General features: G+C 41.0%; 6 protein-coding genes and 1 long non-coding RNA gene across 12 annotated transcripts in view; 4 read left to right on the plus strand and 3 right to left on the minus strand.

Annotated features, from left to right (window-relative positions):
• The window catches only part of LOC144716589 (Kinesin motor family protein), an 11,960-nt gene extending 3,978 nt beyond the window's left edge, over positions 1 to 7,982 (minus strand). For all 5 annotated transcript variants that reach the window (XM_078591760.1, XM_078591759.1, XM_078591758.1 and 2 more), the window contains exons 1-16: positions 7,786 to 7,982; positions 7,328 to 7,716; positions 7,152 to 7,249; positions 6,499 to 6,588; positions 5,978 to 6,030; positions 4,042 to 4,107; positions 3,892 to 3,945; positions 3,612 to 3,671; positions 2,781 to 2,859; positions 2,519 to 2,586; positions 1,155 to 1,211; positions 963 to 1,067; positions 757 to 861; positions 534 to 641; positions 325 to 456; positions 1 to 178 (exon numbers count right to left, since the gene is read on the minus strand). The exon at positions 1 to 178 is cut by the window's left edge and continues 5 nt beyond it. In XM_078591760.1, the coding sequence (XP_078447886.1) occupies positions 1 to 178; positions 325 to 456; positions 534 to 641; positions 757 to 861; positions 963 to 1,067; positions 1,155 to 1,211; positions 2,519 to 2,586; positions 2,781 to 2,859; positions 3,612 to 3,671; positions 3,892 to 3,945; positions 4,042 to 4,107; positions 5,978 to 6,030; positions 6,499 to 6,588; positions 7,152 to 7,249; positions 7,328 to 7,674 (1,600 nt within the window). In that variant the 5' untranslated portion in view covers positions 7,675 to 7,716; positions 7,786 to 7,982. The remainder of the gene's footprint in view (positions 179 to 324; positions 457 to 533; positions 642 to 756; positions 862 to 962; positions 1,068 to 1,154; positions 1,212 to 2,518; positions 2,587 to 2,780; positions 2,860 to 3,611; positions 3,672 to 3,891; positions 3,946 to 4,041; positions 4,108 to 5,977; positions 6,031 to 6,498; positions 6,589 to 7,151; positions 7,250 to 7,327; positions 7,717 to 7,785) is intronic.
• A 129-nt stretch (positions 7,983 to 8,111) lies between these two features.
• Positions 8,112 to 11,009, minus strand: LOC144716590 (Glutaredoxin family protein). Its single transcript, XM_078591761.1, has 4 exons — positions 10,715 to 11,009; positions 9,193 to 9,266; positions 8,390 to 8,488; positions 8,112 to 8,312 (listed from the first exon to the last, which is right to left on the minus strand). Exons 1-4 carry the CDS (start codon positions 10,864 to 10,866, stop codon positions 8,257 to 8,259), a joined length of 381 nt encoding a protein of 126 aa, XP_078447887.1. The 5' UTR covers positions 10,867 to 11,009; the 3' UTR covers positions 8,112 to 8,256.
• Positions 11,010 to 17,608: 6,599 nt separating this feature from the next.
• LOC144716591 (eukaryotic peptide chain release factor subunit 1-3) lies at positions 17,609 to 20,744 on the plus strand. 2 transcript variants are annotated; one of them, XM_078591762.1, is made up of 3 exons: positions 17,609 to 17,746; positions 18,485 to 19,909; positions 20,507 to 20,744. In XM_078591762.1, exon 2 carries the CDS (start codon positions 18,494 to 18,496, stop codon positions 19,805 to 19,807), a length of 1,314 nt encoding a protein of 437 aa, XP_078447888.1. In that variant the 5' UTR covers positions 17,609 to 17,746; positions 18,485 to 18,493; the 3' UTR covers positions 19,808 to 19,909; positions 20,507 to 20,744. The 2 variants fall into 2 exon arrangements, with proteins under 2 accessions (XP_078447888.1, XP_078447889.1); XM_078591763.1 differs by having other exon boundaries at positions 17,644 to 17,746; positions 18,494 to 19,909.
• Positions 20,745 to 21,895: 1,151 nt separating this feature from the next.
• Positions 21,896 to 23,057, plus strand: LOC144714972 (uncharacterized). The gene is made up of 2 exons (XR_013584498.1): positions 21,896 to 22,171; positions 22,590 to 23,057. It is a non-coding gene; the product is annotated as an uncharacterized LOC144714972 (long non-coding RNA).
• Positions 23,058 to 27,152: 4,095 nt separating this feature from the next.
• Positions 27,153 to 27,749, minus strand: LOC144714980 (14 kDa proline-rich protein DC2.15-like). Its single transcript, XM_078589815.1, has one exon. It carries the CDS (start codon positions 27,688 to 27,690, stop codon positions 27,340 to 27,342), a length of 351 nt encoding a protein of 116 aa, XP_078445941.1. The 5' UTR covers positions 27,691 to 27,749; the 3' UTR covers positions 27,153 to 27,339.
• A 16,985-nt stretch (positions 27,750 to 44,734) lies between these two features.
• On the plus strand, positions 44,735 to 50,027 carry LOC144716592 (eukaryotic translation initiation factor 2 beta subunit). Its single transcript, XM_078591764.1, has 10 exons — positions 44,735 to 44,866; positions 45,468 to 45,554; positions 45,824 to 45,929; positions 45,994 to 46,049; positions 46,133 to 46,187; positions 46,283 to 46,380; positions 47,725 to 47,870; positions 47,951 to 48,093; positions 49,175 to 49,260; positions 49,815 to 50,027. Exons 2-10 carry the CDS (start codon positions 45,510 to 45,512, stop codon positions 49,890 to 49,892), a joined length of 813 nt encoding a protein of 270 aa, XP_078447890.1. The 5' UTR covers positions 44,735 to 44,866; positions 45,468 to 45,509; the 3' UTR covers positions 49,893 to 50,027.
• A 14,600-nt stretch (positions 50,028 to 64,627) lies between these two features.
• On the plus strand, positions 64,628 to 67,517 carry LOC144716593 (uncharacterized). The gene is made up of 6 exons (XM_078591765.1): positions 64,628 to 64,987; positions 65,068 to 65,199; positions 66,476 to 66,552; positions 66,624 to 66,680; positions 66,811 to 66,877; positions 67,248 to 67,517. The coding sequence occupies exons 1-6, from the start codon at positions 64,772 to 64,774 to the stop codon at positions 67,365 to 67,367; spliced, it is 669 nt and encodes a 222-aa protein (XP_078447891.1). The 5' UTR covers positions 64,628 to 64,771; the 3' UTR covers positions 67,368 to 67,517.
• The last annotated feature ends 2,796 nt before the right edge of the window (positions 67,518 to 70,313 follow it).

Raw genomic sequence — 70,313 nt, forward strand, 5'->3', positions numbered from 1 at the left:
CATCACGAGAGGAATTTCCGCGTACGTGACTGGGTACGTCGGTCAGACAACCGGGAACTGTGTTTTTAGTGGAGACGAGAATGAGCTTAGTAAGCCTCTGAATTCTGCTCATCAGAGCGGCTTTCGCTTCTTCTTCTTCCTCCAGACGGGACTGCATTTTCACTTGGCCCTCCTCCAACTATTGTACCACGGAGACATAAAACCAATGTTTAATTATAGCTAACAAGGTACATTAAACCTAATTACCCCCCTCCAACTGTTTTACCACGGAGACATTAAACCAAAGTTCAATCATAGCTAACAAGGTGTATTAAAATTAATTACCTTCTGGCGAAGCGTTAAGATCTCTTCCTGGTTGATGCCCGCAATCATGCCCTTCTTAAGCTGATCAAGTTCTTCTTTCAATCGAGATATCTCCCTCTGGTACTTCTTAATCAATGATTTCTCATCGATAATCTGAGAAGCAGACAAGCTTGTTAGAGAGACCGAGTTTCTTTATTGAAGCAGTTTAAAATTTGGGAAATCTTGATTACCTTATTGCGAGATGCATAAATCTCAACACGCTTTGCCCTGCTGGCAAACTTTAGGGTGTTGTGAGTTTCCTCAATGTTGCTCGATGCTGGAGTGACTGTGCAGATCAACTGTCCAATTCCAAATATTAAACACGAGTAGATTAAATTATGAGGAAATAACGACATTTAAATAAAAAAGTTTTTTTTGAAGACCATTTAAATTAAGAAGTAAAATCACACGTACAGAAACGTGGCCCCGTCCGCTAAGTGAGGATTGCAGAAGACGGGTGAGTTTTGAGTCCCGGTAAGGTACGTGAGAGGCTTTTCCTTCACTCAACTTTCCGATGACCTGGATTTTAAAATGCGATTAAGAACGAAAAGCATGAAATTATAGATAAATAAGCATGATTAATTAGCAGAAATAGAACAAGAAAAGGGATTAGAGCGTACGGTTCCCAGAGTGAGAAGACTTTTGTTGATGTACGATCCTTCCTTTCTCCTCAGACCCGTGGTCTCCGTTTTTGAACTCTCAGATCCAGCGAGATCGATCAGGTTCTAGGGAGAAGAAAAGATAGAAGAATTGTTGTACTGTCAGAACATCTGTTATAAAAAATCTGCATTATTGAATGTGTATGGACGTACGAGCTGAGAATATATCACGCCATCATACTCGTCGCCATGAGCACTGCTTTCAATCATCTGTTGAAATATCATGGACCAATTTTTAAAAAAAATCGAGACTTTTGTAAATATGTTAGCGAGAAAGACAACTAAAAGAGCCGACAAGGTAGAGACCAGTAATACGACGAAAAGAAATACTTTCAATAACACCTCATTCTTCTGCCAAAATGAACGAGGAAATGGTTGTACAATCGTTGGCAGAAGAGTACTGGAATGCCTAAAATTGAATCTCGAGACAAGAAATCTTGAATTCTTTACTCCAAACATTATCTCTCACTAAATTAGCAGCACAAGTTTTCAACAATTAAAAATCAGGAAGAAGAAAATAAGAAACTAAAATCGCCCGATTCAATAATACTAAAAGAATTTCCGTGGACTTAATTCAGGTGAATTCGGGTTGAGATAGAGATTCTCTCCCGTATGCTTATGTAAAATATTTATTTTCTGCATTTTATAATTTGATCAAAAGTCCATTTTTCCACCCCCGAAATGTCTATTTTAATTCATTTCAGTGCACATATAAAGACAAGCTTTTTTCCGTCATAAAATGTACTCTCCGGAAGCTTCAACACGATGAACAATCAGGAGAATTTAAGCATCACCGATTAACCAAACAGATAATTCAACAAAGAGAGGTCTGAGAGTGAAAGAAGAATTTCAAATTGGCAAAAACATCGATTGGTAGACGAGGAAAAAGGCCCAGTGAAAGATAAAACGAAGACAAACAACCGACTTCAAAGTCAATCTGTCACCATCTCAATTTCAATCTCTATCTCTATCTCTATCTCTCTCTAAATCTACTTCAATCTCTATGTCAATCCCTATCTCTGTCTATCGCTATCTCAATTTATTTCTATTTTATCTAGAAATCTGTATTTCTTTGTGATTCTGCGGCTGCCTCTTTCTTTTATACAATCAAAAAAATGAGATCACTAGGGATCTCGTCAAATGTATAATATTTATTGATCTACCATATTGCACGGGTCTGAGAGGTAAACCATTGGTGACATTTAGCCGACGCATGTCACCATGACTAAACAGGAGGAATGGTTTAGAACCCAGGAGAGTAAACTAGTTTACACCCCCTGGCATTTTGGTTGGTCACATATTTTCTTCCAGAGAGTAAGCCATCTTTCCTTGAATTATTCACCCATCTGCATTGAAACTACCTAATGACCATAGATTTCGGATTTGGAGCGGCTTAAAGGTAGAATAGAGAAGTCAATCTTAATAGAGCATATTTAGTTTAGAAACAAGAAAAACAAATAAAGAGTGATGGAGAGATATATGGAATTTCCGCCCGTAGGTAGTTGACAGGTACTTACTAGAGTAAAGATCGTATGACTTCTGCTGCTCAACAGATTGAAGTTATTGGAGCCGACATGTCGATGCTCTGTTTACGAATAAAAAATCTATGATTTCAACAGTGAAGTAGCCACAGTATTTGCCAAAAAAGTTGAATAAAACAGGGAGCATAAAATTCCTACAATATAAAAACTATGTCTGTGAAAAGAAAGCAACAACTGGGACATAATGTACACAAAGAAAATGATAATTGAGAACTGATAATTGAGTTCCGTTGACCACCTTCGCCAGCAGCCACAAACGAAAGCGCATGTCCAGGAGACAAAACCACTTCCTCCTTGATGCCTTCAACATAAGTACCCTGCAATAATCCTCGTCTTGGTCATCTGCTCTAAGGGACTAGAATCAAACAAAAAAATAAATAAACTGTAAACCACGTTAAATAGATGTCAGCCCATCAAGCTATGGCCTTATTATCTGATAAGTATCTCCCGAGGATTTACCAGAGAAGGAAGAAGACAAAGAATGCAACACATGCCTAGAACTGAAGCACGTGTGGATTTTCAAATAAAGAGGAAGCAGGATGACAAACTACAAACTATAATCAAGAAATAGTTGGCATTCTGATGTCTGAAATCGGAGTCGCCGGCACAATTGGCCAGCGATCGGGAGATCCTCCCCATTGGATGAGCGAAGCCGATTCAGCCTAGCCCCTCATTCCTCCCCATACATCTCTCTTCTCTTCTGGTAAGCTTTTTCCTGGACGCTCAATACTTCTTCTCATCCTTGTGATGGAACTCGCTATTGCAGATTTCTTGAAGATTTAGTGTCAGACCTGTCGTCCTCATTCTTCGGATACTGCTGGGGTTGGAGATCCTGATCATTATCTTTGCTAGTCGCACTTTACTTTTATTGTTGATGTACCCTCATGAAACTCACGCTAGGAGGACTTGTAAGGCTCTCTTTAAACTTGAAAAAGCAAAGTTAGTGTGACCCAAGTTGGATTAAGTTTGACAATAACTCAGATCGAGAATGACAACGTTTGATTTTGTTTCCCAATTATTTCATATTCATAGTTTGAATATTTTTTCCCATGAAGAAAAGAAACCAAACCTGAGCATCCTCTCGGACACGAAGATTTTGACCAGTGGGATCGAGCAAGTCATTTATCACCTACGACACCAATTCAATTGTCAGTACCCTAGAAAGAGTTCAGATAGTCTATTTAGATGCAAAACAGACAGGTTCAAATGTTAAATAGCGCGTAAAAGATTTTGTAACGGAATAATAAATAAATCATCAGGGATGAAAGATGCGCTAAGAAAGGCAGAAAGTTCTAGTTAGTGAGTTAACAATTGATCCTGACTTGAGTAATTGTCGTACAAAGGCTCACCTCGTTATAAATTTCAAGATATGAAACGCGGAGTAGGAATTCTCTCCCAGGAGTCTGCACAGAAACGAAGCAGGAGCTTCATAAAATTCAGCAAATCCTTTTCCACAAAGAGTAAACTTATTAATGATTGATGATAATGTACAATCATACATCTTGAATCATGCTGAAAACATCTTTGATTGCCAGAGGAATGATCCCAGGAGATGTTTGTTCACCCTAAATCAGAAAATAAGGTAAGAAACAAAAAAAATGAGTTCGTGTATTTCAGAGGAGGATGTTGGCAACTGTGAATGCGTCACAGATATAATGGGAGGTCTACCTATAATGAAAATAAAGGGAAAAAGAATTTGAGAATCTAAGAGAAACAAAGATTCCAAAATGGTGACACGGAATAAAACTCAAATTGAAGGGAAAATTACGCAAGTAAAACATCGGAACAACGATTGACAAAAATAGCCAAGAATTTAAAAATAGGACGTACAAGTCTCAATAGGATTAGAATGGAAATTTCAGTGAAATTCTTTTACAAGCATGGCCTTTACACAATAACGCCAGTTCTTGGATAAGAGAACTTCAAGAAATTAAAATAACTAAAAGTATCAACCAATACTCAATGCATGGTTCAATCTGATACTTCAAGAATTGGATCTGTGAAGTTTCTACAAATAGCAATAGTTCCAAGAACGATATAAAAATGGAAGAAGCAATGGTGACAGTGCTCTCCATGAGAGTACAGTAGCCATGAGATATCGGGGAGAGGGTGAGCTGGATCAGTCTCCTCTCGTGGAATGCTGAGGGCGAACTGGATCACATCTCACTGGTAGTTGAAGTCAGTGTATCTCCTAACTTTCCCGCCAACTGCTTCTATATTGAAAAAGTAAGGATGCTCCATCTCGACCACTCCTTTTATTTTCAGCGGATGGCTCCAGCTTAACTTATTAAAAAGTGGCATGTGCGGCTTCAAGTCGCACATGAGAGTTGACAACGTTCCATCATGATCTCATGATAGGTCCTTAGAGGGACCTTATCAAATTCTTCGTACATCACATCAACAACTTTGATAATCAGAAAAAATTAGAACTGATATTGAATTTGGAAGAACAAATAATGATATTGGCTTATGAAAATAATAACATCCAAATAGTTATCCTATTATTAGAAGCAGAAGAGAGGAACAGAAAGAAAGGGGGTTTCGAGTAATGTGATCAAACACTTCAGGACCCATTTGTCTGAGCCAGTAACCGGGCAAGGAGAGTAAAGGAATAAAGGGAATAAAAGGAGGCCACAAAAGGCAGTTACGGAAACTTCAAGTTATTGGGATGCTCTTGCCAATTTGAAATCTGGGGTACGCGAAGACTGGAAGCGGTCAGAGCATGACTGTGGAGGCGATGAGTTGAGACTCTTCTACTGACGGGAGGACGGGATTTCTGTTGGTTGAGCAGCCTGTTGTGAACAGTTCTGAGGTTGGTTCAAATTGACACAGTCATTACTATAGCACTGCGATACGACGCCAAGCAGGCTCCCTCATTCATCTCTTGAGACGGAAGGCCAAAAATTCATTTCAGCCAGGTTGATTCTGACAACTTTCTTGGAACTCAATCAGGAAGATCATAATGTCTCGAACAAGTTCAATGTGCTCAATTTCAAAACATATGAAAAATCGAAACTCAAAGAAAATAACTCCGATCCTGTAATGTCTCCAATCCTAGATATGGCAAGCATTTTCTGATTCCGCTCCTACCCAAACTTACATGAGGAAGAAGCATATCAAGTTCACACGCGCTGATTCAAAGAGCACATGAGAAGGATAGCAAGGCAGGAAGAGACTTCTATAAATAAGAAAAGTGAGATTGACATCGGAGGCCATTCTTGACTTGGGGAATTTGGTTGCTGCCATTTTGGACATTTCTTGAGGAAATTGAGTCAGATCCCCCCTCTTCGAGTTCTCCCTCCAGAGGAGCATATCACATTCACAAACACAAGATGTAAAATGACACAAAAGGACTATTGGATAAACTCTGCCAGAGAACAGATTCTTCAAAAATATACTGAACCGCATCGGAAGTATCAAATTTAATGAACCTACATGCATGGTGTGAGTTTTCCCGCTACTTGTGACACCATAAGCAAAAACAGTTCCTGCATTTGCCAACAGAAGATTGTAATGTTAGAATTAGAACGAATATAAGATTGAACATGAAGATATTCATTTATTCAATCTAAGATATCAACAGTATCAGCTCCACCAGTTGAACAGATGAGTTTGAAATTAAACAGATTGCTCCAAGAAACATGACGGGAGAGGATCTGCCAAAGTTTCATTATCATCCAAAGAAATTCATGCAACACTCGAGCAAACCCTTTCTATAGCCTTCACTCGAGTTAATGATTAACTTAAGCATAAAAAAGGTCACTGATTTCCAGTTGTGGATTTCCATCAATTGCGAGCATTAAACTAAGAATCGAGCAAAAAATTGGGCAAAAAATTGTTCATCTGATATTTTATTGAGGTTTTATACACCTGAAAGACAGCCACACAGTTCTGGATTTACATAACTACAATCACCAACATGAAACTACAAACAGGGGACTCAAGTAAATGCGCACCGTTAATTCCCTCCATAGCAGCCTTGACGACTGGTTTTGCAGCAACTTCATAGACTACTTTTGTCGGCGTTGAAGGACCAAAAACTCGGTCTGCCAGGATGATAATATTAATACACATGTGGCATACTTTCGAATGCATAACTCAGCGTTATCATGTTAATAAAATACTGAAGATAATAAAAATTACTGAAATCCATAAACAGGGAAAAGATTTACAACTTGAGTTTTCTATGATATGTAAAACTATCTAACATCGTCCATCATTCAACTGCAAGAGTTTGTCCACTGACCTGGTGTCGTCGGATTGATTCTGTTTTATAATACATCGGTGCTAATTTTAACTAGATATCAGTCAAATGCTATGACAACGTGCAAACAATAAACCAAAAATGATAGTCGGATGAGTTCCTTTTCTTCAAATCCTATCTTGAGGCATGGCAGCAATCCACATTATCATATATCGACGATAAATGATAATTTCTGCTCCGTCTATGAAACTTTATGAGTAAATTACTATGTAGGAACAAAATCAATAATCAGGAATTTTCATTCTTCCCCAATTCCGGTCTTCCGGCAGCGCAGCAATCCACATTATTTCTCCAACTCAGTATAAAATTCAGGAAACAAACCACAAGAATAAACCGGCAGATTACCAAATGCATAAGCCGTGGCCGGGTTGTACTCATTACGAACAATCTTATCCCCATCGGCATACCACGCAATTTCATCCCCCCGCTGAAATTCCCGGTCGCTGCAATCATGCAACTCACAACGCTGAAATTCCCGATCACAAAGCCCTCCGCCAGATCTAAAATCCACATTTACTTACCTCATCGGCCTAAACCTGATCGTCACAGCAATACTCTCGCCGGTCAGATGCATCTCTCCGCGACTCCCGGCCGACTGTTCTTCCGCTACAGCGAGGTCAACAGAGCTGCCACTTCGAGCACGGCCAACCGGCACAGATCTGGCCATCCCGCTCGCATAACCGCTTCCCAAACCATGAGATGACCCCGGCGACGGGCACGATCGCGGAATGAGCCTTCCGTTAACGAGCGACGATGAAGAAGACGAATTCGACAACGACGAACTCGAATACGGCCTCCGTTGGCCGAACGGCGAGCTGCTCCTTCCCCGTGACGACGACGACGAAGATTGCGCCGTCATCCGGTGCATTCTCCTCCTCCGCCGCGGTCAAGTCGAAATCGAAGCGAGAATCTGTCGCGAGCGATCGATCAGAACTTCACAATCGGAAAAAAACAACAAATTCAACTTCCGAATTCAAACCTGGTTGCAAAAGATTAACCGGAGGCGGTGGAATCTCGAGCTGTTAATCTGTCGTCCTCGATTCTTCACCGAAAGAGCGACGACAAAACTACGCTGGGCCCTCCCGAGTTCTATTTAAACTTGCCGCCCACTCCAGCTCAGTTTGAATGTGGCCACGCTAGGGGAAAGTGAGCGGGAACAGTAAAACTTCCACGTGGCGCCACCGGACCATCCGGTCACCGGTAAGCGGTAATCAAGTTACTTTCTTCCACACCTCCGACCGGCTGCACCCGGTGGCTCGCGCCGCACAGGTACGTTTCTCGATGCACGGCGCGCGTACGTCTCCGTTTAAAAGAAAAGAGTCGGCGATTATAATATTCATAATTGCCCTCCAAGAGGGTGAGTTACTTTATCGCATCTTGACCGTCCGTGAACCCCCCCCCCCACACGATCAACGGCCAGATCTTGATCTCCTTCACATGGCTTCGGTATTTAACTGGATTCCAGAAGCTTCTTGAGCTCTCCCGATGCCAGCGCGGATAAAGTATCTGGCGTATGAAGACCCGTTAATTAACTGATTATTGATGAAACTGAAATTAACTTAATCCCAAGGAAAAAATCTGACCGTCGGATCCGCCGACGTGTTTCCCGTTGACGAAGACCTGAGGCACGGTGTATTGACCAACGAGGTCAAACAGCGCGTTCTGGATCTGGGCCCCGTCGCCTGCGGGTCAACGACCGTAAATCTCTAAAAAATTATACGAAAATTATGAATTATGATTTTAAACATCTAGCAAATTTTAATCCGCTTCTATCCAAACCCGTAAATCTCTAAAAATTATACAGAAATTATGAATTTATGATTTGCGAATATCTACCAAACGGGGGGGGGTTGAATAGGATCAGATTAAATTTTGGTAGATGTTTAAGAAGCATAATTCATAATTTCCATCGAATTTTTTGAGAGTTACGGGCATTGACCCGAAGGCGAAGAACGCACTCTTTGCACTCTTTGACCTTGCTCGTCAATACATGTGCTCTTTGTCCTCATCTGACCTGAGTCACTGAGTATAGACAAACAAGGTCAAAAGCCCGTTCTGGATCTGGGCCCCGTCACATGCGGGTCAACGCCAGTAAATCTTTAAAAATAACAATAAATTATGACTTTATATTTTTTTTAAACATCTACCAAAGGGCAGGGTTTGGATGTGATCGGATTAAACTTTGGCTTATTCCATTGACGGATTTGATCGATAATAAAATTAAAAAATTGACGGTAGGCGATGACTGGAGGAAAAACGTCACCCGCTTTGACCATCATCGCCGATGATCGAAATCGATCCGATCTCTTCTATAAAATTTTGATTGCTCTTTGATCAGATCGAAGATAGAAAAGAAATGAAAGTTTGATTTCAGAAAATTGCATACCTCTCTTGTCGAGCTCCACCACGAATGGCTTCTCGTGCAGTTGGCTGAACACATTCTTGGCTCGCATGGAATACCTGATCAAGCTCTAAAATAAGGAATCTTGGATGCCAAGATGATGGTTTAATGTCAAAATTAGGTATCTTAATCGTCAATCTAAACAAATGATGGCTTAATTTGACTGAATGGAGCAGATTTCCCGAAGAGGAAATTGCTTGTTGTATTTGAATCAATGACAGAAAGGTGCAATTCAAATTACAGATCCTGATAAGATCCAGACTCATAGTTTTGAATAAATTCCAACAACAAAACGATAAACCCTGAAGAGTTCTTTCACCGGATTAAAAATTGAAGTATTGTCATAAATTTAAGTCCAAATATCCAGATCAAGAACATAATGTCCAGGTTGACAGACGATTAAATCTGTGATCCGATCAACCACGATAACTTCATCCAAAAACATGTAAAATGAAATGTTCGTGGACTGCGGTGCAGAAAAATTGTATCTGAATACGATTTGTAATTGGAATTTTATAAACCTTTGATTCTTCCTATAAATAAGTGTTCCCCCTGAATTTCATTTCCTACATCTGAAATATTGATACCTTTATCCAAATCATGTAAATGAAATCGTTGCAGTTTCCAAATTATTAGCTGCGATACATCTTTCAAGAACAAAAAAAACTAGCTGCGATGTAGAAAACTGTTGCCTGAAAATAATTCGTTATCGGAAATTTAACAAGCTTCAGTGTTCTGAAACAAACGCGCTCTCCCAAGATGATATTTACAAAATCTAATATCATGATGACCTCATCCGACATCATGTGAAATAAATTTGTCGTTTCCTTCAAATGGGTAAATTGCGAAGCAGAAAGATTATTGTTTGAATACAATTCGTCATTGAAATTTCACCAAGCATGAGTCTTCCTAACAATACGTCTTCTCACCAAATTCTGTTTCCTAGATCTAATTTCAAGATGACAATATCCGAAATCATCTAAATGAAATTGCTTTCTCTTCCAAATGAATGAACTGCGGGCCAGAAATATTATTGTTTAAATACAGTTCGTCGAAGAAATTTCACCAAGGCTGAGTCTTCTTAACCATACGCGTTCTCACCAAAATCTATTTCCTAGTCCTAAAATCACAAGAACTCCATCCGAAATCACATAAAATGAAATGGCTGTTGCTTCTGAAAAATGTGGATAGCGATGAATATGAATTATGGCCAAAATATAGTGCGTTATCTGAAATTCTGAAATTTCTATTTTTCTAATCCATTGGCGACTATATTGGCGGTCATGGCGAACAAAATGATAAAACTCCATCGAATCGACAGATTTGGGGCTTCAGAATTAACTTCATAGAAATTGTGGACAAAATATCGCGGAATCAGTTAAACCATGAGAAGCATCCACATCAACTGCACGAAGACGCAAAGAAAACAAGTCCAGGTAAAACTTGAACCTAAACTCACGAGCAAATCGCAAGATCATAGATTCAGAGATGAGGTTTCGGAACTCACATGCAGTAGGATTTCGAGAAGAGAGCAATCTTGTTCGAATAGATCGCGCTCTGAACAAAGGCGGCAGCCGAATTCGATGCAATCGTAAATGGAGGGATCGAAGAAGCCAAAATTAACAGGAGCGTAAGCGCAGTGCAGCCGTGGAACGCCATCGATCTTCGCCTTTCGCCGCTAGCCGAGGAAGATCGGTAATCCAGATCAAAAGCAAATTTCACACGGATTAAAACCAACTGTCTAAACACCAAATCGACCAGGTTCTGTTCAGTCTGAAACAGCGTGAAGAAAGTACTGTTTTTGAATAACAAAAAAAGTATATCCGCCCCAACTTTATTCGGAATTTGTTGATACTATAGTCAAACTTTATTCTCCTAAATCATAATTTTGTCTCTATGAGCGGTTTTCATTTTTGACTTTTTGAGCGTGTCATCAATTACTCTGCCAAAAAATATACAGAAAAGTAAATTTAATGTGCATAATGTTGGAGTTTGACTGCAATACCTAGCATAAAAAAAGATGGGTCAAGTGCATCTTTATTCAAATATATGTTTATGACTTGCTATATGGTATGTTAATTTCATGTTGACTCTTTGGTTAAAATGAGGTGATGTGTTGTCACAAGTTTATGTTGAAACCATGTGAAATATTTTTTACCAGAAAATGTAGTGACAAAAAAAATAACATAGACTAGTGGTGTCAGATCAGTTATTCAGTATATATTCCACATGGTCATTCTCTAATGAGTTAGTAGACTCCTTTCAGTATCCACGTGGTCATTGGGAATATCATCGTAGAGATTAATTAATGACAGATCAATTGAACCAAATCAATAGGTTGAGTCTCAAGCCCGTAGGGTGCCAAGGTACACCTCTTGCTCTACAAGATACAAAGGAGTCTACTAACTCACTCGTAGAACTTGTCTATAGTTGCTAACCGTCTATGTATGTCCCTCCTCTGCTTGATGCTCTTAAAATGGCTTTGGATATGATTAGTGATCAAACCCTAATCTCTCATCCTAGTTAGTACTGAGGAATTTGTAAATCATTAGAGAACTGATCATACCCTAAATTCGGTATTTAATTCAAGTAATTAGTCCACTTTTATGCATTTAAATAAATTAAAATAGGGTTGTTATCATATATTTACATGTAGTTTATGTTTCCAAGTAATTTCTAAAATTTCCCTAATTTTGTGTTAATTTTATGAATTTTCTGGAATTTATTTAAGCTTGGAATAATTCTGTTTAGATAACAATGGCAGGTTTAAAATTTAATTTTGATGGTAATTAATGTGGGGACTAATTACTTAATTTTCTAGTATTGTCTGAAATTTTATTGGAATTATTGGGAATTTATTCAAGGAAGAAATGAATTTTTAAGTAGAAAAAGGATATATTTATAAAGAAAATAGGAGTTTTAAAGCAATTTCTAATGTTTTAAATAATTTTCTAGAATTTTTAAAATTTTGTTGGAATTTTTGGTTTTTCTTAAATTTTTATTGCAATTATCCCTTAAAACAGCTCTCGGTCGTGTGTGCAAACGTAAAGATACTATTAAAATAGTTGTAGGGGTTTACTGCAATTAATCAGGATTTTTTTAATGATTTTAAGTTAAAAAATGGAGGAGAGAGAAAGCGAGAGGGATATAAACACAAACATTTCTTAGGTGGCGTCTGTCTGTGTGCGCCCATTTAATGAGGTACTTTTATGCAAAAGTCAAGGGAATTCTCTCTCCAGGCATTAAATTCACCTCTCGGAAGACGCATACATAGCGCGCGCACGGGGGGTGACGCAACGCCCTCTTATTGGCTGGCTGAAGTACAAGCGCACCAGTATGTGCATAGTGTTATGTATGATGCTTATTTTTTATTTTTTCTTATTTATAATAGGGGGTATGTGCCAAATGAACTTGAAATTTTGCAGCCAATCAGCATTCGACACATCATTACGTGCAAGGAAAAAATTAATTAAATAAATGAATATTGATTCAATGGCTATGATTGGCTAAAATTCATTTATTAATAACTTTTGATCATGAAGTCCGATTGAGGTGATTTATGTATTTTCTCGTCTTGACATCCTCTTTCTATCTATATGGTTGGATCATTCAGATCAAGCCCACATTGATGGATAAAAATTAATTACTTATTAGGGGCAAATGGTAATTTTTACCATTTAACCTAAGTATAGAAGCTGAAATTTGAGATGAAGAGGTCATTCTAGAGGTGGTTCTTTCACAGCTGCAAGACAGAGAGGAGCTTCATCCTGGATCACTTGTACTTGGTACTTTTTTACTGCATTGTATTTGATTTTTTGTGTGATTTGGATTACATTTTAGGGAAACTTTTGATTATTCTTCTTGATCTTGGTCTGAATCTCTAAATCACTAGACTTGGGCGGAATGTACAAGTCCTTACTAGAATCAAGAGGGTGAGCATTGAGTTGATCTGATTATTCCAATTGCAAATTAAGAACTAGAAAAAAGTTATATTAAGGTTTGAATTATAGGAAGACTATGGTGTGTTGATGATATAATACTTAGCAATTTTGGTTTCTAAATTCCCCCCAAAACAAACTAAGACAAAATCAGATTTTATTCTTATCCTCTCTAATTGACCCCTTTGATCTTTTTTATTGGATCAAAGAAGTCAATCTAAAGCTCCTTAATTCTTCTATTCTTCCCATCTCTTCTACCTCCTTTTTCTAAACTCTTCATCTAATTAGGGTGATTTGATCTTCATTGAAGATCAAATTAACTACAATTAGGGTCAAATTATTCAAGCAGATCACTAATTGAATACCTTACTAGCTCCCCTTGGACGATACCCATACTCGTCACTGTACATCTTACGTTAGGGTTTTATAAATTTTATTGTATAAGCTAAAATCAATAACGATAACGGATTATAAAATTGCAAAATCCACCCCTATTTTTGGCTTATCAAGAACTCTTCGATAATATTCCATAGCCTTGGCCAATGAATTGATTGCACCATCTTCCTTGAGTTGTCTCCTCTTATCTTGAGGATGGGCGATCCCGTGTTGACTACTCAATCATCTTCATGAACTTATTGATGCACCCAGACAAAGACTATTTTGAATTTCATAATGAGAAACTCGCAGTGATAGTCATCGCAGAACCACCCATCCACAAGATGAATTTTGGTGTCTCCAGTCCAATGTCCATTTACACAACTGTGATACAAGTCAAAATGATGTTCGATACACTTCAAAATTTAGTACAATTCCATTCATGGATTTGCACGGATTAATTTAGTGAACTCTTTACGCCAAAGAGCACCCTTATCCATCCTTAGTGTCTCCATGCTAATGGCTATAGGACTTGCCATAATCATCACATGTGTGAGACTAGATAGTGGTACTCTATTTGGATACTTTGATTTCCTTCTCGAGTATCCTTCAAATAGGAATATCTAGAACATGCGCTTAAAAACTAGTGATCTTTGTATTAATGAACATTGAAATATACGATGCTATTCAATAAATCGGGTCATGTATTCACAGACTTCGTTATAAGCATCACACGTGCACTATAATGAATACAATATATTAATGAACATTGAACAATATATGGAACGTGTGATTGCCTTACGAGCCACATATGTTTCCATCAAGGAGACACATAATTAGTGTTCCTTTGCATAATGCCTACCCACTCAAATGCTTGAAATGAAAATTATTCAGATATCACACTTAAAATATACCATGCTAGTATTCCTTATTTTAAACTCATACATTAATGTGTGATGAGCACATTTTTACCTTCAAATTCTTATTATCACACTATTTTTATTTATTTACAATGATATTCCGTTAGTATGATGATACTTATATTACGTTTACTCTACTTCCTTTAACATTCAATACTCCGCACTAAAAATTATGATATTATATGGTTTTGTGCTTATAAGTCAATACCGATCTTTTTTTTTAAGAAACCCAAACCCAATCAAAATTTTGTTTGGAGCCATTTAAAAAATATTTGGTTTAGTTTGACCAAACATTCAATTTTGTCAAGAAGGGCAATATTAGTTTCAGATTTTTTGAAACCATATGAAATAGTGTTTACCAAAAAATGTAGTGACAAAAAATATACATGGACTAGTGGTATCATATCAGTTATTTACAATGAGATAATATAATTATTACTTGGCCACGTCCATTAAGAGATGTGATAGGGTTTGATTAACAGGTCGATTAAGACAATTCCATCCAATCCTTGGGTCATGAACCTCAACAACCACGAAGAGGGATAAGGTCAACCTAGGGTCCAATCAGCCCAACCCAAGAAAGGTTTTTTGTTAATGAGGCAAACCTGATAAAAAATCAAAATTAGACAATTAGGATAGCTCTGTTTGAGTTACAATGAGTTGAGTTTGGTTTTTCATCAGGTCAACCCATCAAAGTAAGCCCATTTTATTAACTATGTTACCTTAATGATGAATGATAACAATTATCGCTAACATTCAGTCGTTAACTTGGTTTGATATGTCGATCCTTGGGTTAATTAACCTTTCCCAACCAATGGAGGGGTAGATGGTGAGGTCCAATTTTTTCGACCCACCAAGTTCGAGTTAACATAATAAAGGGTATGATTGAACTAGGGTTGGGTAGACCAGCTAACTAATGCTGTGTCAAGTCATCGTTAGTGCTTGAATCAAATTCATGTGGGGAGAGGATAAATCAAACCATTTTGATCCATGGAAGAAACTTCAAACTACACTATAGCGAGCGTGTCACCTTGCGTGAAATCAGACTCAAACATTCAAATATCTGGTTGAGTTGTTTCAAGCCACATATATTTCATAAAGACCTCCAATCTTTAAGAATATCTTCCAACATCCAAAATATCATTTGCATGTTAATGATCCCAATGGTCCATTAACTATATCATCATATAGATTAATTAATGATGAATCAATTTAACCTAATTGCTAATCAATAGGTTGTGTCTCCAGCTCACGTGGTGTCAAGTTACACCTCATGTTCTATAAGATACAAAGGAGTGTGCTAACTCACTCATGGAACTCTTATTTGATATTTTGTTGAGATAATGATAATTATATGAAATTTACTCGGATGCCCTTTACATTGGTTACTCCACACGACATATGATGATATTATTAGATAGTATGGTTTTGTGCTTAGTATATCAATTTCGATCTTGGTTCATATTTTTTTTGCGAAAACCTATACACAATCAAAATCTTGGTTGAAGTCATTTCAAAATTTGTTGATTTAGTTTGACAAAACTAATGATTTTGGAAGGACAATATTAGTTTTGGATATTTTTAACCAAACCCTAACCTTAATTTTTGCCCAGTCTCATTGTGGAATGTCAATGTAAAAGTTTATTTCAAAAGTCAATATAGAATAAGAATCATGGTTTTGGATTGTTGATCATTGGTGTAATTCTCCTGACTCATAGTCAAATTGACGTTAGGGTCATAAACCACAACATCTGTACCAAACAAAACCCATGGGTTGTCTAATACAATCATTCCCCGTGTGGTAGGTTTAAGATCAGATCCAGTGAGGTTAAGGTCAACTTGGGAAGGGATGAGGTCCACCTAGCCAGGAATTAGGCAACCCAGCTAACCAACCAGAAGGGCTTGTATAAGGTCTGAGTCATTTGGGTTGACAATTTCTGGATGGAATATTCTACCTTATTAGCTTAATAAGCCCGTACATTTAATCCATATGCAGTATTTTTAATCAATCACATTATTAGTTATTTAAATAAAATTATGCATTACATATTAATTAATATTCATTAAATATATATGATATAACAGACACATAAACATGCAGGGACTTGTTTAAATACATATCTACGCCTTAAATAAATCTAGTAAATAGGTAAATCATGACATAGTAAAATGGATAAAAATGTAACAAATTGTTCAAATATATTATTTAAATTGATGTAATATTATTTTTACCATAAAATATATTACTTATAAGAAATGTATAATTAAAAAGTGATAAAGGACAGGGACTTTACCATGGCGCAGGTCTCCTTGACCGGGTGGTAGGTGTCCCTGTAGATGCCATAAAAGTTGACAAGCACGGTGAAGGCCAAGATCAAGCATGTACTGTTGTACAAATTTTCCAGAAGAGCTTTAGATGTTAGTTTCTCACTCCTTTCCATGGTACCAAAATCCTGACAGTTTGAATAATGGAAGAGATAGCATATTTACAAAGAGGCAGTGGTAAGGGGTGAAACATAGTTTTTGAACATTTTCCGAACTGGTTGTCCAGAAAGTAATTCACCTTATTTCTCTAAGGTCTTGCAAAATCCACTTGGTTTGTCAGAGTGCATACCAAAATAAGGGAACTCCAAAGTTACATGTGTCGTAAAAAGAGAAAATTTGGGGGCGAATGATCAAGTGGGAAAAAGGAGTAGAGCACACAATGTATTAGTTTAAAAAAATATCAAAATTATGAGCAAAGTGGATGTCTTCAAGAAAACCAAATTATTATTTTTAATTTTATTTTAAAAGGGCTTGCCAAACTGAACCGGCGGCTCAGAAAGAACCGAACCGAAGATTTGGTTTTCCATCGGACCGACAGACTGAATTATTGTCTACCTATACATAAAGGGGTTGCGAAATCCGCTTGGATTGCCAAAGCAGATAAAAAAGAAGGGAAATCCAAAGTTAGGCATGCTCTGATTGGATCAAATTTGGAGATAGAACACATGATGTATTAATACCACAACATGTAAAACTTCTGGGCAAAGTGAATATCTTCAAGAAACCTAGATATTTGTTTTATTTTTATTTTAAGAGGGGCTTGCCAAATTAAACCGGCGGTTCAAGATCGAACCGAACCGGAGAACCGGTTTGCCGTCGAACCGACAAACCGTGTTCTTCTCTACTTATACTAGTCTACTGGGCTTAGCCGAGGCCCATTTGGCTGACGATCGGTAGGGCTAGGGTTGTCTCTTCGAAGAACTTCCACGCGGAGGCGGCTCTAGCGACGCAGTAGAGTAGCGAAGAGGGGCGATCTTGCAGGTGATTTCATCTTTTTCTGCTTACGTTTCTCTTTTTTTTTTATTTCTCATCCATAATTTTGCATGATGTTCAGAAATTCTCGGTTGTGCGATCTCTTGTAAGATGGTTTTTGCATGATGTTCAGAAATTCTCGGTTGTGCGATCTCTTGCAAGATGGTTTTTGCATTAGAAAGCTCTTGGAAATTTGCTTTAGATTTCGATTAGAATTGATGTGTCTTGCGGATTTATTTCATATTTCGAGGGATTTGGGGCTGTTGGCCGCGGAGAATCGTTCGGTAGTTTTAGTACCATCAATTTCGAATTAAGTTGGATTTCGTTCTGTCGTTTCCGATCGAATTCGTGTTCTTCGAGATCTGCATAGGTTGAGGGGATCTCGTTTGAAAAGCCGATGTTTTTGACTTGTTACGTGAGTCGATCGGGATTTCATCAGAATTGCAGCCTTCTGTTCGCGAAAAGTAAACTTTATATTTCAATTTGTATCGGTCGAATATTTATCGGGTGTTATTATTTCCATTTTAGCTGTTTCATGCACTCAACATCTCAAGTAGGGTTTCACGAAATTCTTGAGATTGGACTCTCTTAGTAGATCACTTTCCTTAAATTCTTGAAGATTTATCGGGTGTTCTTAGGGTTTCACAAAATTTCATAGTAGATCACAAAATTCAAGTAGGGTTTTCTTTCATTAACTCACTAGTTCCCTTCATATGGTAATAACCTGTTTAGCTTTTTTGATCTTAGCGTTCAAAGATGGCTGATGGGCATGAAACTGACAAGAATATTGAGATATGGAAGATCAAGAAACTCATCAAAGCGCTGGAATCTGCTCGGGGCAATGGCACGAGTATGATCTCCCTAATTATGCCACCCCGTGATCAGATATCTCGGGTGGCTAAGATGCTCGGCGATGAATACGGCACTGCTTCAAACATCAAGAGCAGGGTCAACCGTCAATCCGTGCTCGCCGCCATCACATCTGCACAGCAGCGTCTGAAGCTCTACAACAAAGTCCCCCCAAATGGGCTTGTCCTCTACACCGGTACGATCGTAACCGATGACGGCAAGGAAAAGAAGGTCACCATAGACTTCGAGCCCTTCAAACCCATCAATGCATCTCTTTATCTATGCGATAACAAGTTCCACACTGAAGCTCTGAATGAGCTGTTGGAGTCTGATGACAAGTTCGGGTTCATCGTCATGGATGGGAATGGCACGCTGTTCGGCACTTTGAGTGGGAACACTCGCGAGATCCTCCACAAATTCACAGTGGACCTTCCAAAGAAGCACGGCCGAGGAGGGCAGTCCGCCCTCCGATTCGCCCGTCTCCGGATGGAGAAACGGCACAACTACGTGCGGAAGACGGCGGAGCTTGCAACGCAATTCTACATTAACCCGGCGACCAGCCAGCCTAATATTGCTGGGCTTATCCTTGCCGGCTCGGCCGACTTCAAGACCGAGCTGAGCCAGTCAGACATGTTTGACCCCCGACTGCAGGCCAAGATTCTTAACGTAGTCGACGTCTCCTATGGCGGCGAGAATGGGTTCAACCAGGCCATCGAGCTCTCGGCGGAGATCCTCTCCAACGTGAAGTTCATTCAGGAGAAGCGGCTCATCGGCAAGTACTTCGAGGAGATCAGCCAGGACACAGGGAAGTACGTCTTCGGAGTCGAAGACACACTGAAGGCCCTTGAGATGGGCGCCGTGGAGACGTTAATCGTGTGGGAGAACCTCGACATCAACCGATTTGTTTTGAAGAACGCCTCGACGGGGGAGATTATCGTAAAACACCTGGGAAAGGATCAGGAGGCTGACCAGGGTAACTTCCGGGATGCGGCCACCGGAGCTGAGCTCGAGGTGCAAGAGAAGCTGTCTCTCCTGGAGTGGTTTGCGAACGAGTACAAGAAGTTTGGCTGCTCTCTTGAGTTCGTCACCAACAAGTCCCAGGAAGGATCTCAATTCTGCAGAGGCTTCGGTGGTATCGGCGGAATGCTTCGCTACCAGCTCGACATGCGTTCACTTGACGAGCCTTCGGATGAGGGAGAACTATTTGAAGATTCTGATTAGCAATCATTGATGCCCTTGCCAGCAATGGGCTGGGCAAGCGGTGCCATCGCGAACCCGGTGCTGCTGCTCGAACCCCCCCACAAACCAGCTCCTAAGGACACAGTAAGCCGTCGACTTTCTTTATTTTTTTTGTAATTGAATCCATTGACTTTCTTTCCTCTTTCGTTATTCGTTACATGGACTTCCTTTCCAGTCTCATCATTCGTGGTCTCGAGATTCTCTCTTGTCTCAATATTCTTGCCATCGTTTTTTTTCTTGTCACATTATTCATTCCATCGACTTCCTTTCTTGTGTCCATATTCATTCTATCAACTTTCTTCCTTCCCTCACTGTTCATATTAACTTTCCTCCTCTCATTATTCATTCCGTCGACTGTCTTCCTTCTCTCATTGTTCATATTAACTTCCCTTCTTCTCTCATTATTCATTCTGTCGACTTTCTTCCTTCTCTCATTGTTCTTATTGACTTTCCTTCTTCTCTCATTATACATTTTTCTTCAAAAAATAAATAAATTATACATTCCATCAACTTTCTTTCCTCCTAATATTTATCGATCAATTTTCTTTTTTCTCGCATTATTCATTCCATCAACTTTCATTCATCTCCCAATATTTCTCGTCAATTTTCTTTATTCTCTCATCATTTACTCCTCTCTCTCTAGGATTGTTATTACATCTATGGGTCTTTTTTAATAAGCAGGGCTTATCCTCGGCTACAACAGTTGGACATGTCGAAGTGAACTAAGCAGGGATTGATGATCAACGCAATACACAGGTCGAGACTGTCTCGTTTGTTTCTTTTTTTAATTGAAAGGGACTCTTTTCTGTTTGGTTTTTATCACCGAGCCCTGCAGAAGTAGATGTTTATTGGCATGTGTACGTATTTCTCTGTATTTCAGTCTCTCCGTGTGGTTAGTAAAATTTCCTTTTATCTGTCACTCTGTCTGGCTTTATCTCTCTGGAATTGCTTATAAAAGTGGCTGTTATTGGAAATACCGCAATCACTTGGCAAAATGAGATAAACCATCGTACTTTTAAAACACTGTTTATTGTTTTTTTAAAAAAACAACACTGTTTATTGTCCGACTTAATTTTCAATCAGGAATGCAAATTTCGGTGGGTTTCATCAGCGTTTCTTTTTACCACTCCAGTTTTTCTCTTTCCACGTTTGAATAAAAAACGTGAGAGGATTGTGTAGACATGTAAGTTCTAAAATGTTGATGCCAGAAACTCCAGTTCTTCAATGCATATAAGAACAGGAGAGAGGAGAGTTAGATAGAGAAGAGGGAGTGAGATATAAGGATTGACTAATGGTAGTTGAGGAAGGCGAAAACTTGGTGTTTAAATTCGTCTTTGAATTGTTTTCACTCCAATCAAATAAAAGTTTTAATCTGTAATCTTACTCAGAATTGTATCGTGTAGAGTAAGGTCGTCTCCACAGGGACTGACCTTTAAGGATGTATTCGATAGTGGAGTTGTGAGTTATCAATAGTAAAAAGATTAGAGATAGTAAATATAAGATGAAAGAAGTAATCAATAAGTAGATAGAAATAATAGGTTAATAAGAGAAGTAGAGGAGAGAATATCAGATACTATATGCATATTGGTAGTGAAAAGGTAGATAAGTATTTAATAAGAGTAAGTAGTTTAATAAGAGGACAGAAGAAAGAAGAAGAATAGAGTAGAGGTTTCAGAGCTAGGAAGAGGATAAGTAGCAAGATAGATGTAGAGATATTAAGGGAAAAGGGGATGTGAGTATTTAAGTAGTATTTAAATGACTATAAGATGGCCTATAACTATAGAAATATTTATATGATTATATGGGTAACATATTTACTAAAAAATTAGTATTATGTATTTTAAAATGTCTTTGTATGTTCTTTTATGTTTTCAGATCTTTTTATGAGTATATTTATGGTTGATTTTAAGAAATACAAGGTGATTTAGTCAAAATCTGAAGGATATATGAGTTAATTAAATTTTATATGCTGTGCATGTGGTTTAGATAGATTTTTCCAAGTGGAAAATGAAGATAAGATGGGTCTTTTGCCGAACTCCCTTCGGGGGTTCTACAGAATGCCCGATAGAATTCTATAGTGTATTTTTTATATTTTAATATATTTATTATATGCTTGATAAAGTCGAACTTATAATAAATTAAAAAATAATCATCTAACACATGAAGTATTCAATGAAATGCCATGAAGAATTTGCAGCGAAGAATTCTCAGAAAACTCGATATCTATCCAGATTTGTTAAGAGATGTATATAAAAATGAATGGATGGGAGGAGACTTGTCGGATTTCTGCAGCTTCTCGCGATCGTTGATGGCTCCTGACCCCACTCTGGTTGCGTCGACTTTCAGGTAAGTACCTCCAACTCCCTCTTCTTCTTTCACTCTCGCTACGTTCTCCCTTCAATTCGCAGCACTGTCACTGCTGTTGACTGAGAGAATTGAAAGAAAACAGAAGGAAGAAGGAAGATCTTCCCCTCCTTTGATTTCTACTTCAAAAATGCGACTAAAAATTTGGTGAGAAAGATGGGAATTCGGGGGGACCTTCAGGCCCCTTTTAATGCCTTGGGAGGGACCTCCCAGGCTGTCTGATGGAGGAGGACGGCCCTGGAGGTCCTCCCTGGCCGTTGGATCGCCAGCTGTCCCCCCCTCACTGGCCAAAAATGGCCTCCTGCAGGAGGCGTCGACGGCTAGGGGTTGGAATGGACGGAATTGCCCCTGGCCGTATGATCCTCCTTATATATGTCTAATGACTGCGATTAAATCGCAGCCGTGGACCCTTCTTACGGTGTACCCTCGTCGTCACCATGTCAGCGCCTCATCAGCTGCCCCGTCAGCGCTTTCCTCAGTCCTGATTCGCTCGTCATGGGCCCCAATTGTCCTCGTCATCCTCGCCAACCAATCAAAGCATTGGAAAAGAATATAAAAATAGATTAAATAAGACGGACAGATCTCAACGTTCGATATTCTTAAAGAAGAACAGACGGATGAGATCATACCCATCTCTTAAAAGAAGCCAGAAGAGACACGGACTTTTGGCTGGGTTTGCTCGAAACCCGGTCTCAATTTTACTTCTTGTTTTCTACAGATCGTGACCTGTTGGGCCGCGATCACATTCTTGCGCATCGGTGTTCTGGCCTGCTGCGACATCAAAAGACATAGTGGGATTCTAAATGCCATATTGAAAATTTCTAAAAACGCAGTGCTATATAAATGTCAGCAACTCTTTCTTACTGAATTAGAACCCCACATCTCATCTTTGTACAGTGAATTGGCTCCTCTCTATGGGCCTCTTGGCCTCCTTGTCTTCCGTGTGTGGCTGGTTGGGCTTTGCTAGCAGTCCGTGCTCACCCTTGCCAACTGTGGGCTGGCTTGCTAGCCTGCGGCTGGCTTGAGCGCTAATGCGCCTGGTCGGCTCCCTATAACATACTAAATAGAACATTAGAAAAATAAGAATGTCTTCAGTATATTTGTACTAAGAAATTCTCCAGTGTATCAGACATGCATAAAAATGACATTAAAATGCAATTTTTATCACTTGCTCTATTTAGTGGATGAAATGCAAAATTCTTACAAAATTGAAGGTAATACACATGAAATGATCCCAAAATGACTTTAAAATGTGTATGTTTACCTACCACATTTTGGGTCTATCAGTAATTCTATCTATACAGTTCATGACTTGGCGCCAATGATAATGGTATCAAGTTCCTCGTGTGTGGAAGAACAAGGTTCTACTTAAGAAAAGTAGCCCCCTTGAAACTAGCTTTACCTTTTTGCGCTGTAATCTTAGTATTGTATCAAAGCCATGTATCAGGTTCAAATTCCAGGAGCAACATACTGCAGGCTTGAGACCTAAATAGGCTGATTTTTTTGTTGTTGTTTGGGGGGGGGTTGAAGCTCAACATACTGCTTAAAGAGGGAAAGTAATATTCTTGCTATTGGTTTTAGCATTTAGCTCCGTGATAGATACTTCAATTTTAATAGTGGGTTATTGCAACCTAATGCCCAAATTGGCCTTAAAAGGGACCTGGTACAAATTATCCTTATGAAGGTTAGAGATTGAATCATTATAATGCCTAATTTTGTGTTATTTTCCCATAGTTCTTATTTTACCGTGTACATTGAAGTTATGATAAGAGAAAGATAGCTTTGATTTGCTTTTGTATTTAATTTGATTTACTTTCTCTGATTTTACTAATTTTAAACGTTCTTCGTCAACTCATTCTACTACATTATTTGAACTTTTCTACAAAGAAAACTAGACAGAGAAAAAGATCGAGAGAGGCATCCCAAGAGAGAAAAGAAAAGAGAAATAAAAAGAGAGAGAAGCAGATAGCAAAAATGCTAGAGAGAGAAAAAGAGAGGTAGAGAGAGAAAGAGAGAGTGGGAGAAAGGTAGAGAGAGAAAGAAAGAGAGAGGTAGAAAGAGAGAAAAAGGGAGAGATAGAAAGAGAGAGGCAAAGAGTAAGGGAGAAATAGAGAGGTTAACAGAAAGAGAAATAGAGAGGTAGAAAGAGAGAAAGATAAAGAGAAAGAGAGAGGGAGAGAGAGCATGAGAGAGGGAGAGCGAGAGAGCAGGAGAGATAATGCAAAAGAAAGAGAAAGACAGATATGGATAAACATAAAAAAGAGCGCAGATGAAAGAGTGAAAGATAGTGGAAAGCAGAGGGAGAAAAAGAACAGAAAAAGGAGAGAGAAACAATAGAGAGAGGTACACAGAGCAAGAGAGAGGAAGAGAGAAAGAGTGGGAGAGATTGAGAAAGACAGAGACATTGAGAGAGGCAGATAACGAAAAGATAGAGATAGAGAGAGAGGGAGATAGGGAACATGAGATAGAGTGAGAGGGAGAGAGAGAGGGTACGAGAGAGGTACATGAATAGAGATAGAAAAAGCGAGGGAGAAAGAGAGGGGTGCGGAAGAGAAAGACAGAGGGAGAGGAGGAAGAGAGGGAGAGTTAGATAGAGAGAGAGGGAGTGATAGAGGGAGAGAGCGAGATGTCGGATATGTAGTGTGAGGATGACCTACATCCAAAGGGAGAGGGCAGCTAATATATTCCATGATTGAATATTGTATGTCAGAATGCTTCCTTAAGATAACCTGAGATGTCTCTTGAAGATAGGACGCAGGTTTTTGTCTCGTCATGGTGGGTATCAGAGATTAGACTCGTACGACTAGGAAATAGCGTGAATTATACGCTGTTTTCTGTGCAGTGTTATGTTCAGGGTTTGTTGGACAGGGTTGGAATTGATGACATTCTTGAAGAGGTGAGGCCACATTTGGCATTTTTTGCATGGGCTGATATAGTGTAAAAGCTTTCATGCTCAAATAGTTTTCAAATGACTAGCCGACATTTATGATCATCTTGATCAATGTTTTTATGCGGTCTAGTTCTGCAAATAAGAGCCCGGTCATGGGAAGAGGTGAGTGGCTTGAGTCGAGGAACTGCATAGGTAACTGCTTTTTTGGCGTGGTCTGGATAGAGTTTACAAGGCAATGGTCAACTGGGTGCATCTTCATGTTGAGTAATTGTTGGGTTATATATGAACAAATCAAAACAATCCGCGCTTGAAGACTAAATGGAGTCAAACGACATTGATAAAACCATTAAATGAAGTACATGTGCATGTATAATATCTGTGATTTATTGGATCCCAAAGCAAGCCGAGTTGAGCTACCCAAGTGTGCGGCCTCTAGAAATATCCACACAGTCCTCAGTACATCGGATCTCCTCCTTCTCACTGACGAGCCATGTTCATGCGTCGTCGTCGTTACGCCATCCTGATCGCATCAGGAATGAAGAGGAGGTGTAGGGCGAATGGAGAAGAAGGGAAAGGCCCCTAAACATTTGTGGCATTGGTGAATTTCATTTATGGACGTCCCCTATTTATAGTAAGTGGTATTTTTTACAAAAAACCCTAAAACTTAAGAATATCTTTTGATGTCTAAAGATCATTTGCGTGTGACCCTCTAGGCCCATGTATCAATCTAGTTAACAACTCTAACGATCCAATAATCTTTATATGCCTTCCAAATTAGTTAATTATATCACCATATAGATGAATGAATTTCGGATTGATTTAACCCAATCGATAGGTCCAGTCTCCAACACCAAGGTGCCAAGCTACACCCAATGCTCTTGAAGATTTAAAGGGGTGTGTATCAACTCACTCACGAAACTTGTTCGTCATCAGTCACCGTATACATATAGTCACTCATCCACACGACGTTGCTTGGATGACTTAGGGTATTGTCAACAGTCAAACCCCAATCGGTCATCCGAGTTAGTATTGATGCATTCAGAAATCATCAGAGAACTCTTCTCCTATATTTCACTACCTTGGCCAAGGACTTCATCGCATCGTCTTCCTTGAATTGTCACCTCTAATACCGAGGGTGGATGATCCCATCTTGACTACTCTATTGTCTTCATAAACTTCTTGATGTACCCGAACTAAGACTATTTAGAATCTCATGGTTAGGGACACATAGGCCATAGTCAAAGTACAAACTATTCATCGACAAGATGTTTTTGATGTCTCAAGTCTAAGGACCACTTACACAACCATGACATGAATCTAGTTGATTGAATTTTTGGTATAATACCAATCAGGGCTTCATGCGTATCAATTCAGTAAAATCTTTTTAGTAAAGAGCACCCAATATCTATCCTTAGTGTCTCCAAACCAATGCCTATTGAAACAACCATACTCATCATATGAGAGAGACTAGATAGTGCTATTCTATCTGGATACTTTGATGTCCTTCTCACGTATCCTTTGAATACAAAATTTAAAATACATGCTTAAAGACTAGAGATCTCCATACTACGATCTCATCATAATTCACTAAGTCGGATCATGTATTCATGGACTTCATTATAAGACTCACATGTGCACTATAATGAGTATGTTGTATTGATAAACAAGGAACGAGACGTGGAATGTGTAATTGCCTTATTGGACACATATATCTCCATCAGTAATATTAGTGCAATCCTATCTCCCACGTAGGGAGTCATTTAAGGATTTGGAAGTTTGTTTTGCATTCTCCGTTCAGACTGCTTCTTTTATACTTTTGGGGCTCTTATTGGGATTTCACGAGGTTTGAGAGAAGATATTGAAAAGTGGGAGACGGTGCTATTAGTCTCTGCCCTACTCTGAAAAAGCTTACGCCCGGTTGTGTCCCTTGAACTGTAGAAGATTTTAGAGGTTAATTATCTAAAAGATAAGTATGTGTCGACCCCGGAGGTTTTGCATAGTGTTCAGAGGAGAAAACACGAAGAAGAAACAAAGGGGCCCTCGCTTTATTGTTGGGGGGGACATCATAGCGTTCTAGGCATCAAACAAGTTGTTGCACTTGGATGGGCGGAAAGGGCTTGGGACATAGGGTGTTACGAGGAGAGTGACATGAGCAGACGAGTAGGAAAGACAAGGCGGGTTGCGTCGTGCGAGAGGCGGTACAAAGTTGCAGGATCATTCAGGCATGACATCGATGCGCAGAACATCGTGGGCGGGTCTCTTAGCATTCAAGGAGTTCAACTTGTTTGCCGCAGGCCTTGAGCAACAAGTTAATGTCCCCCGGGATGTTGACGTCGACGATGAGCGCAAGAACATTTATCTTGGCTATGGCACAGAGGCATTTTCCAGCCTGTAGAGGCGTAAGGGTAGTAAGCAGCACAAAGCAGGCACCGGTGACCACGTCGGTGATTCCCCCGATCTTGACGAGATTGAGTGCAGTACCGCACACGGTCACTTGTAGGATGTCCCCAATGCAACTAGTAAGACTTGCAAGCAGCTGGCCGGATGCAAACGTGAAGAAAACCACGTTCAGTATCAAGAAGGCCGCTGTGAGTTCAGTCTTCCCAGCCATGGTAAAGTAGAGACTTCGGGGGTTGCAACCGAAGGCAGGGGAATATGAGAAGATGGAGGCACGGGTTATTTTTCTAGGTGCCATGTGCCACTATATATAGGGAACACAGGGGGGCTAAGAATCTGGCTCCAAGCGTCTAAAACAACTCATACTGAAAGGGAGATGTTTGCTGATGGCAGCAGTTGGCGAATGAAGGGGCTAGATCTGATGACACACCCTCGTGGCCTCCTTTCACATAGGCTTGCCTATGGGGAGGCGGAGCTATAAAAATAATGGAGGAGGAGCGTGGCTGTTGAAGCAAAAGACACCAACATAGATTTGGGGGAAAACAATTCTGTGGGGGGGCTGGCGACGCACGTCTAGAAGAGTTCAATGTGTGACTGCGATAAATAAATCAGGAATTCATGGGAACCAACTAAAGCAACTTTTTCCCCAAAAAGAACCTAATAATGTTCCTTAGGGTCTCAATCCAAACTACAAGTTAAACTATTCTTATTTAGTTAGCTAGAGTGTATAAAGTTATTCTACGATATATATTTATGTTGTTGTTAAATATCAATTGAATAATGTTTAAAGATGGGTAATCACTAAAGTATGATCTGATCATAACTTTCACATCATTGTATACACATAGTGTGTGCATACTTATGAATATGATGTAAAATATCTCAATAAGTTTTAGTTACTTTAAAGTCCTTAAATCTCCTACCCTTAAATTGAAATAGAACATAATGGCAAACTATCCAATCGATAAATAACCAAAAAGTGTATTTGTCCAAACAAGTTGAAACATTTTATCGCATATTGAAACACTTAAAACATCCGAGTAGCATCATATCCCATCTTATTTATTATTAATCATTAATGAGAAAACCACATGCGCTAGAGTATGATAATGATCAAGGTCTTGTTCAAAATTTCTTAACCCAGGTCATTGTATGAACTCATTTTTTCAATTAAGAAACTTTTATCAATAATTAGAATGTTTGTGGATCCCGAGGGAGGAATATTTCATCTATAGAGTTGAAGATTAGTCTTTTGCACCTCATTTTTTAACTCTTTCTCTTAAAAAGTGGAATAAATAGAGATAATATTATAATTCTTGATCTTAATTCATGTCTAGAGAGAGACTTAAATAAAATTTGGTGATGATGATGGCAGGCGGGATCGTAAATTTATTCGTGGTATGTGGTCGAATTGGGATTCTGTAGTGTAGATCAAAATTTTGAACTGTACTTTGCACAATTTGTGGAGCATCCACCAGACACTATAAAGTCCCTTGTGTGGTGGAGTGGTTGACACTCCCCATCCGTGAGCGTCCACGTCCATCGCAATGAACGATGAAGTTCCCACACTGACAAAGAGAGTCCCTAACACGAGTGTGTTGGTTAGTCCTATAAGATGTATACACTCGAGGCAGCAGAGCAAGCGAGGACAGCATTGAAAGATGCAATAGTATTGTCAACAAATAAAATGGGAGTGAACGAGTAACCTGAGGATCCGGAACCGATTTGGCGAATCATGAGACTCTGTTGGGGAATGATCAGCAAAGTCATCACCGACGTCGACGCTTTGAGGCAGTAATGTTTAGAGCGATAGCGAAAGGGGCACCGTAATCACCGTCCCCCCTTTTTCCTTCCCTCAATAGTTCTACTCGTGATAGAACAAGGTATGGGCATCAATCAGGAGGTATGCCGTAGTGGAAGGCAAGGGATCTGTGCGGGCAGGAGTACAACAGGTAAGTAGGGTCAAGGGGCCCCGCGCTCATGGTCGTAGATGGCCAAGCGAATCTGATCTGATGATGGAACGTTGCAAAAAACTGTTTATCCTCAATAGTAGGTACGGGTGAACTCAGAGGCAAGCGGTGGACATAGAATGTTGTACGGTAGTATGCGGCGTCGCACATGCATCGACGTGGACGTCGCTTAATTGGAGCGTATGTGGAAGGCCTCCCAGGATGATGCAACCCGGAAGGGGGTTCAGACCACGAACGAACGACTAGGGCAACAAAGCCTTTGGAGGAAGTGAACATTGGAATTGAAGTAGACGCTACGGGCAACACCTCGTCAAGGAGTGACCGTCGACCGGTAACGTCGAAGTTTGCCTTGACTGGCTATCAGGGTTTGTTGGAGATGTAAAAAATAACGGGTTCAGAACCACAAGGAAGTTGCAATCGAATGTTGGCATCGGTGAGTGGCCAAAATTCCTACGAACAAACGCGTGCGTGCAGGATCAACGCAACAGCTGAGGATCACAACACCAAAGGCAACATTGCAAAAATAGTAGTCCTCTCAAAGGTCATAACACTAGGGTAGGTGAGGGTCTAGCGATGGGGAAAACCTGAGCGATAAGTGTCATGCGAACCCTAGTGGCAATTTTGACCTAGAACAGAAGATGGATAACTTGGACGATCCCCCCTAGGAGGGAAGTCGAAGGCTCAAAGGAACACACATTAAACTCTTTTATTTTCTTTTAAAAAACAAGACTTTAACGGAGAGGTGTGGGGTGACCTAATGGGCAACCTTAGGGGAGGGGTCCAACAAGGACTCTCCCTGAAGGACCAAAACAAAAAAGGACATAAAAACAAACCAAAGACACAAATGTGGAAGACCCATACATGGGCTTCCATAAATTCAAATAAGAGACACAAATGCGAAACAAAGCGATGCAAGGGAGGCCCGTACACAGGGGAGCCTCCATATAACCAAAGAAGAGACACGAGCATGAAATAAAATGATGCGAGGGAGATTTCCTCAGACCTGATGTCGCACATTCGAGTTGTTCACATCAGCCCGGTCTCTGCGACTTGGTTGTTGACGAGCATGCCAAATGATCCTTTATCATTACTAGCTCTCCTAGTGTTAGGCCCCTAACTAGGCGGCATTCCCTGCCTAGAGGCCTGAGTGCATATTAGGAGGGCGTGTTTGCGTAGAGATTCATGATATTTAACGACTGAGTCATCTATGGGTAGCGATGCTCAAACCTGATCTTTCAGGCCATCGCCCATGTATGTGGTGATACACTACAGACGGTGCGCATGCCCGTTCACGCCCGAGGCGGGATGGATCAGGTGAAGTCTGCGCGTGCTGGGCGCACGGGCCGACAGGCGTGAGCACAGGCGCCCCAGGCACCAACCATACTCGAGAGCGCCAAGCGCCGCGCAGGAACGAGAAGTGGCACGCGTAAGCGCGCGACGCGTAGGCCGGGCTGCATGCCGCGGGTGCAGCGCGCGGAGTTGTGCGGGGTGCCGCGTGGCGTCAGCGGGCAGCGCGCACATTGCGTGTGCGGGGCACGGGGTAGGGAGACATCTCATCAGGAGACTAAGGCATGTGGCGCACAGAGAGCGCCGAGGCAGCATAGAGGGCATGTAGTGCTCCCGTGGGTAGTGCTGGGCGCGCAACGCCCAGCTTGAGGCATCGAATGCGGCCGCATCGTGCATACTGCTCGTGAAGGTGTCGGCGTGGGTGCTGGTGGCATGGGTGATCGTCAAGGCAGGGGTGGCATGTGTGATCGCCACGCCCGAGGGTGCACGGCGCCCAGCCCGGGGGCACATGGGTAGTGGCAGAGTGGGCACGCGCGCGCAGAGCGACGGCCTCGAGGCATATAGGCGACACTACCCTAGTGCGATGCGCCTCGTCTCGTTCGTTTGTATCATCCCTCGTCTTCCCCCATGTGATTGTTCCGACTACAATGTAACCTTTCATGATATGAATGCAATAACCCTATTCCTCGACGGGGCTGCGTCCCCCAACATCTCCTCTAACCCCTTCTATGCGATCTTAAGCGATTGCAAAGACTTCCGCTGCAAGAGATCAAGGCTGCTCAATGTTTTTCTCCGAGCACTGAGGCTGGCACACGTCGGATTCGAGCAAGAGACCTAGCTTGGGATTTGACCGTGTGACACCTAGCAATAGAGGGTGTGGACGCCTTTGAATACATTTTGTCCCTCACTTCTGTGATCGTATAGTTAGTATGACTGTGTCATTTGGAGTTTGAGTGTGAGTAGTCCTCTCCGATTCTCTAATCAATCAATCATCTAGTTAGCAACTATCATACCTTTCTCATTAATTTTCATCAAACTCAGCATCCATCGTATTAGTTGCATCGCATCTACCCTCCTCCCTATGGTGTAACACGAGCTGACTGATCCCGGTGCTCTTCGTGTTACATCAACACTCCTTGACATAGGTGAAGACAAGGATTCCATGCAGCATAAGACACATAATGGATCAATAACAACATCGATAAAACCATTGAAACAAACTACCACACCACAAATCGCATCCGTGATTCCTTTTATCCTCGAATGAGTCTCGTGGAGATCCTTATGTGTGCAGCCTCTAGAAGTATTCACGCAGTCCTCGGCAGTTGGATCTCCTCCTTCTCGTTGATGAGACCCGTTCAATCTCCCTCACTGTCATTATGTCGTCACGATCCCGTGAAGAGTGAAGAGGAGGTGTAGGGAGAAGGGGAAATATCCTAAACAATTCTGGCCTAAGTGATTTTCATTTAGGGCTTTCCCCTATTTATACTAAATGGTTATTTTTCATAAACACCCCCAAAACGTAAGTATGTCTTCAGACATCAAAAGACCATTTGCGTTGACCCTCTAGACCCATGTACCAGTCTAGTGAACGACTCTAGCGACCCAATAACCTTTATTGGCCTTCAAAATTAATTAACTATATCATCAGAAAAATTAATTAATGTCGAATCGATTAAGCCCAATCGATAGGACGAGTCTCCAACACATGGGGTGCAAACCTACTCCTCGTGCTCTAGAAGATACAAAGGAGTGTGTATCGTCTCACTATTGGAACCTGTTCCTCATCGGTTGTTTTGTACGTATAGTTGATAACATGCATTTTTTGTACCTTATATAATTATTACATTTTAATCTACATTAAATTACTTATATTTGTATGTTATCAAGCTTAAAATGATTAAATCTATTTTTAGAATGAATTTCAGAATTTTTTACATTTTGTGTATTTTTTGGGAATTTTCTGACAAATAGATTCTACAAGAATATAATGTTTGAAACAGAATATGATTTTTTAGATTTTTTTGACATTAAATTAGGAAAGATATGATTTTTCTAAGTCAAAATATATGTTTATATGCATTTTTGGGCATTTATTTTAATTAATCTGTATTTAAAAATATTTTTAGCCCCTTCTTTTGCGCCACCACTTGTTGCCGTTTGATTTGCCGAATGGCGATGAATTAGAAGTGATTATGATGATTGGCGACAACCAATCATTAACTGAGTTAATGATTGGAATCAGCCAATCATTTCATCATGCAATCATGGCTTCGAGATTTGCGAAGCCATGATTGTAACTATAACTGTTAAGTAATTTTTTTTTCTGACGCATGGGTGACTTGGACGAATAAAAAAGAAGCCATTTTGTGCAATAAATGTTGCGTGGATTGATGCACAAAAGACAAAGAAGACCTTTTCGCCTTCCCCCGCTTAATTTTGGCGTAGGATGATGTGGCACAATAACGTCTAAGAATTTTAAACAGAATAAAAAAAGAAAAAAAAAATAGAGGGAAGAGGGTGATGTGGTGCGTGCTGACGCGTCGCCATGTCAGCCTCGGGAAAATGTGTTTTTAATGCTTTTTCTTTGTTATTTCTTTTGCCTTTTTCTTTTTCCTAGGCGCACTTGGCACATAATACGATGAGTGTCGCATGGAATATGAAAAGCATGGAATATAGAGTGTTTTGACTTCGTAATGGGCACGAAAAATGATGACTATGATGGGGAGAGAGAAAATTCAAGGGCTAGGATTTCTTTAACTTCAAACGGCCACAACTTTTGATTTACAACTCCGATCGAGCTGAAATTTTCAGCACTGCTTTGTATTCCCCTCTCTTTCCATCTGTACCCTCTGATCTATAAATCGAAGCCTGGGCCACTGTGAAAATCATTTTGAAATTGCTTCTTACTTGTGTAGGCTGATTGAAAGATAGTGAATATTGAGATCCATCAAGTGTGTTCTTGGTGTCATGGGTGTGTGGGGAGAAGCAGTAGAAAAGAGGGGGAGCTTATCGGCACTCGCAAATCACCGTGATCTTGGCGAAACATAGTTTTAAGGTAAGTGTCTTCGCCTCGTTGTCTCTTTCCCGGTACCATAGTTAACATAGTTAGGGTTTATCATCGTATCTTCACTCACATTTTACTCTCTTATCTTGACATCTGTCCATGCTCTCCATCATACCACTCCACATCCAATCTCTATCCTTGTTCATACCATCGTCCATCATCATGTCCATTACATTCACTTACTTTTTTCTCTAAGTTAAATTAACACATAACTTATGTATTTTTAATGGATATCACTAGCTCATATCTTCGAATCTTGTCCTCATCTATCCTCTCGTTGATCATCACTAGCATAAGAAATTAATTCCTTAATCATTGTTCCCTGTGGAGACGGTCCATACTCATCGCTAACTAAGTATTCTTAAGTACACTTAGATCTATATTTATTGAATAGTCTCAATTACCAACGAGGAATTAAACCCTTATAATTGAGATTATCAATAGTCCCTCATCCCCTTGACACTCCTAGGATGACTTAGGGTATGGTCAACTGATAAACTTTAATCGGTCATCCAAGTTAGTACTAATGCGTTCGAAAATCATCGAAGAACTCTTCTTCGATATTTTACCAATTTGCCCATGAACTTCATCGCATCATCTTTATAGAGTCGTCACTTATTATATCGAGTATGGACGATCTCATCTTGACCACTCAATCATCTTTGTAAACTTATTGATGTACCCCAAATAAGACTATTTAGAATCCCATGATTAGGGACATGTGAACATAGTCAAAGTACAACTGTTCATCCACAAGACATCTTTGTTGTCGCAAGTCTAAGGACCACTTACATAACCGTGACATGAATCAACCTGATTGACAGCTTGGTATAATGCCATTCAGGGATTTGTACGAATTAATTCGGTGAACTATTTCCACTAAAAATCACCCACTTATCTATCCTTAGTGTCTCCACACTAATGGCTACGAGAACAGCCATACTCATCATATGAGTGAGGCTATATAGTGTTATCATATCCGGATACTTTGATGTCTTTCTCATGTATCCTTCAAATAGGAATATTTAGAACACATGCTTAAAGACTAGTGACCTTCCTATTACAATCTCATCATAATTCTCTAAGTCACATCATGTGGACTTTAATATAAGTATTACACATGCACTATAATGAATATGTTATATTAACGAACATGAACGAGACATGGAATGTGTGATTAGCTTCTCGGCCACATATATTTCCATCATCTTCATCTCATTATTTCCTCTTCTTATTCTTCTTCCACTCCATCTCCTTGATCTTCTTCTTTTTTCTCTTCTTATTCTTTCTCCACTCCATCTCCTCATCTCCTTCTTTTTCCTCTTCTTATTCTTCCTCCACTCCATCTTCTCATCTCCTTTTTCCTCCTATCATTATTATTATTCTTTTTCTTCCTCCACTCCATCTCCTCATCTCCTTCTTTTTCATCATCATCATCATCATATTATCATTATTATTAATCCTCTTCTTATTTGTCTTATTCTTCTTCTTCCTCTTTTTATTCCTCTCATTTATTTTTTCCTCTTCTTATTCCTCTTATTCTTATTTTTCAACTTCGCCCACTGCTTCTTCATCTTGTTTTTATTCTAATTCCTTAGCCTTGTCTACTTCTTCTTCTTCTTCTCCTTCTCCTTCTCCTTCTCCTTCTCCTTCTTCTTCTTCTTATTCTTTTTATTCTTATTCCTTAGCCTTGAAATCTTCTTCATCTTATTTTTATTCTTATTCCTTAGCCTTGTCTTCTTCTTCTTCATCATCATCTTTTTATTCCCATTCCTTAGCATTGTCTTCTTCTTCTTCTTTTTATTCTTATTCCTTAGTATTGCCTTATTCTTCATCATCTTCTTTTTATTCTTATTCTTTAGCCTTGCCATCATCTTTTTTTTAGTCTTATTCCTTAGTCTTGTCTTCTTCTTCATTTCTTTTTATTGTTATTCCTTATCCTTGTCTTCTTCTTCTTCTTCTTCGTCATCGTCTACTGCATCGTCTTCCTCTTCTTCATCTTATTCCTCTTATTCCTCTTCATCTTGTCTTGTTCTTCTTCTAATTATTTTTCTTCTTATTTTTCCTCTTTTTCCTCATCTTTTTATTCATATTACTCCTCCTGCTCTTCTTCTTCTTATTCTCTTACACCCTTCTTCTCCGTCTTCTCCCTCATTTAATAGTTCTTTAGAAAAAACTAATATAAACATTAGTTAATTTTTAATCAAAGTTAAGATTTTACATACAAATTCAAATTAACTACATTATGTAGAAAGCATATCTACAAAACCTAGTAATAGGAGAGCGTGTGTGTGTGTTCTGGGGAAAGGGATACTGAAATAATGAGGGAAAGAAAGAGATTTTAAGAGATATAGAGTGTTGTGTGTTAGAAAGAGGGAGATGAAAAAACAGAGGGAAAATAGAGAGAGTGTGTGTTAGAGAGAGGGAGATGAAAAATGAGAGGGAAAAATAGAGAGAGTGTGTGTTAGAGAGAGGGAGATGGAGATAGAGAGAGAAAAAGAAATCTAGAGAGAGTGTGTTATAGAGGGAGAGAGAAATAGAGAGGGAAAAGATTGTGTGTGTGTGTTAGAGAGAGTGAGAGGTAAATAGATAGGGAAACAGAGAGATTATGTGTGTGTGCATTGGTGTTAGGCCCCTAACTAGGTGGCATTCCCTGCCTAGAGGCCTGCGTGCTTATTGGGAGGGCGTGTCCGTTGTATTTCGTCTCACGACATTATAGGACTAAGTCATTATGGATAGCGATGCCCAAATACCTGATCTTTCAGGCCATTGCCATTGTCGGTGGTGATTCACGGCAGATTGCGCAAGTGCCCGTCTGCGCCAGAGGCGGCACGGATCAGGTACGGTCCACGCGTGCTAGGCGTGCGGGCTGAACAGTGTGTGTGCGCGCACACCAAGCGCCGCGCGCCAACGCCAAGAGCCACGCGCGGGTGCCAACGCTACCCGCCAGCGCCGAGCGCTGCGCGTGGGTGCGGGATGCACAGGCTGGGCGGCGTGCCACAGTTGCAGCGTGCGGAGTTGTGCGGGGTGCCGCGCAGCAGCCGCGCGGGCAGCGCGCGTATTGTGTGTGTGGGGCGCAAGGCCGAGAGACATCCCGCCAGGAGACTAAGGCATTTGGCGCACTGAGAGCGCCGAGACGGCACAACGGGCGCGTAGCGTTCTTGCGGGTAGTGTTGGGCATGTAGCGCCCAGCTCGGGGATGTCGAATGCGGCAGCGTCGCGCAGACTACGCGCTAGAGTGTTGACACGGGTGCCGGTGGCGTGTGTGATCGTTAAGGCAGGCGCCCGGCTCGGCGCACTTGTGTGGCAGCAGAGCGGGCGCGCGCACGCAGACCTACGGCCCTGAGGCGGTGCGACGACATTACCTCGGCACAAAGCGCCTCGTCTCGTTCGTTGTATCACCCCTCGTCTTCCCCCATGTAATTATCCCCAATGATGATGTACTCTTTATGATATGAATGCAATGACCCTATTCCCTGACGGTGCCTAGCACCACCATCTCCTCTAACCCTTTCTATGCGATCTTAAGCAATCTACAAAGCTTCCGCTACAAGAGATCAAGACTGCTCAGTGTTCTGCTCCAAGCACTGAGGCCGGCACATGCCAATTCTGAGCAAGAAACCTAGCTCGAGATTTGACCGTGTGACAATTAGAGATAGTGAGAGGTAAATATACATGGAAACATAGAGATTATGTGTGTGTGCATTAGAGATAGTGAGAGGTAAATAGATAGGGAAACAGAGAGTCTGTGTGTGTGTTAGAAAGAGTGGGAGGAAAATAGAGAGGGAAGAGAGAGAGAGATTGTGTGTATGTTAGAGGGGTGAGAGGGAAATAGATAGGGGGAAAGAGTGTGTGTCTATGTATGTGTGTGTTTTAGGGAGAAAGGGAGAGAGAGAGAGAAAGGGAGCAAGAGATTGTGTGTTAGAGAAGGCGAGGGAAGTGGAGAGGGAGAAAGAGAGAAAAGTGTGTAAGATAGAGGGAGGTGGAAATGGAGAAGGAGAAACAGAGTGTAAGTGTGTGTGTGTTAGAGATAGGAAGAGGAAAATAGATGGGGGGAAAGAGTGTGTGTCTGTGTATGTGTGTTTGTTTTAGAGAGAGGGAGAGTGAAATAGAAAGGGAGCAAGCGCTTGTGTGTGTGTGTATGTTAGAGGAGAGGGAAGTGGAGAGGGAGAAAGAGAGAAAGTGTGTGTTAGATAGAGGGAGATGGAAATATATAAGGACAAACAGAGTGTGAGTGTGTGTTAGAGATAGGGTGAGGAAAATAGATAGGTGGAAAGAGTATTTGTATTAAAGAGAGGGAAAGGGAGGCGGAGAAAGAGAGTGTGAGTGTGTTAGAGAGAGGAGAAAAAGAGTTATAGTGGGTGTGTTAGAGAGAGTGAGAGGCAAATAGAGAGGGAGAAAGAGACAAGTGCAAGAGAGAGGGAGAAAGAGAGAGAGAGAGTGTGTGTGTGTTAGAAACAAGGAGATGGAAACAGAGAGAGAGAAAGAGAGAGTGCAAGAGAGAGAGTGTGTGTGTTAGAGAGACGGAGATGGAAATAAAGAGGGAGGAAGAGAGAGTGAGTGAAAGAGAGTATGTGTGTTTGTGTGTATTAGAGAGAGGGAGATGGAAATAGAGAGGGAGAAAGAGAGAGTGTGCAAGAGAGAGTGCGTATGTGTGTGTTAAAGAGAGGGAGAAAGATAGAGAGTGCAAGAGAGTGTGTATATGTGTTTGTTAGAGAGAGGGATAACGGGAGAGAGAGTCTAAGAGAGTGTGTCTATGTGTGTGTTAGAGAGAGGGAGATGGAAATAGAGAGGGGGAAAGAGAGAGATTGTGCGTGTGTGGAAGAGAGCATGTGTATGTATGTGTTAGTGAGATGGAGATGGAAGTAGAGAGAGAGAGAGAGAGAGAGAGAGAGAGAGAGAGAGAGTGCAAGAGAGCATGTGTATGTGTGTGTTAGTGAGAGGGAGATGGAAATAGAGAGGGAGAAAGAGAGATATTGTGTGTTAAAGAGCAGGAGAGGGAGAAAGAGAGAGTGCAAGAGTGGGAGTGTGTCTTAATGCCTAGAAGGTGTAGGGTTTGACAATCCCAATCTGGTCTCAGATTTTAGCAAAGACCTAAACTTTACCTAGTGTTTGGTTGGGTTTTGGAACGTTCTTGTCCTGGGATGGTCCCAATGCGATAAGACTTACAAACCAATGTCAAAGTCAAAGTAGAAACTCATGTTAATGATTGTGTTAACAATCAAAACAGCCATCTTTAGAACCGCTGGTAATGGATGGCCCTTTGCCTACCTTCCCTTCTTTCCCCTTCTCCTCCCACCTCCCTCTTCGGGTCTTTCTCTCTCCACACCTCTCTTTCTTCATGGAGAACTGTCAAAAAGAAACATTCGATACAAAAAGATGTTGAAATGGGTTCTTACAGCCCATCTTCAAAGAAAAGTTCCTTGTCATCAAGTAGACGCCTAAGGACAGTCAAATATGTTGTGGCTATGATGCATGATGACTAGGACTAACGCGGATAGGATGGACTAAAGTTAACTAAGGATGGATAAAACAGACCACAAATCAGCATGATTGATTTCAAACATTTAAATCTGGAGAAAATGATGATTGTGCAAACCCTCTCCTCGGTCGAGGGAGGGAGGACTGTCCTACAAACACCATAGTGAGAACAAAGCTCCAAATCCAGTATCCTGAATAGTCAACTAAAAGAAGACTCAAACCTCTTCCATTAACCTATCCTACTAAGTCTAAGGGCGGTGAAAAAACACACGAGAAAATACTTGATAAAATAATGTGGATCACCAAAGAGGGAAGGGTGAACCTTTAGCGTTGGCGTAGCGTGATAGGGCGATGTAGGAAGTTGTGGAGGCGTTTGGTGGCAAGAGTGGATGAGGTGCGCTTCGATAGGCCAGAAGAAGACCCAAAACCTAAATGGTAAACGGGGCGCACAAATGCAGGACGAGGGGGTTTGAAGCAGACCGGTGAAGAATATGGTGCAGGCGACGGCTCTGTGTAGTAACCATGCGGGCGCTGACTACACGCAGTGGCGGCGCGGGCGGTGGCTCCGTGCGGTGGTCGTGCGGGCGACAGCGGCATGCGGTGGCTGCGCTAGAGGCAGCTGAGCACGGTGGTCGCGGTGGCCGCGCTAGCGGCAGCTGAGCACGATGGTCGCGCGGGTGGCGATTGAGCATGCACGTTGGTGCAGGTAGTGCGGTTAGGTGGCAGACAAAATGGGCTGCTTTTTCTCAACGACAATGGCAGCTACAATCGACGGCAACGGCGGTAGAGAGGAGGCTTAGGGAAATCTTTAAAAAGAAAGATTCAATTCCAAAAATACCAATGATTGATCAGAGCATTGGCATATTTATAGGCCTTGGAGGAAAGAGAAAATAACAAGAAATTTCAGACGAATTGCAGAAATCAAATCTAATAATAAATAACACTCAGATCACGTGAACGAGTGATGGAGCACACCAAACGACATCGACAAAACATCATCGGAGCCATCTTCGCAGTCATCAGTATCACCACCGATCCGTATCCAGCCCGACCGGCACGCCAAAGCATCCATGAAGGCGCCTGGGTTTAGATACCCCGGGTAGAGCATGTTCGTGCATGTGCTCACATTTTAATTATTTGTTTCTGTTCATCCAATTTCATGTGTGATGTTCGTCATAACGAGTTCACCGTACACGGCGTGATGCATCCGTATCGTCGTGCTTTGCCCGTCATTTTTTGAATCATTTAAGTTTTTCCCGATGTTTTTCAATTTAAAGTGTTGTAAAAAAGGGGGTCCCTTATTGGGCCCCTTATGTGGACTTTGTAATGGGCCCATCATGGCCCTATATAAGGCCATGGTGGGCACATTCACAATCAGATGAGAAAGTTTTGTTGCAGTTATCCTCGTTTCAGATCTCACCCAAGAAAAGAGAGAAAAAGGAGAGGGAAGAAGAGGAAGGAGAAGGAAGAGGAAGTGCAAGGGAAGATCGATTGAGGGTCGGGTGGGAAAGCGAAATACTCTACTGGGTTGCCATCGTCCGTCTTTGCAGCGTCACCTGGATTTCTCCCTGCATAAGGTATGACCACGGATCCGTCGCGTTGCTGGTGCTCTGGTCGCGGTGGCCCTTTGCATGTGATTGCACCCCAAATAGCTTTCCGGTGAATATCTTCTTCCGGGCCCAGGCCACCGTGGTCCACATGCCCGTTCAAGTTGACTGTGCAACATCTACGATGATATAAATATAGTCGATACGTGGGTGGATCGTGCATAGTCGATATGCCATTGAACCTTTCCCTTGGATGCGCCAAGTGTCGTGCAAGGTCGTCGCCCAACATAGCTCTCTCTCCACATCAGGGGACGACATGGATCACGACATTCTGACACCACGCGAACCAGCTTTGTCCCCGCTTGCTTGAGGGTCCGCGAACCCTTACCTGGTTGGCAAGTAACGGCGCCGATTGCCCCCGACGGTGGAAGTACCAAGAAACCGCTCGCATTCGGTTGACCGGGTGATAAAATCGAACAGTCCTCTGGTCGAACGCTACTTCGACCAATCCTTAGACCCGATCCTCCACGACAGTTAGTCCATCAGAATGACTTTCCCGTCGTCGTTATCGATGTCAGTGCTACCGGATCATGACCAGCCCACCGAGAAGACCCCTTGATGTCCAAAACTCCTACGAGAGTGAATTCCAACATTGCACCGTGCGTTGCATCAAGTCTATGCTGATCTAGGCGTTGACTCTCAACAACTGAGATGAACCGTCGACCCCTTGTGACAGTGTTCATGTTGGTCTGAACAATCAGGTGACAACTGGATCTCTAGTGCTGGACGTCGATCATACGATAGTGTCCGCTAGTTGTCTGAGTGCCTAATTCACCTAACCTCACTCATCATCTGCCAACAAATGAGAGTTCATCTCCTCGTGTTGCTGATGAGCGTTGTCTACGCCTGATCCCGCGAGCATGCTGCATCCACTACAACCTGCATCCGTGCCTCCTTTCATCTTCCTTGCCTCCGCTCTTCATAAATCGCTCTAGCGCGAAGACGACACCATCACCAATCGAGCAAAAGTCGTGCCTATCTCTGGCACACCTTTGCCATCCTCCCCGCACCGGCCCATGCATTGACAAAGACGCCAATGATGAACATTGCCACCGATGAGGTCCGTCGTTCCCCTTGCTAGTATATCTTTGGCTGCACTCCACCGCTCTCGGGTTAGTTTAGGTGAGAGAAATTATCAAGAAAACCACGTCACAAGTGATTTCCTAGGTACGGGCCGAGTCCGCCGATTACGTGAGAGCCCCTACAGAATTATTTCGTTCGTTGTCATAGTCATCCTCGTCACTCCAACGAGGGTCAGAAGGTCACAGTCATCGTCATCGGTCGCCCGCCCCCAGGTTGGTCTTGCACGTGCACTCATCTAGGGCTTCATCGCATCACGTAGTTACATCCCCGCAGTGAAATTACCCGTCGGACGATGCCGTTGACGACCTCCGACATCACCGAGGTTGACGATGGCAACATGTTGGGGTCATCTCCTCTTGTAGTGGAGGGGTAATGTCCGACGATGGGACATTTAGAACTGAGGACCAGTTTGACCAGACTAAAGTGGGACTGTAGGTACTTCGTTTGAGGACTGGTTTATCAAACATGTTTAGATCCAAGGTTCAAATCGTACTGGAACCAGAAGTATATTATTTAATATTTTTTATAAAATTTTAAAAAAATCAAATCCAACGCGACGGAGATATTTCTATTGACCTCAACATAGACACCATATATTTTACCTTCTATGGGCACCCACTTGACGTAGAGGATATGGAGTCGGACGTCATCAAGGATGTCGACTGGTCAGGCACCGAGATGATGCTTGGATATTGAGATGGTGTCTAACGTCATCAAGGACATCGTCCTACGGATAATTCCCTAAGGGGAATGTAACTACGTGATGACGTGTGCCCTAGGTGGATGTACGTGCACACCCCGACTCGTAGGGGTTCGCCGAGCTCCGAGCTCAGAGAAGGCGACCGGTGACGATGGCAGTGACCTTTTGACCCTCGTCGGAGTGATGACGACGATGATGGCGTCAAACGGAATTATTCCATTGGCGCTCGCATGTAATGGACGGGCTCGACCCGTTCCAGGGAATTCACTCAAAACATAGCTCTCACTATATAATCTCACTTATTCTAACCTGAGCATGGTGGAGTGCAATCGAAAATATACTGAAAGACGTAATGTAACTGACGAGCAAGGGGTATGGCATACCTCGTCGATGGTGACGTTTGTTGTCGGTATCTTCATTGGTGTAAGAGCCAGCGCATGTAGGTGTAGTGGAGGCGTGCCAGAGGGGGGCACGCCGTAGCTCAACAGGCAGAGAGAATGCAGCGCTGGAGCGAGACACTGGAGGATAGTCAGGAATGAGGAGGGGAGGGGCCGGGTGACACGGTGATCAACCGTGGCTCGGCGGGCGCGGCAGTAAGGTGAGTCGGCCGAACGTTACACGTGGCGGTGGTCGTACGTGCACTACTATCGTTGCGGGAGGCACATGCAGTGGTAGCGGCAAGCGTGGCGCTAGCAACGCGGAGTGCGGCGGCAACAACGCATGAGGTCGGCGTCAACAAGTGGCTCATAGGGATGCACTCGGACAGCCATAACAAGGAGCAGCACAACGGCGATGGGGGCCAGTCTCGGAGGCACGAATGGCGATATGGGCACCACGGGCAATGACCAGGCAAGTCGAATGACTGGCGGGCAGAATGTGCAGGCCACTAGATGAGCAACACAGCCCCGGATTGTACATTTCAATTACCAAGCTAACGGGGTGGGGTACTCAGTGTGCGGCACAGTAGTCTGTCAAACAACGTAGTCGGTAGCTGGTTAGCCCGAGCGATCGGCCATATTGTAGACACGAACACAGGTTCGGGCGGTTCGTCGTGCCACGGGGTCGGGCAGGTCGGGCATTATTGGCCAAACAACTCGAATGGCCAGCGGGTTTGCATTGCGGTGGTCAATGTTGGAGCGATAGCTGGACCTAGTGTCAAGCACGTTGACCATGTGCTCATTCGGACAGTCCGGCGTCGTGGCCAGCGGACATATGCATGCAACCAATGGGGAACCGTCGTGGATCGACCGCCTGCATCTATGTGCCAGGTGCAACCGGCAGTTTCGAGGTTGATGGGTCAACTCAACCGTGTGTGGGTGGACCACGTCGCTAGGTGGTAAATGTCTGCACGGACGTCTAGTCGCGTGGCGGTGCGGCAAATTTGTTGCGCCGAGGGATGGCCGCGAGATGGCGAAGCAACCGGAGTGACGACACAAAGTGGCAGCCCTAGCGGTGACGCGGTGCGGCCAATGGCAGGGATCGGCGACCGGGCATGGGGCACAGTGGCTGGCTTTCCCACCTCTCTTCTCCTCCGTCCTCGTTCCCTTCTCCTCTCTCCTTCTCTCGTGAGACCAAGGCTGCTAAACAAAGCAAACTCGACATGAAAAAAAACTTGGTCTGAGAGCGTCAGATATTCAAAACTTTTGAATGCATGGACGTGCTTTCATCCGGGTTATTAAAATCGGGTGTCTTCATTGTCGCCTTGACGTGCCAGTCGGCCTGGACGCAAACCGTCGGACGGTCGACGACGATGATGGCACTGCAATGATGCCTCCAATGGAGCAAGCTGGCGCACTCCATCAGGATATTTAATATTACTATGAATATAAATTTCTACTTTGACTTTGATAATGACTCGTCTACCTGACCAGAACAGGAATGGTCTGGATTGGACCGAGTCCGAACAAGAACGGATCGGAACTGGACCGAACTTTAGGTATAGTTTTGGTCTTTGCTATAGTTAGCGTCCAACCCTATGAAGAGAGAGATAGATGGAGAGAGAAAGGTCAACGACCCAAATGGTCAACGCTGAGATGGAAACTTCAGCCCATTGGGCTTTGAAAACCGGCCCAATAAAGGGATAGTCGGTAGGGTGAGGGTTTTCAGCTTTGCCGCTGTCCTCTTCGTCGTTGTTCGTCAAGTCCCCGACGAGGTGTGCTTGCAGCAGAGGCGGCCGAAAGGAACGTTCTTTGGGGGTTTGAATCGATCTTGACTCCTTGTTTTTTGCTTTTCCTTTCTGGATTTTTCATTTATTGAATCCTGACCAAGATCCATTCTCGACCCCGATTTTCGTCTGGTTGTTCATTTTGCTCTTTAATGTTGGTATTAAGATCTTCCCGCGGGTGGTATTCGTATTCTTTCTACTCCGGTAGCCCATTTGCGCGTTGATTTTTCTCGCGTTGCTTTAGCCCTTTGGTGCATTGATTTTTTACTCGCGTTTGTTATTTTAATCAAGGGTTCAATCGTCCTGTTGATTTTATTCTTCCTATTCCGGCGAACATTGCGATTTGAAATTTCTACTGTTGTTTTTTCTCTGGACTCGGTTCGATGAACGCGTTAGTCGACCTGTTGAGAGGGAAACAATTCCTTTTTGTTTCGAGGAGTTTCTAAATTACCCCTAACAAGCTTTTTTTTTAAAATTTTTCTCTTATAAATCGCCCGGAATGATGTGTTTGCTTCTCCGTTGAGTGTCACAAATGATGTCAATGATGTCTTTAATTTTTCTTTTCAACTTCCAGCTGATGTTAACGGATTTTTTTATTAACCATTGTTTTATATTTCCTTTCTTTTATACAGATCCGTTTTTCGTAGTTAACATCCATCAGCTGTTAGTGTAAAATGGCCGACGAACCATTAGTCGACTTGAAGGAGGAAGTTGCGGAGGTATTATCTAAACCTGATCTTCATTCTGTCAGAAATTTGTATGATATTCCTAGAACATTCCTGTTTATTATTTTCCATGGCAAGTTATTCATTTTTTGCTTACCCTGTCATTGCTACCCATTCATTGCTATATTTCTGTGGGCCGTATTTACGAATTCTTGTCTATAGAGTCATAAAGAGTTTTTGCTCTTTGTTATCCCTTCAAGTTCCCTTTTGAAACTGATTAGTTAAATCTTCTTCGTATATTCATCTTTTTTCTTGACATGCAGCTTGCTCCATTTGATCCCTCAAAGAAGAAGAAAAAGAAGAAGGTTGTCATTCAGGAAGCAACCGAAGAGGTGGAAAAACTTGCCGAAAAGACAGAAAATTTGTCCGGTACGTGAAATTTAGTTTGTTCTAATTAATGTGAGTTATTTGATTTATTTATTCATCTGAACAGTTTCCGAAGGCCTTGAACCTAGTTTCATTGGTTTGAAGAAGAAGAAAAAGAAGCCCGTAAGTTCAGAGTACTATTTTGACATTTAGAATGCAAACAATAGGCACAACGTTTCTTCACCTCCACTGTTCTGCTGCTTTAGGTGGACACTGATTTCCTTACTGAGGAACGTGGGGATGCGGAAGAAGAACAAAATGGTGAGTTAGCTTTCATTGTTGATTAATTATGGATGATACAATGGACAATCGGCCTCATTCTTCCATTTCCTTCTGTAATATTTTCTGGTGCTTAGTGGAGGCTGCCGTTGAAGATGAAGAAGCTGAAGGAATTGTGCTTGGAGGTTCACAATTACCTTGGGAAGGCACTGCACGCGATTATTACTATGACGAGGTAATCATTTATTTAATTGAGGAAAACTTTATTCATGATAGCATTGTGCTTTCTGAGTTGCAATGAAGACTCCTGCCTCCGCAATTGCGGCGATGTCTGATGAGCTTGGCCAAGGGGGCATTTAAAGATGCCATCATGATGGTGGCGAAACAAGCTTGCTCTGATGCCATTGAAAAGAACCTGAGAGTGCTAATTCTAGAAGATATGGACAGGGGAGGAGAACCAGCTGTAAGATTGTCTCCTGGAACTCAGAGGGAGTGGAAGAGTGCGGCCAGGAAGATCATGGATGGAGATAGGAGAGATACTTTCCGATGAACATCGAATGGGAGTGTGTGATAGTTACAGAAACTAACAGAATCTTGATTATTTCTTGCTGCCCCCCAAAGGGAGGGCTGTCCTATTTAAAGAGGAATACATGCGAAGAGGAAAATAGAGAAAATACACCTAGTGGTAAGAATGTTGAGAGTACCCGAGGTACAATGAGTGTTTGTACCATAACGTCCACAATTCGTAGAGTTGACTATGTGTATTATTAAAGTGGAAAGGTATTTAATTTTATGATATTCAATATTTTAAAATAGGCCGACTGGATGATCTTACGGTTTGTCCATGATGTGAAAGTATTTCAGGTGAGCAGAGGGATACAAGTTTATGGTTCTTATTATTATGTTTTTAATATGGCGGGATTTGTTTAGACGGGGAAACATGGCGGCGGCGTTTCACTCTTCACTTCAGTAGCCCAATTCCCAACCAAGTCTTAGTGCGAATCCTGAGAGGAATTTAATTCTTTTGTTTGAAATATAAAAATTAAATGTATCCTTAGAGCACTACTGGAAAACAAAACGAAGAAGTGGGAATACTGCTGGCCGGTCAGGGAATTAGAGGTAGAAATTGTAAAAATTAAGGGTTTTTATGTAATGTGTCTATAGCTTTCCTATCCTGATAAAAGGGTGAGGGAAATAGATTTCGGGAAACTTTTTTAATTTTCTTCTTCATCTACTGCGGGTAACATGGTTTCTCCAATGCCCTGCTCTCTTCTCTTTTTTTCTTTTCTCTGTCATTTCTCCAGTGTCTCTTTCATCTCTATCTATCTACTTCAACTACGTATTGGGTTCTATATGGAATTCAGCACAATGTAATGGTGGTATGCTTGTCACTTGATGTGGATGTCTTTTGTGAACATAGCTTGATGAATCTTTTAATAAACATTGATAATAGAATTATTCAACATAGCTTCAGCTCTTTTGTGAACATAGCTTGATGTGGATTTCTTTTTTTATATTAATGCCAATCTGATGATCTTACAGAACATGATGATCCCTCTCCTTCTCTCTTCTTCTTCAGCTCTTGGACAGAGTTTTCAACATACTCCGCCAGAACAATCCTGATCTTGCAGGAGATCGGCGAAGAACGGTGATGAGGCCGCCACAAGTTCTTCGAGAAGGCACCAAGAAGACCGTTTTCGTAAATTTCATGGATCTCTGCAAAACGTATGCTTCATTTCATTTGACCTCTTAATTATCCTTTATTTTATTTTCTCTCTATAATTTATTGTGTGAGTGTACTTCAGGATGCATCGGCAGCCTGATCATGTCCAGAATTTCCTTCTGGCTGAGATGGGAACTAGCGGATCTCTTGATGGGCAGCAGAGGCTGGTCGTTAAAGGGAGGTTTGCTCCCAAGAACTTTGAGGGAATACTTCGGCGTTATGTCAGTAAGTTCCATTATAATAAGTTTTTTCTTTCTCACAAGTGATCTGCATCAATGACTGCGATGGTTATCATTATTCTCGTCATTTGTTTTCCAGTAGCCATCCTTGTCATCGTAATAATGATCATCAGTAATAATGATCATTGTAATAGTGATTATGAGTCGTCATTATCAGTTGATAAATCATCATCTTCATCTGGTTTCCGAGTGACATTGTCATAATCATTCATTCGTTTTGATGACAATACAGAGTAGTTAAATGATGTCGTCATCTGATTTTCAAAGGTTGTCATGGATATAATCATTAAGTTTCAATATTGATGATGAATTTATCATTATCGTGTTCATTTCTCCAAGCTATTATGGATGATGGTGATGAAATTTCGGAATGGCGATGTCAACAATGAGTCAAGCTTCATTGTTGTCCTCATTATCATTGACATCATATGGTATCCTATGGGTGCGACCCATCATCTTTATTATTAGTTGATGGCAGATCAGGGTTATTCATCAGTTTCCAATGTAAGATATTGCATTTAATCAGGACATCACCATAGCCATTCTGATTTTGTTGCCAATGGTTGTCATCATCATTGTCCTCATCATCCTGCTGTTTATTACATTGTCCTTCATTTGAGCGACACATGAATGACGACAATGATGTCATTGTCGATGTCATCCATCGGGATTCCAAGAGACATCATCTTCATTCATCAGTTTCCAAGCTAAGGTCGAACATTTAGTCATGTCTTTGCCATTGTCATCATCATCCTCGTTTCTTCAAAAAACCCATCATTATCCTCGTCCTCCCAACTACTGATGATGAATTTATCATTTTTATCATCATTCACACAAGCCACACGTGGGTGATTAAATTTAGAAATGACTATGACAAATTGATCATCGCTCGCCAAACCCAGTTTCTCACCATTATTGATAGGTTCACCATTTGTTGATTAGATTTATTTTTGAATGAGAGCTCGATTAGATTTTATTTATTTATTGAAACCAAAAAAGTAATCCCAGATTTGTAGTTAGTCCTGTATTTATTAAATTTGCCACCTAATTTTTTTCTTCTTATGAAGATGAGTACGTCATCTGCCATGGATGCAAGAGCCCAAACACGATTCTGTCCAAGGAGAATCGGCTCTTCTTCCTTCGATGCGAGCAGGTACCCACAGTTTGAGGGATTTATGAATTTATGCTTTTAGACGATGGTATCTGCCATTTGCGACGTATAATATCAATTTAAAATTTCTCTCTTAAAGTTTCCCTTTTAGATCAGATTTCTTATGCTTCAACATATCATTTTTCTCCAACTTTTCCCACAAAGGTAATTGAATTCTTAGAGAGAGATCTGTAATAGTTGACCATAATGAACTCCGAAGTTAGTATATAGGTTCCAAAATGAACATATAACTAATTTTAAAAATAATGAACATATAATTCTCTAAAAGCAAACCCTTTTAATCTCAAGCTATTCCGGCCAAAATAAATATCTTCTGCTTAGTTTCATTGTAACCGTCAAAAAATTTTCCTACTTATCTTGATATTTTCCCTCAATATTACTGAACAACCCTGATGATCTGCATTATCGTTGTAAATTATACCCTTTACCCCAGATTTTTCCCGCAAGTTTTAGAATTTTTGTTGCTTTATGCATTAATAATTTGCTATCAGAATGAACTCCTATCGCAGAATTCAACTAATTTTCTCTTTTTCCAGTGCGGTTCATCCAGATCGGTTGCGCCAATCAAGGCAGGTTTTGTTGCCCAGGTTGGCCGGAGAAAGGCCGGAGCTTGATTGTGACCGAAGTTTTGCTTAGCCGGCTGTCCTGGATTGAAGAATACATGTTTCCATCTGCTGTTCTACTTAATCGAATGGTATTGTCTGTTTCCCATTTTTATTTCGTTTTTATGGTATACTGTTTCTAGGGGCCATACAGGATCAGTCCTGATAAAAAAAATCCTGCATAGATCGTGAAATGGTCGATACGATCAATTAAAACATTAGGGTCACTCTTGGCTTGTCTATTGAATCAAAGCAAGAGGGCATGATGATGGTACATAAGTATTGGATAACAATAATGAAAACAAGTATTGGATATTGATGAAAAAAAGGAATTTGTGATCCATCCATAACCCAGTATCTGTTATGGGATGATGAATATGAATAGCGCAAGTTCTTCTTTTGGTATCTGTTATCATAGACGTAATCCGTGAATGTTACAGAGCTAGAGTAATTTTTGCAGGTTTCAATAACCGATACTGGATGTCAGATATTTCTCTTTCAAATATATACCTAGATTGATATTGATGCCATTATTGATATTGACTTAACACATTTCATTTGGACTGAAATAATACTGGAACTAATAATTGACATTCTTTTGGTATAGAATAAATGACAACAGCCAGGAGGGATATGGTACAACAAAGTGAATATCCAATTTGGGTGCTTGAGTAGAGAGGGAAAGAGACTGACAGAATTTCAGGGACAGGGACTTAAGAGTGAAAGAAAGTGTGATTAGCTGGATTGTATTGCCAAAGGAATTGAGGGCAATAATTTATGGTAAGTGGTGTCAAAGAGTTCAAGTGATGGTCGTGAGCAGGCGAAGGTTGTATTTTCTCAAAAATCCACATTGACAAAGGATTCTAACAGCAGAAGACAAATAACAAATCAAAATAACACCAACAAATTGATGAATTGAATCACTTGTGCATGAATCACATTTCATGATTTCTTGGATTCTCGAGTGATAAGTGTCACACTGCTCATGTGTGTGGTCTCTACACTTATTCACGTGATCCTTAACAAGACAAATATCTTACTTCACTTTTATTAGTGTAATTCACCCTTTGTTGCCATCATTGCAATGTCACGATCACGTTGGGAATAGGGACAAGCTAAGGGGAGAACAGAGGGGAAAGGGAAGAGCCTTAAACAATTCTGGCTTGGGTTAATTTGCTGAGGGATCTTACTTATACTAAGTGAGTATTTTTCATAAAATTCCCGTAAACTTAAGTATATTTTTTGATGTCCACAAGACTATTTGTGTGACCCTCTAGTCCATGTATTAACTTACTAAATAACTCTAGCGGCCCAATAACCTTTATTGGCCTTCCAAATTAATTAATTGCATCATCACATAGATTACTTAATAACAGATCGACTTGACCCAATTATTTGAATCTCTATTCTGTGGGGAGCCAGTCTACACCTCGTGCTCTATAAGATACAAAGGGTGTGTGTTGACTCACTCCTAGAACACATGTTTCATCATTTATTATGTATGTATTGTCCCTCGTCTGCTTAAAGGTCCTAAGACAACTTAGGGTATGGTCAATGATAAAACCCTAATTGGTCATCAGAGTTAGTATTTATGTTTTTATAAATCATCAGAGAACTCTTCTATGATATTCCGCTGCCTTGGCCAAGGACTTCATCGCATCGTCTTTCTTGTGTTGTTACGTCTTATACTAAGGGTGGACAATCCCATCTTGACCACTTAATCGTCTCCGTGAACTTCTTGATACACCCAAACTAAGACTATTTAGAATCTCATGATTAGATACTCATAAGTCTTAGTTAAAGTATAATTGTTCCTCCACAAGATAGCTTTGGTGTCTCAAGTATACGACCACTTAAAAAACCTTGATGTGAATCAACCTGATTGAAAATTGTGTACAATATCATTCAAGAATTCTTACAAAATAATTCAGTGAATTCTTCCCACCAAAAAGAATCTACTATCCTCAATGTCTCTACCTAATGGCTATAGGGATGGCTATAGTTATTATACGAGAAAGGCTAGATAGTGTTACTCTAAGTGGATACTTACATGTCCTTCTGTTGTATCATTCAAATATGATTATATAAAACATATGCTTAAAAATTAGAGATCTCTATATTACAGTCTCCTCATAGTTCACTAATTCTGATTATATAATAATAGACTTTATTACAAGCATTATAAGTGAACTATAATGAATGCATTTTATTAATGAATATTGAATGAGATATGGAACGTATCATTTCCTTGCCAGCCACATATATTTCCATCATCCAAGTTGACACTAACCCTCTAGAGAATGATTAAGAGAGAAATAGATGAAAACAGAGAACATGAGAGAAAGAGAGGTAGAACAAGATATAGAGAATAAGAGAGAGAGAAAGAGAAAGGAAGATAAATAAAACAAAATAACAAGAGAGAGAGAGCAAGAGAGAGAAATAAACATACCAAGAGAGAAATAGATAGCAAGTGAGTGAGAGAGAGAAAGGAAGAGTGATAGAGAGAGGGAAAGAGAGAAAAATATATTTTAAGAGTAACAGAGAGAGGGTGAGAAAGAGAGAGAAAGAGAAAGAAAGATAGAACAAGGGAAAGAAAGAGAGTAAGAGTGATAGAGAGGAAGAGGGGGGGAGAGAGGGAGAGAGAGAAAGAAATAGCAAGAGCGAGCGAACAAGAGAAAGAAAGAGAGTAAGAGTGAAAGCAAGGGAGAGGGGGAGAGAGAAAGAAAGAGCAAGAGAGAGTAATAAAGATAAAGAGATGGAGAGGGAGAGAGAAAGAGAGTAAGAGTGAAAGAGAGAGAGAAAGAGAGAGCGAGAGAGAGAAAGAGAGTAAGAGTGAAAGAGAGGAGAGGGAGAGAGAGAAAGAGATGGAGAGGGAAAGGAGAGAGAAAATGAGATAAAGGGAGATAACAAGAGAGAGAAAATGAGAGAGAAGGTGAGAGAGAGGGAGAAAGCAAGAGAGAGCAAACGAGAGTCAGAGAGTAAAATAGAGAGAGAATGAGAAAGAGAGATAGAGAAAAATAGAGAGAGAATGAGCAAGAGAGATGAAGAAAAATAGAAAGAGAATGAGCAAGAGAGATAGAGAAAATAGAGAGAGAATGAGCATGAGAGAGACCAAAATAGAGAGAGAGAAAAATAGAGAGAGAATGAGCAAGAGAGAGAGAAAAATAGAGAGAGAATGAGCAAGAGAGATAGAGAAAATAGAGAGAGAATGAGCATGAGAGAGACCAAAATAGAGAGAGAGAAAAATAGAGAGAGAATGAGCAAGAGAGAGAGAAAAATAGAGAGAGAATGAGCAAGAGAGATAGAGAAAAATAGTGAGAGACAAAGCAAGAAAGAGAGAGCACAAGAGATAGAGAAAGAGCATAAAGGAGAGATAGAAAGAGAATGCAAGAGATAGAGAGTAAGAGAGAGCACAAGAGATAGAGAAAGAGCATAAAAGAGAGAGAAAGAGAATACAAGAGATAGAGAGCACAAGTGAGAGAGAGAACAAGAGAGAGAGAGCACAAGACATAAAGAGCAAGAGAGAGAGGGAGAGAGCACAATAGAGAGAGCATAAGAGAGAGAGCACAAGAGAGAGAGATCATAAGAGAGAGAACGTAAGAGAGAGAGCACAAGAGAGAGAGACCATACGAGAGAGAGCACGAGAGCACAGGAGAGAGAGCAAAAGAGAGAGAGAGAGGATAAGAGAGAGCACAGGAGTGAGAGAGCAAGAGAGCGAGAGAGCCCTAGAGAGAGCAAAAGAAAGAGAGCACAGGAGAGAGAGAGCACAACTAGTGTTTGCGCGTCCCGATACCGGTTCCGGATGACGGTATTGGGACGGATGCTGTCTCGGATACCGGAAAGGGAATTTCCGGTATCCGTTTTTTTGATATCCGTATATCGGATATCGGTATCGGATATCGGTTGCTACAGTGCCGATATCCAATACCGATATCCGTCTCGACGTCGTCATCCACCTCTGTCTCATGGGGGAGGATGACGACATCGTCTTTTGATGTTGGATATCAAATTCCGATATCCAACATTGGAAGCCTCTTTTTTGGGGATTTCATGTATTTTCGATTCAAAAATTTGAATCGAAAATACACGATTCGTGTACCGGAGAGGGTTTGGAGTTTGGAGTTTGGACTTTGGTGCTACGATGGACGGTGGACGACGGCATCGGCAGACGGCGGACAACGGCATCGGCAAACGGCAGCATCAGTGGACGGTGGCATCAGCAGAATCGGCGATCGTGGGTAAGTTCTTCTTCGCCCTTCAAATTTATTTTTCATCTTCTGGCGCCATTTCTCATATTCTCTGCTTGACTGCTTCATCTGCCAATTTGCATTTATCAATTCTCATCTGAGTCATTCTTCATCCGCCAATTCTAGATCATCAATAAAGACCTTCATCCGCCACATCTTAGTTCTCATCTGCCAATTCTCAAATCTTCTTCTGCTATTTCTGATAGCTTCTTCCCGTTCATAAAATTGTTGGAATTTCCATTCTGCTTGTATGTATTCAATTTGGAGTATTTGTATTCAGTACTCAGTAGCTTCAATTTATTTTTATCCTTGTCAATTCTAATCACTTTATGTATCTATTTTACTCTCAAACTCCCTCTCTCTCAATCTCACTCTTTGATTCTTTCTCTCTTTCTTTCTCTAATTCTCTCATTCACCCTCTCTCTCACTCAGTCACTCTCCCTTGTATCATTCCATATCGGTGGAATGTTTTCTCCAATTCTCCCCCTCTTCTTTCCTTCTCTCTCACTCTCTGCTGTTTATATCTTTTTATCTCTAATTCTCCCTCTCTTCTCTCATTCCCACTCACTCTATGAATTTTCCTTTCATGCTTCTCTCATTCACCCTCTCTCTCAATCTGTCACTCTCCCTTTCTCTCATTCCATATTGGTTAAATGTTTTCTCCAATTCTCCCCTTCTTCTCTCTTTCTCTCTCACCCTCTGCTGTTTTTATCTTTTCATCTCTAATTCTCGCTCTCTTCTCTCATTCTCTCTTAATCTCTATGAGTCTTTCTCTCATTCTTCTCTCATTCACCTTCTCTCTCAATCTGTCACTCTCCCTTTCTCTCATTCCATATCGGTGGACTGTTTTCTCCAATTCTCCCCCTCTTCTTTCCTTCTCTCTCACCCTCTGCTGTATATATCTTTTCATCTCTACTTCTTCTCTTCTCTCATTCTCTCTTAATCCCGGCTGCTCATTTATTCTAAGCTTTTTACTAGCTGTCGATGCTTTTTATAGTATGCTCAATATATTTATAGTGTTTAGTTTCTTAATTGCGTTATCTTCATTGTATCTCTTACTTTCTTCAAAGTTATAAGCGTAGTTCAGAATCTTGCATTCATGTATTAAAAATTCATTGCTTGCCAAATTATGCCTTCAGAACCATGAACCCACTCGGAGGTAGTGCCCCAACCCAAGACAGATCTAGGTCAGGAGCTAACTGTCCTGAACATAAGGATGCGGGAACATCTCCTACCGTACAGAGTCACCCTCGTTTTAACCGTTCAGTCATCATTGACTACTTCGAACACTTTGGTGATGGATGGTGATGGATACTATGCATGCTTATTGTGCCAGGAGATGAACCCGCACAATAAGAGAAAAGCGATAAAGCGGCAGGCCGACAAGAGCACCAACCTATTTTGGAGACATGTCAAAGCTTGTGATCCTGCTTGTCATGCGGAGCTCATGGTGGAGATTGCACAACGAGCGAACCCATGTTTGTGGCCGTTGGAGTAGCAACTGCCGCCACCCTCTTTCCCCACGCGTCTCACTTTCTTCTTCCACTCTATGGAACTATAAGATCCTAAAACTTCCTTGTTTTCAATGGGGAATATGATTTGAAGAAAAGTTTCCTTCAAGAAATTTCGCCCATCAGTTTCTCCTCACTCGCTGTCGCTGTTGCCTTTGGAAGTGCCGCCGCCGCCGCCGAGGGAACGCCCTCCTACTACCGTCTCCTTTCAGTCAACCAGCCACGGATCGTTCGATAATTCTCTTTTTCTCTTTCTCTTTCTCTTCCCACGCCATTCCCTCTCTCAATCTTCACCCTTTATTGTTCGCATTTTCCCTATCACGTTCTCACTCTCTTTTCTCTATCGAGTTCTAAGTCTCTGGCTATTGGGATTGCTCTGTCTCTCTCTCTATTGGATGTGTTCTGCCCATCTTGGTCCCGCTCTTTCTCATTCGCCCTCTCTCTTTGTGTTCTCTCTCGATCGTCTATCTTTCTAGTTCTCTCCCAATCGCCCTCTCTTTCCCCTTTATCTGTCTCATTATTCTCTCTTTCTAGATCTCCCTCTCATTCCCCCTCTCTTTTCCTGTTCTCTCTCTCAATCGTCTTTCCTTCTAGTTATTTCTCAATTGCTCTCTCTTTCCCCATTATCTCTCTCAATCGTCTGTCATTCTAGATCTCCCTCTCATTCACCCTCTTATTTCCCATCTCTCTCAAAATCGCCTCTCTTTCTAGTTCTTTCTTAGTCACTCTCTCTTTCCCCGTTATCTGTCTCATTCTTATCTCTTTCTAGATCTCCCTCTTGTTCGTCCTCTCTTTCCCTGTTACCTCTCTCAATCGTCTCCCTTTTTATCCCTCTCATTCGCCCTCTCTCTTCCCGTTCTCTCTCAATCACTTCTCTTTCACGTTCTTTATTTCAAATCGCTCTCTCTCTTTCTCTCGTACTACCCCTCTCTCCATCACACTCTGTTTAGCGTCCTCCCTCTTTTCTATTGTTGTTTATCACAAGCTTTCTCTCTCTTAGTAACTCGTCTTTCTCTCTCTCTCTAGTGCGCTCACTCTCCTTGTATCTCTCTATTTCTGGTGTGTTCTCCGTCGCCCTATATCTGTTTCTCTCTATCTCTTTCTCAGTAACACTCTCCCTCCCTCTCACCTGTGCTACTCCTCTCTCATTCGCACTCTCTGTTGGATTCTCGCTTCTTTCTCTATCAGCTATCTCTTTCCCTCTCTCCATCATTCTTTCTCTCTATCGAACCCTCTCTCTTAATTGTATCTCTCTCTCCAGTTGTTTCTCCCAGTCAACTCTCTTTCTAGTTTTCTTAAGATCCCTCTCTCTCTCTCTGCTGCCTGCTCCCTCACCTTCTGTTGCCTAATACTTCTCTCATTCACACGCTCTCCTCTATTTTCTCCTCATTCTATTTTCTCTAAATTCTCTCATTCTATCTTCTCTATTTTCTCCCGTTATCTCCCACATCCACTGTCGTTATAACCAGATCTCTCTCTCTCTCTCTTTCCTGTTATTTCTCCCTCTCTCATTAACGCCTTCTTTCTTCCTCTCACAGTAGTGCTACTTCTCTCCCTCTGACTCTCCCTCTTTTTCTCTTCCTTTTAAATCTCTCTCTCTCTCTGTCTCTCTGTCTCTCTCTCCAGGCCACGTTCGTGAGCCGTCTTGCATCAACTCAAGGGAGTGGTGTTGGAAGACCCTAATCAGCCTCGCATATCAGAGAGAATGCAAAGCAAACAACAAGGAGAGCCAAGCCAACGAGGGCCGATTAGAGGGCATAAGCCAGACAAGACGAAGAATGTCATTGCACGATTTATATGTATGACTGATTCATTGTGGCACATTGTTCAGAATGTCGCGTTCAAGGAGCTATGGCACTACGTGACACAACTCGACTTGGATCCCCCTAGTACGAAGGTCATGAAGCAGTGGACCATCCAAATGCACAGACACATGAAACAAGATGTGAAGAAGCTATGGGAGAATGTTGAATGAGTGTCCCTCACTGTAGACACGTGGACTACGGAGAATGGTACTAGAATTCTAGGCATCACCGTTCACTGGATGGATGATAAATGGGTGTACCGAGAGTAGGTACTTGCCATACGAGAAATCGTCGGCAAGCACGATGGGGACAACATGGCGTCCATTATTCTCTAGGTGCTCGAAGAATTCTATCTGCGGCCAAAGGTCAGCGGCAAACTTATTGATGCAGGAAAACTATGGAAAAAGACGACTGTGGGGATAGGTATGACAACGACGGGTGGCGGATGCAGGACGGGTTGGATGGAGGGGTAAAACAGACCGCAGAATCTACACGATCGAATTCGAAACTTAAAACCGATGAAGTAATGGTGGTGCAGCCCCATTCCTCGTCGAGGGCGGGAGTACTGTCTTCAACCACCGCGACGATGCCGAAGCACCAAATCCAATATTACGAATTCACGTTCCGGAGGAATTCTCACGAAAGAAAGAATTTGTGGAAGTTCCAAGAAAATCAAATCTAACGATGGTGGAAGAATCCTCGCAGAACACTGGACGAAGAACACTCGACACCAAAGAGTTCAAGCGTACCTCAGCACCGTAGTGCGTGATGAGGCTGCAAGAAATTCAGGTCGTGACGTGACTGGGCGATCCGGGCCTTGTATGGCCGACTGGACGAAAATATCTAGGCGTTCCGGGTGCTGAACGGCCCTGGTATTGAGTTGACCAGGCTAAGCCATACTGCTTGGTAACCAGGATGCTTGGGCGTGGCAAACGAGCAGTGATGTCGTTGTCGGAGATTCAAGCGTAGGCGACACGGGTGCGGAGAGTGCACGGAGTGCGCTGAGCAGTGCGCGTGGGCGCTGAGCGCGCGGAGCGCCAACACGTGCGCGGAGTGCGTGCAGCGCACCTAGAGCGCGCGGAGCGCGCGCGGATCGAAGCTTCGAACGGCGTCAATGACTCTGGACAGCTTCAGACCTGTGTCGATGGCACTAGCGTGCACGGGCGCCAGCAGGCACTGGCGGCCGCGTGCGCGGCGAATGTTGGCAGTAAGCGCGCGATGGGTGCGGGCGACCGTGTGCACGGCGAGCGCTGGCGGTCGGCGCGCGGCGTGCACGGCGCGGGCTAGCTGCCGCGTGGGTGGTGTGGGATGGCGGCTGGCCGCGGCGTGTGCGGCGTCTCGTGCGCTGTGTGGGCTGTTGGCGCGCGGCGTCTTGTGGCGGCGCGTGCGCAGCAAGGGCTGACGGCCGGTGCGCGACGTGTGCGGGTGGCCACGTGCGTTGTGAGGGTTGGCGATCGGCGCGCGGCGTCCTGGTGCTGGCGGGAGAGAGAAAAGGAAAGAAAGAGAGAAGGAAAGGGACAGAGAAAGGAGGGTGGGCGGTAAATGGCGGCGGCGACGAGGGCGGCGACGGCGGCGGCGATCGGAGGAGAAGGGGAGGCTAGGGCAAGTCCTCCAAGAAGACTTGCCCTCCTAACTCAATTCCTTAATTATGACTTGCCTGACTGTTTCTTGAAACATTGGCCTATACTTATAGGCCTTGGAGGAAAGAGAAAATACAGTTAAAAGAAATAAAATAAAGACGAGCGACGTGACGAACTATGCGGTTTTGCGTCACGTCAAGGGGCAGTTCTGGATCTGTCTTTGGCAACGTGTCAAGACGCGTGAAGGAGCGTGCGTGGGTGGAGACGTGCCTGATGCTGGCGTGTTGACTTGATCCGGTGACGTGTCTGATGCTGGCGTGTTGACTTGATACGGTGACGATGGCGGCATGTCTTCAGCGGTTGTGTTGACTTCCGATGATGGTGGTGACGTGTCCGGTGTCGATGCATTGACATCATCGCCACCACTTATGTTATTAATTAAACATGTGAATTTACACGTGACCGGTATTTATGCAGGTTTACAACATGACTATTTACAATGCCTCGGTGAATAAAAGGATGTTGGCATTGATGGTGAAGAAGATAAAGAGCGTCAACCCAATGTTTAGCGCCACAAGGCACAACCCATGTGTTGCACACATACTGAACATTGTCGTGCAACCGGCAATAAAAAGCTTTGGCATTCCTTTGGCCCAAGCTGTAGAGCCCAAAGAAGGCGACGTGACCAGGATAGCAGACCAGTACAAAATCGACCAGGACAACGAACTTGGAGATATATTCTTAGCATCTCACGACAATGACAGAGCACGCTGGCTATTGTGTTTGGGTGATGTAGTTGCGAAGGTGCAGACCCTAGTGCGCAGTATTCAGAGCTCTACGCAACGGAGAGAGGAGTGTGCGAAGGCATGTGAAGACGACCTCGAAGTCGAGGACTCTAGCATGGTCATCTTGGACTGTCCGACCCGATGGAACATCACTTACTCTAGGTTATCCACCGCCATGAAGAAACGTGACGTCATTGATGAAGTATTGAAGACTTTTGGCCAGAAGGAAGGCGACAAAGATGTTGAAGGACGAGTGGGAGTTGGTAAAAGAATTTTGTCGCATCCTTGGATGGTTCACTGTATCCACCAATCATGTTTGAAAGATAGTGACGCCGGCGATATGTGGTGTATTATTTTTCATAGACGGCCTCAAAAAACACATGGAGGAAGTGGTCCAGCAAATCGAAGATGGCACTTTCTTCGCATGCGTATGACGGTTGCATGAAGGAGATTGTTCCAACATGGCGCAAGCGTGTAAGGCGATGCAACGCAAGCTTGCACAATATGCAGAGATCTTGTGGGAGAATGAGGCAATCAGTGCTCTGTCAGGGCGTTAGAGAAGCAACCATCACATACGTACGATCCTTGTTACCATGTGACTTGCCAAGGCATGGGGTGAGTGGGCACACTGAATATGGGCACTCAAAGGTAGAGAGTTGGACTCTTTGCTACAGAACATTATGCGAAAAGTCGAAATGGCATGTGCATCAACAAGGTCGGCGTGGGACGAGTTCAACGAATACCTAATAGTGGTTGTGCCTAATGAGGGAGTGTTCACCCCACTATCTTAGTGGGCCAGCACAGGGGCGATACACTTCCCCTTACTTGCAGCTGTTGTCTGTATGTGCCACAAGCGCTCCTGCTGAGTGCATGTTCTCGGTGGGCAACACTATTATCACGTACAAGAGATCACGTTTGTTGCCGATAAGCATCGAAACACTCATCACTGAGAAGTGTAGGCTGCAGGCGGACAACAATCGATGGTACACTAATGTGAAGTTGGATTCAGATGTGGACAAGATGGGGTAGTCGCATGTGTTCGAGGTACGCATCACCTACATTGACTACATTTTATGCGTATTTTACGTAATCATTGTTCTTTATTTGTTATCTCTCTCTATGTAGGTGATGACCAAGTAAGCACAAACTTCTGACAGAGCCGTGGGGAAATTCTCAGGGGAAGGGCGTAATTTTTACGGTTACACATTACAAAAGGCCTCTTTTGTCAAAAAACTTTGCACCAATTTCCTATATATTTCTTGATTTTTGTTAACACAAACAAATATGTCAATTACATATTTCAAAGAACCAAATAGAGGGGGATAATTTAGTTTAACATTTTGCAACATTTTCCTAAACATTTGTTGCATCTTCCAAAATTAAAAATTTACACTTAACCAAATAAGTAAATTACATAGTTCAAATTTGCACTTAACTCAATAATATCAATATTACTTAAATAAACCATGTTGACGAACCAAAAAGTGGGGGAGAATTTAGTTAAAAAGTTTGCAACATTTTTATAAAAATTTGTTGAATATTCCAAAATTATAAATTTACACATGACAAAATAAGTAAATTACATAGTTCCAATTTCCACTTAACTTAGTAATATAAATATTACTTAAATAAACCATGTTAATGAACCAAAAAGTGGGGGAGAATTTAGTGAAAAAGTTTGCAACATTTTCATACAATTTTGTTGAATCTTCCGAAATTATAAATTTACACTTAACTAAATAAGTAAATTATACAGTTCAAATTTGTACTTAACTCAATAATATAAATATTTATTAAATTAACCATGTTGAAAAATTCAAAAAGTAGGGGAGAATTTAGCTGAAATTTTGCACCATTTTCCTACAAGTATGTTGAATTTTAAAAAATTATAAATTTACACTTAACCAAATAAGTAAATTACATAGTTCAAATATGCACTTAACTCAATAATATAAATATTAGTTAAATAAACCATGTTGAAAAAAATCAAAAAGTGGGGGAGAATTTAGTTGAAAATTTGCACCATTTTCCTACAAGTATGTTGAATTTTAAAAAATTATAAATTTACACTTAACCAAATAAGTAAATTTCATAGTTCAAATATGCACTTAACTCAATAATATAAATATTAGTTAAATAAACCATGTTGAAAAAATCAAAAAGTGGGGGAGAATTACTTGAAAATTTGCACCATTTTCCTACAAGTATGTTGAATTTGAAACAATTAAAAATTTACACAACCAAATAAGTAAATTACATAGTTCAAATTTCTACTTAACTCAATAATATAAATATTTTTTCAATAAACCATGTTGAAGAACCAAAAAGTGAGGGAGAATTTAGTTGAAAATTTTGCAAAATTTTCATACAAATTAGTTGAATCTTCCAAAATTAAAAATTTACACTTAACCAAATAAGTAAATTACACAGTTCAATATTCCACTTAACTCAATAATATAAATATTACTTAAATAAACCATGTTGACGAACCAAAAAGTGGGGGAGAATTTAGTTAAAAATTTTGCAAAAATTTTCATAGAAATTTGTTGAATCTTCCAAACTTATAAATTTACACTTAACCAAATAAGTGAATTACATAGTTCAAATTTGCACTTAAATTAATAATATAAATATTAGTTAAACAACCCATGTTGAAGAACCAAAAAGTGGGGGAGAATTTAGTTGAAAATCTTGTACCATTTTCATACAATTTTTTTGAATTTTCCAAAATTAAAAATTTACACCATACTAAATAAGTAAATTACATATTTCAAATTTGCACTTAACTCAAAAATATAAATATTAGGTTAATAAACCATGTTAAAGAAGCAAAAAGTGGGGGAGAGTTTAGTTAAAAATTTTGATAAATTTTCTTAAAAAAATTGTTGAATTTTCCAACATTATATGTGGGCTTGGAGTATGAACTTTTATTTTCCTAAATTTCCCTTACATTAATTTGACATTATTAAGTCATAGGGGCATATCTCTAATATTTGCAAGAAGTAGTATTTGTTGGCGCGTGCAATTGAAAAGAAGTATTTGCATTGAAGACGGCTGAAGCAACTTTAAACCTTTGAATATTTTAAAAATCCACCTTATGGGATTGCGACGGTTTCGGAAAAAAATCTGGATATCGGTTACCGATATCCGGATATCGATAACTGATATCCGGCATCCGACATCCGACATCCGTCGCATCCTTATATCTACTGTATCCGTCACTGATATCCGTCTACCCTTCAGAGATGGATATCGACCGATAGCCGATATCTGATATCCGACACTGTCCCGGTTTTCCTCCCGATATCGGATATTGGTTGTCCGATATCGGATATCGGACGGATATCGGTTGGGCGAACCCTAAGCACAATAGAGAGAGAGCATAAGAGAGATCACAGGAGAGAGAGTGATGTAAGACAATGTGGCGGGATTGATGGTTTGTGTTGCACCATAGAGTGATGGGTGAGATGAGATGCAATGAGTGAATGATGCAGATGTTATAAATCAACGAAAGAGCACACTATGCCACCGACTAGGATGGTAGGACCCAATAGACGACACGAGGGGTCTAGGGGCCGGACAGGCTCCCAATGACCCGACAGATCCGCTCGAATACCAACGAAGTAGGAAGGCAATCACTGCCCATATATGCCCACATCCGCCGTTGGTAGCGAACCCAATCCAACACCTAAGAACAAAATTCCCTACTCTCACGAAGGTAGCTAACCCTATGGCACTATGCTCCAGCAGAGGAGCATTGAGGACGGCACTGAGGAAGCTAACAATACTGAAATAAGGGGGAGGCAGGAATGCGTGACCTGCAGGCAAGGAGCATGGACGCTGGGCAGGGTGTGAGGAGGCCTTGGATGTGGTAGTAGTCGACGTGGAGGCCGCCCGGCACCGACAGTTGGATGCAGACTGCCGAGCAGCGTAAACCAACATGACGACCCGAGCGAGAGTCAACGTGGTCACGATCGAACGACCATGACAGACTATGTTGGGCTGCAACAGGAGTTGTACGGTCGCAGAGGCAAGGCGGGATGGTGCCCCTCGATGGCATGGCGGCAGCAGAGATGGCAATGGGGGCCATGAGAGTCGTTGACTGGGGGTCCGTGGGGCATGACATGTTGGTGATCGTGCCCCGAGATGGATTTGACTGGCCGGGAATGTTGGGATGTCGACGGGGGTGGCGACAGTGGTTCTTCTGGTGGCGGTATCAGCTTCACGGCAGTGAGCTGGCGGCGGCGGTCAATCGGCGATCTTCGTCCCCGTAGCTACTCTAGGAAAAGAGGAAGATAATCTCCAGGGAGGAGGGGTGGGAATTCCAAAGTGAAGAGAAAACTCAATTTGTCAACAAAGGAAAAGCCCAAATGGCAATAGGGGCATACCATCTCGTGTATACGTAAAGGTGGTTGCTCTAATGTCCAAAGTAAAAGACATTCCCCTAATGATCCGAATAAACTGATATAAAACACGAGAAAAGACGACGGAGCTCAAAACACGGGCGCCCCATAAAAATCCATTAAAACATAATGCCGAAGTAAACTAACTGTTGGGATCGGTCGTCAAGCCGTATACTTGAAACTTGGATTCTTCGCGCTGGCTCGGGCTCCACAATGCAGCTGTAGGAGAGCTTGGGCTTGGTCTTCACGATGGTACTCCATCAGAGAGCACGAGAGAGAGAGAGAGAGAGAGAGAGAGAGAGAGAGAGAGAGAGAGAGAGAGAGAGAGAGAGAGAGAGAGAGAGAGAGAGAGAGAGAGAGAGAGAGAGTTTGACGGTTATTACATCCCCCCGAACCAGTCTCCATAAATAAGACAAGGAACTTTCCACAGTTCTTAAAATGTTCGATTCTCCATTCAGATCGGGATTCATGTTCATACGTTCATCTGCGGACTTCATCTTGATTCCGTCTTGAATTGGCGTCGGTAATCTCTCCGCACCTCCAATTTTTCCTTCCGTCGAATGGCCGCGGCGTTTGCTGCGTGCAGAAGGTCCCTGCTACGCCGAGCGCTCAATTCCAAGGCATCTGCGGTGCCAATCCATGACCTAGAAGCTTGTTCGCTTCCCAGCTTCTTCACGAGCTCAAATCACGGCAGGAATTTCCATCCTCGTTTTGTTTCTCAGTTGATTCATAAGGCGACTGCAAAACGGGCTTTCCTCGTCGACACATTGGCGCTGGTACGCGGGACGAGATCGTCATGTCATAATTTTTCATTTTCTGGTTGTTAAATTCTTGATTTTTATCTGAATTTTGGTAGGTGAGAAGGCTCGAGGCTCAGGGGATTCCGTCCAAGCACGCGGAAGCCATCACCTCGGCCATTATCGAAGTTCTTAACGACAGCCTGGAGACTGTAGCTCAGTCTTTTGCTTCCCAGGGCGAGCTTCAGAAGGTTTGAAATGGCTTTGGACTATCAATAACAAGAAATATTTAGCGGTATCAGTATTGGTAGAATTTAACCTGATTCTTGATATTTACGGATTGAAGTAATGGGGATGGTTCAAAATTTTATTGTGAATGCATGTTAGAACGTTGTTAAACCTTATTTAGGATCCGAAAGCATGAGATTCTTCGACATCTCTTTCTAGGGTACAAACCCTAGAGATGCTATCTGACCACGAGTTAACATATTGATTATGTCCTGTGTATATGTCCTTCTTTAATTGGTGTGTGGGTAAAAAAAATTATTATTTTATCAGTCATGCTCTTTAGTCTAGGAATTAAACATCAAAACGATGACGATCTCTAGAAACTGTTTACAGGATGAAGACTATTGTGTGAAAAAGACTAGAGAACAACTTAATGTGTGGATTGTTGGCCTAATTTCAGATTATGTAAAGAGTTGGCCCAGTGTGTCTCAACTTGGACCATCCTAATTCTATTTCATTTTACTGACGAGCTGAAATATGGTTGTCTAAAGCCAATCGCTAGTACCATTGCTTACTGATGAGCTAAAATTGGAAAGCAAAAAATAACCAAAATATTGATGTCAAAATCGTTGGAAGTAGGGTTTTTCATGTAATCGTCCCATGAATGTTCTTATCCCTATATTATTCAGTTTGGTTCTCATCTCCATTGACTGTCTAACTCCCTGGGTGATGGGGTTCCTCAACCCTCCGTGCTCTCTTTTCACCCTACCTCTATTCTTTCTCTTTCTCTAGTCTCTTTTTTCCATATCTCTCTCTACTCCCACTCCCAACGCAAAAATATGGTTTAATGCTTGTTGATTGCTGCGGAATTTTCTTTGTGGATTTTTTTTTGAAGTAATTTTCTTTGTTACTTTTGCTTTAGAGTAACTAGTCAAACAAGTGACTAGTACCATGCAACCCAACAATAAAAAAGTTCAGTTCATAGTTTTTATTAATTTTCCTAAACAAATCAACATAGGAACAGAAAATAGACTCTATACGGTTAGAAGTCAGCAATTATTTCCCTCGAAAGCATGGAAATTATGTTCCATGAGTCGTCTTTGGACCGAGACCTGTTATTTTCCTTACATCTAAACCCAACATTTTGTGCAATAGTTTATATCTGGTCCTGTGTCTCAACTTAGGCATTTATTTAGTCGTATAACTATAATCTCACGAATACGGAATCATTTTCAACGCCGTTCAGGTCTATTTCTAGACTGCTTTGCTCATTACGGATGCACACACGTTCTGCATCAGGAACACCATTTCTCCATTTTGCAACGTGAGACAGAGAAACTTCAGACCGATATCGAGAAACTGCGCAGTGAGCTCAAGTCAGTAAATGAAAAGTCCGTTAATTTCATCTATATGTTTCTAATCCGATTTTTTTTTTGTTTTTAAACAGATATGAGGTCGATAAGGTCACTGCCGGGCAGCGTCTGGATTTAAATCTTGAGAGAGGGTGAGTAAACTGAATCAAAGTTTTCTGCTTTTTGCCCCTAGAAATTTGCTTTTTTAAAAATAACATACTATAAAATTATTTTGGCAGTTAGCTTACATTTAATCTGATTTTTTTTTCAATTTAATTTCAGGCGCACCCGTGATGAGCTGGCCAAGCAAAGTGCTGAAACTAGCGAGCTGACCAACAAGCTTGACAGGGTGGGCAAAATATGGATAAATTTCTCACAATCAGTTCCTATAAATGAAGAATATCTATTAACTTTTTTTATGTTGAGTTCTTGACCCTCTTTTCTGATTTTCAATTAGTTCAGATCATAATTAGTTTACTCATAACTCCATTTCAATCATTTCTATTGTCGTCATCATTCAGTAACAGACCTTTTTTCGTTCATGAAGTCGACAAATTATATCAATTTCTCTCCCATTAATGAATTATATATGTCTCATTAACTTTTATCCGTTACTTGATAACCTGAATGTTATTTTGGCATTGGAAAATGAAGGTGGATCTATGATATAAAAAAGTCGCTTTGACCTAATTTTCCTGCTTTTATCTCTGTTTGCGCAGGAAATCCACGCGTTGAAAGCTCAGCTGGAAGCTGCAAAATATGACGTTATAAAATATTGTATCGGTACCCTCGTCTCTATAACGGCCGTCGGTCTTGCCGTCATCAGGATTCTTTTATAAGAAGGGAGAATATAAATGGGTCGGAGCTAGTGGCATCTACAGGTATGATATTATTGTCTGGAGTCATTTTATTTTGTTATCCATTTTTGGTCAAATCTTGTTGACATTCAAGTTCTTGACTTTATTTATAGCCTTAAAATTATTCCAAAACTTCGGTCCAATTTTTCCAAATTCGAATCTCCGTGATTCAATTTAATCGTCGTTCTGCTAATCTATGCCCAAACTTTATTAACTTTCAATTGTTTTTACTAATTCGGTCTGCCAAGTTTCATTTTTTAACTTTTTTAATTGAAGTAATCTGTCAAGGATGTGCAGTATTGAGTACAGCTTTCAGATATATTAAAATGGATATTGAGTTCATTAGAATGTTAGAATCGACCCAATATTCATTTTTAATATCTTTGAAATCTGTGCTCAATATTACACATCCTTGGCATATAAATTCAAGTAAAGGAAGCTAAATTAATTAGCAGAATCGCTGTTAATAATGGAATAGAACTTAGCAAAAAATGAATTGTTCAGTTAAATCTGTGTTTCTTTCACGTCAGGGTTATGAGAGGGAACCCCAATACATCCCCCAAAGCCCCCATTTGCATAACTTCATAGGTTTTTTGTAGGCAGATATTTGACATTCAGAAATATTTTATATTCAGAAGGGAAAACTATCAAAATGAAGATTAACCAAAAAATGGAATGCATTCATCGATCAAGAATCATAAGTGGAAGTCCTTTTAATTTGATTTAATTCGTCGTTCTGCTCTGTGATTCTTTAGTTCATCGTTCTGCTAACCCTACACTGACATAAGCTTACAAAGTTTATTGAGAAAACAGGGAATATAGAATAGTAAAAACTATGTTCAGAAGGAAAGTTATCATACACCAATGATAGGCCAAGAGATAGAAAACATATATCAGTAAGCTCTGTGAATATTACTTTTTTAAAAAAATTTCTCCAGTAGTAAGTTTAGACAAATATCTTCAGAGGTAATATTTTCTTTAAAAGCATTTAAAAGTTTTTTGAAATGATTGAAGAAAAATAAGTAAAAATATTATCGACAAATTTTTTTTTCTTTAGAAATATTGTCAAAAAAGTTTCAAAATAATAAAAATAACAGAATATGAAATCTAAGATTCGTCTTTAGCCAGAATATAATGATATTGATAAACCTAGACTAAATAAATTGGAATAAAAGAATTATGTATGAGAAAACTATATGAAAAACATAGGTTTGAAGCTTGGAGTATGCTGGAAAATCACAATAAAATTTAACAGATTACACAATATCATACTTATTTTTAAGATCATAATGCTCTATAAAGAAATATTAAAACATTTTATAGACAAATAATTGAAAATACAGTTTCTGAATATTATTTTGTTTATTTTTTCAATAATAAAATACATATAGTATTTTTTATTTGATGATGTTTTTAAAGGGTTTTATTTGAATTTTTTCCTACCCAATTTTCATAAATGATACATGACTTGTTAGCTATGAAACCGTTGCTTATTTATCTATCCATCTACTAAAAAGAGATGAATCAAGCTTGGTCTGATGATTTCAAATACAAAAGGCAGATACAAGGGGATAATAAAAAAATCGTTTAAATGGGCGTCAATAATGCAAGTCTCATTTGAGATTGAAAATGTATATAATTAAATCTAAATTTAAATTTTATTTCATACATTATTTCAACTATATTGTAAACAAAATATAATTTTCAAATACCTCAATAAAAAAATGATATTATATTATTTGATAAGATTACTCCTTTAAGAAGTCACTTATCATGTCAATATAGCTTAGATATATCCTATATATCTAAGCCAGTGTCTAAATTTAAAAAATATAATCAAGTTCATTTTCCATAACTTATTGGATGGATAGGTTATTTTGCCATAATGGGCGCAAGGGGGAACCCTTTTTGGCATTTGGTTGGAGGGTAGCCATTGATCGATATTATGTGGCCGTCCTGTCAATCATAATTCCATGATTATTTTATTTCATTGAAAGAAATATTCATTCATTATTAATATTGTGTGATGTATACTAAGAAGTCCTTCAAAAAATGCGATGACATAGTAAATTATGATAATATCATAATACAATATTACTAGTCCTCAAGCGTGTATTTCTAAACATTCCTATTCCTTGGATACTTGAGACAGACATTGAGTTATCTAGATAGAACTGCATTATTTAGTCCTAATTATACATTAAATATGGCTAATCATATGGTCATTGATTTGCACACATTGAGGACATATGGTGGGTCTCTTTAAATAAGAAGTTCACTCAAGTGATCCACATGAATTTGTTAATGGTATTATACCTAAATGTTGATGAGGTTTATTCATGTCATAATCATGTAACTGGTCAGCTGAGCTGAGACACCAAGGACATATTGTGTGTGGAAGTCCATGTTTGGACTATGACATATGAGTCCTTGACCATATGATTCAAACATGTCTTAGCTCAGAAATTACAGGAAGGTGATTGCGTGGTCATGACATGATCATTCACCCTTGATATAAGAGAATATTGACTCGAGGAATAAGAAGCATCAAATCCATGGTTAAGGTAATATGTATATTGAAGTTACTCTCCAATGATCCCGAATATGCATCAGAGCTACCTGAATGAAAGATTAGGGTATGACAACTACCATATTCTAAGCCATTCATGAGTCCTACATGGACGAAGTATTATACATATATGGCAAACGGTAAAGGTTTCATGAGAGAGTTCAAATAATATTATATATCTTCTAGAGCGTGAGGTATAGCTCGGCTCCCACGATTTGGAAACTTAACCTATCGATGTGGTTCTTTGATTAATTAGTCTATATGGTAATATAGTTGATTAATACGGTTGGTCAATAAATGTCATTGGGCCTTTAAATTTATTAAATATACTGATCGATGGGTCAAGAGGGTCACATACA

Source organism: Wolffia australiana, chromosome 2, assembly GCF_029677425.1.
Source record: "Wolffia australiana isolate 7733 chromosome 2, ASM2967742v1".
In the NCBI taxonomy this organism is placed as follows: Eukaryota; Viridiplantae; Streptophyta; class Magnoliopsida; order Alismatales; family Araceae; genus Wolffia; species Wolffia australiana.

Excerpts from the sequence above, each read along its gene's own strand:
- LOC144716591 (XM_078591762.1), top strand. The coding sequence starts at position 18,494 with ATGGCTGATGGGCATGAAACTGACAAGAATATTGAGATATGGAAGATC.
- LOC144714980 (XM_078589815.1), bottom strand. The coding sequence starts at position 27,690 with ATGGCTGGGAAGACTGAACTCACAGCGGCCTTCTTGATACTGAACGTG.
- LOC144716593 (XM_078591765.1), top strand. The coding sequence starts at position 64,772 with ATGGCCGCGGCGTTTGCTGCGTGCAGAAGGTCCCTGCTACGCCGAGCG. Across the intron at positions 65,200-66,475 it reads CCCAGGGCGAGCTTCAGAAG|GAACACCATTTCTCCATTTT; the intron begins GTTTGAAATGGC and ends GTTCTGCATCAG. Across the intron at positions 66,878-67,247 it reads TGACCAACAAGCTTGACAGG|GAAATCCACGCGTTGAAAGC; the intron begins GTGGGCAAAATA and ends CTGTTTGCGCAG.
- LOC144716590 (XM_078591761.1), bottom strand. The coding sequence starts at position 10,866 with ATGGCGTTCCACGGCTGCACTGCGCTTACGCTCCTGTTAATTTTGGCT. Across the intron at positions 8,489-9,192 it reads GGTGGAGCTCGACAAGAGAG|GCGACGGGGCCCAGATCCAG; the intron begins GTATGCAATTTT and ends GTTGACCCGCAG. Across the intron at positions 8,313-8,389 it reads ACACGTCGGCGGATCCGACG|ATACTTTATCCGCGCTGGCA; the intron begins GTCAGATTTTTT and ends TTCATACGCCAG.
- LOC144716592 (XM_078591764.1), top strand. The coding sequence starts at position 45,510 with ATGGCCGACGAACCATTAGTCGACTTGAAGGAGGAAGTTGCGGAG. Across the intron at positions 45,555-45,823 it reads TGAAGGAGGAAGTTGCGGAG|CTTGCTCCATTTGATCCCTC; the intron begins GTATTATCTAAA and ends CTTGACATGCAG. Across the intron at positions 47,871-47,950 it reads TTCATGGATCTCTGCAAAAC|GATGCATCGGCAGCCTGATC; the intron begins GTATGCTTCATT and ends AGTGTACTTCAG.